The sequence below is a fragment of the Bos indicus genome, chromosome 17 (genome assembly GCF_029378745.1).
Source record: "Bos indicus isolate NIAB-ARS_2022 breed Sahiwal x Tharparkar chromosome 17, NIAB-ARS_B.indTharparkar_mat_pri_1.0, whole genome shotgun sequence".
Lineage (NCBI taxonomy): Eukaryota > Metazoa > Chordata > Mammalia > Artiodactyla > Bovidae > Bos > Bos indicus.
Genome location: NC_091776.1, coordinates 2,804,664 through 2,865,611, shown reverse-complemented (window position 1 = coordinate 2,865,611; position 60,948 = coordinate 2,804,664). Strand labels below are relative to the sequence as shown.

General features: G+C 40.2%; 2 protein-coding genes and 1 long non-coding RNA gene across 5 annotated transcripts; 1 reads left to right on the top strand and 2 right to left on the bottom strand.

The window, feature by feature from the left end:
* Positions 1-626: 626 nt before the first annotated feature.
* Positions 627-8,820, bottom strand: FGA (fibrinogen alpha chain). Its single transcript, XM_070768958.1, has 6 exons — positions 8,663-8,820; positions 6,339-6,473; positions 5,349-5,532; positions 4,168-4,313; positions 2,268-3,591; positions 627-1,527 (listed from the first exon to the last, which is right to left on the bottom strand). The coding sequence occupies exons 1-6, from the start codon at positions 8,792-8,794 to the stop codon at positions 818-820; spliced, it is 2,631 nt and encodes an 876-aa protein (XP_070625059.1). The 5' UTR covers positions 8,795-8,820; the 3' UTR covers positions 627-817.
* Positions 8,821-8,940: 120 nt separating this feature from the next.
* Positions 8,941-18,449, top strand: LOC139176675 (uncharacterized). 2 transcript variants are annotated; one of them, XR_011561069.1, is made up of 2 exons: positions 8,941-9,095; positions 10,025-18,449. It is a non-coding gene; the product is annotated as an uncharacterized lncRNA (long non-coding RNA). The 2 variants fall into 2 exon arrangements; XR_011561068.1 differs by having other exon boundaries at positions 8,941-9,207.
* A 2,257-nt stretch (positions 18,450-20,706) lies between these two features.
* FGG (fibrinogen gamma chain) lies at positions 20,707-28,687 on the bottom strand. Of its 2 annotated transcripts, XM_019977301.2 has the most exons (10): positions 28,531-28,687; positions 28,385-28,429; positions 28,020-28,203; positions 27,815-27,908; positions 26,201-26,331; positions 25,771-25,904; positions 24,670-24,854; positions 22,945-23,222; positions 21,453-21,622; positions 20,707-20,928 (listed from the first exon to the last, which is right to left on the bottom strand). In XM_019977301.2, the coding sequence occupies exons 1-10, from the start codon at positions 28,600-28,602 to the stop codon at positions 20,914-20,916; spliced, it is 1,308 nt and encodes a 435-aa protein (XP_019832860.2). In that variant the 5' UTR covers positions 28,603-28,687; the 3' UTR covers positions 20,707-20,913. The 2 variants fall into 2 exon arrangements, with proteins under 2 accessions (XP_019832860.2, XP_019832859.2); XM_019977300.2 differs by lacking the exon at positions 20,707-20,928 and having other exon boundaries at positions 21,153-21,622.
* Positions 28,688-60,948: the final 32,261 nt, after the last annotated feature.

Here is a 60,948-nt window from a genome sequence, read left to right as displayed (position 1 = left end):
AAACTCCAGTACTTTGGCTACCTCATGCGAAGAGTTGACTCACTGGAAAAGACTGATGCTGGGAGGGATTGGGGGCAGGAGCAGAAGGGGATGACAGAGGATGAGATGGCTGGATGGCATCACTGACTCGATGGACGTGAGTCTCAGTGAACTCTGGGAGTTTGTGATGGACAGGGAGCCCTGGCGTGCTGAGATTCATGGGGTCGCAAAGAGTCGGACGCGACTGAGGGACTGATCTGATCTGAAGGTCTTCATTGGAAGTCTTAAAAAGTAGATAGGTTTCTATTTCTGTTAGGAAAGAATGCTCCTTCGGCCTTGCTGGATTTGCTTGCCAACAGAGGAGATTAATGTTCATAGTAACTTGTAAATTCCTAAACAAAGGCCAGCCATTGTTCAGTCCAGTGATTTGCAACTTAAGATATTGGTTTAAAACGATTCAAGTAGAATAGATGAAACTAGTTTTTGCTTTACAATGACCCTATGACTTTGGGTGGTATGAAATGGAGACATTCTCAAAACTACACCCTTAAGTGTTGCATAGAGGACCTTCCATCTCACTTCCTCTTACTGATGTACTGTATGTCCCTTGGTGCATTTTAATACAAATTTTAAAGCCCACAGAACTATTTTAAAGATTAAAAACTCATGTAACTTTATTTTATAAACACTACTATGTCTCAGTTACATTTAGCTACAGTACAAAGAATAATAAAATAGCACCTGAGAATTTTTAGTAGGCTGTAAAGAATCTCCTTTCTCTTCCTTAATTTTTTCTCTTCTTCACTAAATAGAGTCCACTCACTTCCACTCCTTCAGCCTATTGTGTCACAAGGGGCCGGATTTTCATACGAACAGCCCTGAGAGAATAATCTGCACCTCTGAAGGGGACCCAGACCACACCATTCTCAATCTCATAGGGACTGTTGTCCCTGGGGTCATAGGAGCCACCAGGATAGTAGATGCCATTGAGATTGGCTGCCTGGCAGTTGTTGTACCACCAGCCTCCTCCGTAGACTTCAGCACAGTTGTCTTCCCACTTGTCTGCATCCCTGTCGAAGGTGCTGAACCGCATACCAGTGTGAGAAGTGTACTCTGTCCCTTCCTCCACAGAACCCTCAATCAGAGCATCACCTGCTGTGCCCTTGTAAGAGGAGACCTCAAGGGCATAGTCCTCTGCCTCAGAGCCTACCCTCAAATGATATTCTGCATAAGCCCCTTTCCCAGCCCAGTCTTCTAATTCAACCCTAAGGATGGAGCCCCTCAGGGTTAGTAAGTGGAGGTATTCATTGCCTAGCCAGAATTCTCCTTCTCCCTTGTCATTTAGGCTGCCGAAACCTCTCTTGTAGTCTTGCCAGGTTCGGTTAAAATTCAGTGATCCATCCATTCTTTGCTGGATCAAAAGCCATCCTCCCAAACCGGTCTCTTGATCGCAATAAACAGAAAAAATTTTACTGGATGCTGGTAGCTTGATACTGAAAATGCCACTTTGGGCACCTGAAGGACGTGTTTGGAGGACATCATAACAGTCTAAAAAAAAAAAATTAAGCTGGTTGGAAGAAATTTCTCTCATTTAACTTTACAAAGTTAAATGGCCTAGATTAAATGAAAGTAACTGGCTTCCTTTCCCTCCCTTCCTTCCATTCTTCCTTCTCTTTAAAGAGAAAGGATGTGCTTACACAGGGATGGAACTTATGCAAGTCAATAGCATTTATATGTACAAATTGCAAGGGGGCTTTTTCTCAATGAATTTGTAATTTCACTTCCACATACTGATTAATGACAAGTAATCAGCAAAGATATCTTTAGCATTTAGTACTAATATCACTTATTTTTAACCTGACCTCAATGTCACCCGAGCCATACACTAAAAATATGACTAATATGTTAGTGACAATTTCCAACAGCACACATTCTGAGTGGTAAAAGAATTTGAATAAACAAATTTAAAAATTGAGTGCCAGAAGGATTAATTCATTCATTCATATAACATGTATTTATTGAATGCTGACTCCACACTGCTAGGCGTTTGGGAATACAGAAATGAACATGATAGACAAAGTCCCTGCCCCCATGGAACTTACAGTCTAGCACGCGTGCGCACACACATATATACACACACATACACACAAACAAAACCATGTAATTTCAATTAAGCAGGATAGAGGACTAAGGAAGAAGTAAAAGGTGCTATGGGAGACACGTTGCAGGAGTAATGAACTTAGTCTAGGGGGTCAGGGAAGGCTCCCCCAAAGGAGAAGTGTGGATACCTCTGGCAGGACGAGCTTTAGTATGGCCTTTCTGGGTGCCGTGTGCTCCTTTAAAGCCAAGATCCTCTAGGCTTTCGGCCTCATCTTCCATTTTAAAGTGCTTGCTTTCAATCGCGGAGCCACCTCTGTTGACAGTTGTGCTGCTGCTTACAAACTGTTTGCTGTGAGTTGAAGTTTTACTACTGGAAGAGCCCGATTCCCCTAAGGCTGCAAATTCGGGTGCTAAGCCTGTCCTACCATCAAACTCGTGTGAACTACGGGTGAAGAAATCATCCTTGTCTCTATGAAAGAAATCATCTAGGTTACCCCTCGAAGGAAAAGTATGGTGCCAGTCGAAGTCCGCGTCACCGCAGTCAGAACCATCTTCAGACTTTACCACTTCTTTGGTCGTTTCTGTGCGACCGTCGGCATTTGTAACTGTCTTTGTAATGACTTTAGAGCATGAACGACGAGTGGTAGTTGTGTGACCAGAGGTGACCTTCTCATTATCAATCAGAAGCTCTTTATCTCCTTTAGTAGTGACAAGTTTACCTGTGTGGAACTCTTGCTTTGTCCCTGAACTTACACTTCCTTCCTCTCTAAAGGTGCCCCAGTCTGGACTGGAAGGCCTAATGTTCCCATGACCTGAGCTATCTGGCCTAAAACTTGAAGATCCAGAGCTTCCAGTATTCCAAGTGCCAGCACTTCCGGGCTCGGGGCGGCCGGGGTTCCAGGTGCCAGCACTTCCGGGCTCGGGGCGGCCGGGGTTCCAGGTGCCAGCACTTCCGGGCTCGGGGCGGCCGGGGTTCCAGGTGCCAGCACTTCCGGGCTCGGGGCGGCCGGGGTTCCAGGTGCCAGCACTTCCGGGCTCGGGGCGGCCGGGGTTCCAGGTGCCAGCACTTCCGGGCTCAGGGCGGCCGGGGTTCCAAGTGCCACTACTTCCAGGTCCATAGCTCCCAGGGTTCACATTTCCAATACTACTGGTTCCAGGCTTTCTGGGACTTCCTGGTGCTAATCCTGTTCCTTGAGATACAGAGTCTCCTCTGGCATGTCCATCGCCACCGAAAGTTTCCAACACCATTTTCGTCTGCTGCATTTCCAGCAGTGCCTTCCATTCTAGAGGGGCCTCTTGGAGCTGGCTCTTGAACTCTCTGGGAACAGGGCCTGTAATTGTACTCATTTTTATCAATGGTAAGTATTGAATGTCTCTAGAGGGAAGTAGGTTTATGGCAATAACCTGTTCAAGTTGCTTCTGCTGATTTTTATAGTCCTCCAGATCTACCTTATGTTCTAAAGCTCTACTGCATGACCCTTTGCAAGATCGGATCTTAATATCAATGTCCACCTAGAGAGAGGGGGGAAAGATAAAGAAAAAAGGTAGCTGTAAATGAACTGTCTGTTGAGTTCTTAGTAATTAACTTACTTTTTGGAAACTGGTTTCACTTGTTTGACTTGGAGACCTACCAACCATCCTCAGTGGAAGAGACCTTGGGTATTGTAAGGCTGGCCAGGATAAACAATAGGAGCTATCTGGATTTATCTTAGAATAGATCAAGAGGAAAGTGCTATTCCCTCCAAAGGAAACATTAATGATGTGATCCTCTGTGAGACTGAAGCTGAAGACTCAGAGACACAGTGGTGTCAGGGAGAAGCAGGGCTTGGAATAAGACAAGCAAAGACTGAATATTTGCTTTTGAAATTACCATTTTACATGCTCTTGGAAATTTTACTTAATAGCACTGAGCTTGTTTTTTCATCTGTAGAGTGGATCCGTAATACCTACTTTGGTAGATAATAGCTATAACGCATTGCTCTACGTCAAGTAGGCATTTAAGTAGGCATTTAATGAATGACTATTGTCTTCCTTTCCTTGCTACTCAAAAATAAGGAAATCTGAAGTCAGAGCCACATCCTTACTCACCTCCAATCGTTTCATATCTACCAGTTGATCCCTGACATTTTTCTGCAGAACGTTGATACGTTGTACTTGTTCTATGACTTTGCGCCTCAGGATCTCAATTCTGCTTCTCAGATCTTCTGATATTTGTTTAAATGTATTATCATTGTCTGAAATGGAAAATATGGATACTGAAGTAGCTGCTGAGTGATTTGCTTGTGTTAGTCAGAAAAAGAAGGCAATTTGCTTATGGATATTCCCCATTTTACTTCTATAATAGTTTCTACTCTAAACATTTAATTTGTGATTTTCAAATCTATTAGGTGTTTGATATTTGGAAAATATCCTGCAGTCATCCATGAAAATTAAGGTGCATTCTTCAAATAAATCTCTGAAAATGTAAAGGTATAATTGAGATAAAATAATGTTTAATCACATTCCAATTATTTCATTATATCCTTAATCAAGGAACTTGAATATATTCTTGGATTTTCTTACTGAAAAGGTTTTCTTCCCAGCTATAGGTTTGAAATTGTTTGTAAACTTTCTTTTTTTATAAGTCAGCAGGATCATTCATTTGCCAGTTGCTCTTGCACCATAAAATTAATTAATTGAGTCTCCCAATGATATAAAGAGTGAAGGCAAGTTTTCATGAGCTGGAGTCTCTTACTAAACTTGCTGCCCATGCCCAGAGCAAGTCTGAAGTTTCCTGGTCCTAATGAGACTTAGTGCTAGGCCTGGGAGAAAGAGACAACATGACTCCATATTTTTTAAAAAGCAAAACACTTTCTAAGAGGCTCGGTGGAGTCTGAATTGCACTCCCAGCCCCACCACCTGAGCGCTTTGTGCCTTTGGGCAAGTCCCTTGACCTCTCAGTACCTTCCTTTGTAAGGCAGAAACAGAAACATCTACTCAAAATGTTGGGCTCATCTTATTTGCAGAATATACTCTTAAAAAAGAACACACTTAGATTCTAGTCTTCAGTCCAAAATTCTGACTTTGTGACCTAAAATAATGCTAAGCTACCTTGTTTTACATGATAAAAATGACTAAAACAAGGCCCCTCCTTAAAATTCAGGGATATCATAAAGATACGTGTTTCTACTTAAAGTACCCTGGAATAAAATCACAGTTGCTACAACAAGACATCCTATCTATTTCTGATTTTTGTTGTTTTTATTGTGTGCACTAACTGTAATACTTACTGTTAGCTTTGGCAAAATCCCCTCTCATTAGTTCCACTATGTTCTTGGTCAATGTATTAGAGTCCTTACTGTTCTTCTGATAATTAAATAGTGAATCTCTTAGTTTATTTATTCTGCTTGTAAAATCTTGATCGACTTCATCAATCAACCCTTTCATCCTGCAGCCAGAAGGGCATTTTGTATTCTGGAAACGAGGAGGAAAAATTAACAGTCTATCTCTCAGAAATGGACTTCTGGGTGCTGAGGGGTGGGGGAGGGTGGAGGAGGGATGGATTAGGAGTCTAGGATTAGCAGATGTAAATTAGTATATGCAAGATGCATAAACAGCAAAGTCCTACTGTATAGCACTAGGGACTATAGTCAATATCCCGTGAGAAATCATAATGGAAAAGGGTGTGACAAAGAATACACATATGTATTACTAAGTCACTTTGCTATATAGTAGAAATTAAAATAATATTGTAGATCAACTACACTTCAGTAAATTAAAAAAAATTAATGAAATAGTCTGTCTTTCAGAGCCAGTAAAATTTTGCAGGTTTCTGTGAGCCCCCACTGTTCTCTTCTTCAGTCTCTTCACATCATTTCTTGACCTAAAAGTACTTTAAGAGGGCTAGTCGGAAATCCTAAAGAAATTCTGGAATGAGGGTCCGCTTAACCATAAATTAGGACCCATGAAATCTGGAGGCCCTAATACTCAGGTTCGTAGTACTTGTCTGAACATGCAGCTATAATCCAATCTGTTAATCCCACCAATGCCCCAGAGTCTGGGAGGTGATTTAAGCAGTGCTCTCAGGACTAGGTTCTTTTCTACTTGTCTTCTTTTATTTGCAATGTAGGTTAATTAGGTTATTTCCTACTGGACAAGTTTTCAGTGACCTGAAGTGGCAGCTTGCATGCACTGCCAGCAGGTCAGGAAGGACTGTCCTGATTCAATCTGTGTGCCCAGGAAAGGACTCTCCTGCCCCAGTCCCCATGCCCATGGCTTACCCAGTCTTCATCAGAGCAGAAGGGCCAGCCTGTCTCTTTGCAGGCAGATTGCTGTCTTTCCACAAGTCTTGGGCCACGCACCCCTCCTCCTTCAGTTAAAAAGTCACCACTGGGAGGATCACTACCATCTTCTGTCTTTAACGATTTATAAACACACACGAAAGAGAGAGGTGATCTTTAAGCAGATAAAGAGGAGACACTAGCATGCCTATAAATCCTGAGCAAGGGATCCAAGGGGCTCTATAAGCTTCAGTTTTCTTATCTTTTGGATGAAAATCCTTAAGGCCCATTTTGTGGAGTTGTGAGGTTAAAGGAGATTAGTGTATAAACCTTAACTGTGTTTGACACTAATCAAACCTTTAGTAAATGTTAGGAGTTTTAAAGGATCTGTTGTAAAAGAAAAATTATTTGAATCAACAAACAGTTAAAATTTACTTTTACATTTTCATTCATACCTGGAGATAGAAAAATAATGGAGAAACCCAAGAGTTCTCTCTCCTCTAACTCCTGTTTTAGTAGGAAAAAACCTATACTTCAGGTCTGTGTCTCCTTCAAATATCTACAACGACCTTATGGGTCCAAAATTTAAACAAGCATATACTGAGGACACACATGTGGCCAATTCATACTCAGAAATGCTTTTAGGGTTACTCACATAATAATTTCTTTTATTTGAAATGAAAAGTATACTGAAAGAAAAAAAAGGTCCAAGACTGTCAACTTTTTTTGAACATCTTATAGTTAGAAATAAAAATTAAAAAAAAATTCTGTTGGTATCAATGAGTGAAATAGGATATATAAATATTCTTCCAACAAAATGGTATAACTTAATACATCAATGTTGATTTTATGTTTTAACTATTTTTATTTTGTACCACCAACTTGCAGGGAGTTTTGTGATCTCAGTAGTTTATTTTTGTTATAACTTTATTTATTTATTTTCTCTGTGCTGGCTTTTCTCTAGTTTTGGGAATGCTCTCCACTTACGGTGTGTGTGGCCGTGGGTTCTCCTGTTGTGGAGCACAGGCTCTAGGGCTTTCGGGCTGCACTAGTTGCGGTTCCCAGGCTCTAGAGCACAGGCTCAGTAGCTCTGGAGCATGGGCTTAGTTGCTCTGTGGCGTGTGGGATCTTCGCAGACTAGGGACTGAACCTGCATTTCTTGCATCTCCTGCATTGGCAGGTGGATTCTTTACCACTGAGCCACTAGGGAAGCCCTCAGTAGTTTATTTTTATAATTAGTTAGTATTTTCTGTCTCATTAAAAAAACCCCGATAATAGTAATGTGAGCAATGTATAGTAATGTCAAGCAATCAAGAGCAGTTTATTTAAAGGAAAAAGTACAATCTTTTTGTTTAAAAAATAAAATTATAAATTTAGACATACTTTGGAATAAAATGACAGGATAATAAAAACAGGTAAAAATTAAATATTTATGCCAATAGTGGAGAAATAAATGAAATGTATGCATTATGCAAAATATAACTTTAGCAAATGCTGTTAGTCTTATTTCCTATAAAAATGGTTATTTATTGCTTACTGTAAGGGAGAAAATTATGTTAGAAATATTCTTTAGTTTCTTCTACTCTGGTAGGGTTTATAAGCAGTAAAGAGAAAGAAAGAAACCAGGATAGTTCATAGCCTGGAAGTAACTGAATTTTTAGAACAGATTTATCATGTTTTCATAAGATTAATGTGTTTCAAAAGTATTGTTGAATAAAGTTTGTCTTCTTTTCTGTAAATCTCTGTAGTCAAACTTTAGGAATTATTGCAATATTTGTGATTATCTTAAAAGCATACAATTTCTTCCAAAAAGCATACTGGTTTATCAATTAATCTCTTCTGATTTTGCTGTGTAATTTGTTTTCAAAAATAGCTAATTTTCTTTTGTCTTAAACACAAAAACAAACTTTTAGAAAAGCTACATTAAACCATTGCTCTGCATGTTATGGGCAAATAGAAATTAATAATTAGGTTAAAAATTCTTATGATAAGAATGTTCTGTTAGCTAGCAATCCCAAGTCTTTACAGCAACAAAGATAGCAAATATTTCTTCTCTTTAAAACAAACAAACAATATAAAACCAAGCTACAGGTGCAGAAGCTTCCCCTGTGAATTTATACACTTTGGTCCAGCTAAGTCTCTTTCTTAGGATCATATTCCCTGTATTCTTGAGATGTCAGTCCCATCTGGGAACTTCCCTCCCCAGGCTACAGTTTATAAAGCCAGCAGTGTGTGATGACATACACATAGCTGACTCAGACCTGCAAGCTCTTTGTAGAATGAACACCAGAAAGAAAGAGAAAAGGAAATAGAGAAGGCCATACCTTAATTGCACCCACCAAACTCAGGACCAGGCAGAGGTCCCTCACGGAAAACATCTCTGCCGTGGATAGGGCTGACTCAAGAGGAGCACCCAGCTGAAAGAAAGGAAGACTGCCTCCTCTTCCAGTCCGCATCCCATTTAAATCTGCAGGAGGTCTGATTAATCATTATCTTTGTCCCATTGAGAGAGTCAACATGCACCCTGCATCCCTCGCTCCTTCTGTAAGGTTGTTGTCCTAGAATTTCTTGCTCAATTCCCCAAGCTTGTTTGCTTCTGATAAGCTATTGCAAAGGTAGCCCAGTTCGTGGAAAATTCCATATTCCAGGAACACAGTGACTTTGGAAATGCAAGGGGGAACGTGGGAGGACCTACTCTTGGAGTACTTGAAAGAATACAGAGGTGGCAGAGATGGGCTAGCCATAGCCCACCAGGAGGTAGGGATTTGACAGCTGAGATTTCAGTTTACATAGGAATGATGGTTGGTGGATCTGACTTTTGACTGACTGTGGCGATGAACTGATCCTGAAGGGCTTCGATAAGCTTACTGTGAGCAGAGATGACTTCCCTCTCTCCAGAATGGTTAGGACAGGCAGCCCCTGAAGCCAAATATCCTAGATTCACAATCCCAGCTACACCATTTCCCAGCTCTGCTTTTGGACAAGTACTCTACTTCTTTATGCCTCAGATTCCTCTAGTGATAACTTGCCACACATTTTTATGAAGAATAAATAAGTTAATCTTTGTAAAGCCCTCAGATTGTCACATAGTAAGTACTCAGTAGTAAGTGTTAACAATTATTGGAAAATTTAAAATGCCATGAAAATATTATTTGTTTTCAGTTTCTGTAACTTTGGACCTGCTCATTTATTTCCCTGCTCTTTATCGAATTTTCTTTTCTAAGGAGTTGCCAGATTTAGCAAATAAAAAACTAGGATGCCCAGTTAAATTTGAATGTCAGATAAACAGCAAATATATTTTAGTGTATGTACCATTCAATATTTGGACATAGACTAAAAATTTATTGTTGTTGTTTATTTGAAATATATATTTAACTGGGCATCCTATGATATGTCTGCCAATCCTAGTTTGTCTCAAATGCTGCTTCCTATGTGAGGCCAATCCTGATTGTAGTATAATAACCAAAAATCATTGAGTGTTTACTACCTGCTGGACACTTTGTTGGACACTTTACATAGTACCTGATTTCATGTCTCCAATTGAAGTCAGCCTCTTATTTTTTCATACTTCCTTAGACCATGTACCACTCATAATATTTAGTACTACAGGAACATTATCCATCTCATCCATTAAATCATAAACTGGAGAACTGACATATTTTATTGATCTCTATATTCCCCAAAAGGTATGGGACTTCACTGAACAAGAAAGCATGAATGAACTCCACTGTTGTGAAACTGACTGCTGTCTCCTTGGGCTCTGCGGGTGTGTGAAGCCTGGTGTGAGTGTGTGAGAGCCCTGGTACAAGGCAGAGCCCTCCCACACCGCCTGCTCCATGGAAGGTTCTTTGTCCGACCAGGATCTCCGCTGATGTGGCTTTCTCGGGTTTCTAGAGGCAGCTGCAGAGCTCAGAGAGAGCCCTGGAGCCTTATCTGGATTCTGGAGGGCAATGATTCCATGGAAAACTGGGTGACACTTGTCTACAGTGGTTGAACTAGCAAAATGCCAGGAATATATAGGACCCAAGACTGACTTCCTCAGATGTTTTCCTCTGCACAAAATGTCTTTCTTGGAGGTGAACATGGAATATGCGAAAAGTTCCCAGAGAGTAGTCTGGTGAACTTCAGATGACTTGGTTGGACAGAATCTGATGGAAAGTAAGCTAAAAGAAACCAGTGTGGCTGAATGCCAGCACTCTGGTGCCATGTCCAGGCATTTCCAAGTAGCACCTGGGGCACCATCATTGCTATTCCATGGCTCTTTCAGGTATCTGCACGTCTCACTCCCTTGCTTCATCTAGGGCTCTGATCACCTCTTTGGAGAGGCCTCTTTTGACCACACTACCTAAAGGGCAGCTACCCTCACATGCTTTTCTTTTAAGATGAGTGGGTTTTCACTCATTCTATTTGATCACTACTGGACAGTATAGATGGGAAAGTTGTTTATTTTTTGTCTCTTCCACACTACATTCCTGAAGCTGAGGCACACTGCCTACTACAATGCCAGGCGTAGAATAAGTACTATTAAATATAAATAGAAAGTTCCTGTGTTATCTCTCCAGTACCAGAGTTCCCTAAGCAAGCACTTCTGGGGGACTCTTCAGCCTGGCACTGCAAAAATGAACACCAGGCTAGGTTCTTTATCTCATGTGTGTGCTAAGTCGCTTTAGTCATATCTGACTCTTTGCAACCCTATGGACCCTACGCCAAGCTCCTCTGTCCATGGGATTCTTCAGGCAAGAATATTGGAATGGGTTGCTGTGCTCTCCCCCAGGGGATCTTCCCTACCCAGGGATCAAACCAGCATCTCTTATATTTCCTGCCTTGGCAGGTGGGTTCTTTATCAGTAGCACCACCTGGGAAGCCCTCTTTGTCTCATAAACAAGCCTTGTTATCAGCCTTGGAGAAGCAGGTTTTGCTTAGACAGAAAGGCATGCAGGTGAATAGGCAATGAATAATACAAGGAATATGATTTTTTTATTGAGGTGTATATGATGTCCAATATTGTGTGTTTCAGGCATACAGCATATTGTTTCACAATTTTTAAAGATTATAGCCATTTACATTTATTATAAAATATTGGCTATATTCCTATGTTGTACAGTATATAGGAGTATAATTTTTTAAATCATATGACAATAAGGATATCTTTACAGGAGTAAAAATGGGGAAAAAATTGAGAATTTTCCAATTTCTTAAGCCAAAACCACTCTGTATTGCATTTCCCCAACAGATTACTATAGTCTATTTTCTTTAGCTCTAATGAGATAAATATTTCCTTCATTAATATAATTTTCCACAAATTATAAGTATCTAAATACAGAATTCACATATATGTTATGCCATCACACCTGGCAGGACTACAATAGTTCCTATTTGTATGATATATAATGTATGTAAAAAGAGTAGAAATTCTATAACTGTAATTATGTTTCACTTTTAAACTATATCCACACATTAAAATTTATATAGGAGGGTAAAATACATAGCCAGTCATCTATTTGTCCTTGTAGAAGCATAACTTTAAAATACAAATGAAGCAAAATAAAGCAACCCTCTGCTTTCTTTTGAATGGGGTATTTGTCCTTATTGGGGCTACATCCCAGAAAGGAGGCTATACCTTCCTTCACCAATTTATTTTAAATGTATTAAATTCTGAGATCAGTTCATTTATTCATTTGTTTGAGAATAATAAACATTTATTGTATATCTGCTATTTGTCTGTCCTGCACGCTGTATTCTTGAGATAGAAAGGCAAATAATGTATAGTCATGTACATTCAGGTTGCTTGCAGCTAAGAAGTTAAACCATATAAAATTGCCATTTTTGTAGATCAGAATGATTAATGTCTCAATTTCAGTAGGTTTAATCTGATACAAAACAATGGAAAAAATCCCATGAGGTAAGTTCAAAGTACTTTAGAACACAGAGATTGAAATAGTGTTTCTGCATTACTTTCTGTCATATGTTTTTTATAAAATATTCCTTAAAATATCAGATTTGATTCATGTCTAAAAATGAAAGATACCTCTTAAAAAATAGTAGTTACATCTTTTAGCATAAAAACTTGTATGAATGTGTATATTTATTAGTCTCCTAATAACAAGAACATAATGGTACTTTGACAGGAAATAATTTGTTAAAATAGTATTTAGTGCATAACTGGAAAGTAGCACAATTAATTTCTATATTTTGAAATGTTTGAATTACAAATACAAGAGACCCTGGCACTTAAACTACTCTTTTGGCACCTCTGGCTCAGGTTTTATTCTTTTTGTTTTTTGCCTCAGGTTTTGACAGCAGTGACTGATCTGTAAAGGATTTACTGGAAAACGTTGGCAAGGCTACTTAGCTTTGTGTATCTTATTTTCTCTCCTTGTTTTCCTGAATTCCAAGCAAAATTGCAAAAGCTTGTTTTTAACCAATCTGCTTAATGTGAAAGGTGAATAGATTAGTATGACGATCTATCTGAAAGTGACTAATGGGCTTTTTACTTTCAGAACTCATCAATACTCTGATTGCAGATGGTTTTCCTGAAAGTTACAGCTGTAGAAAGAAGATGAGAATTTCCTTAAATACACAGAAATGATTCTGAGCTACACTTATGAAAGTGAGGATGGAAAAAAAGAGTTCTTGATCATTCCTGATCCCATCACAGTATGTTTCTCTTTAATCTCTTTATTCATGAAAGAAACCTACTTTGTTCTTTAAATTAAACTATCCCCAGATTAATAGCCATTTAATTGAATATTTTTTAGCATTTTTGGAACTAAATTTCATAATGTTCCAATCATAAAATAATCATTTTATTTTTTTGTCCTTATGCATGATTTTCATGGTCTTTTACTTAAGTACTTTTAATCAAGTTTCCACTAAGTCATTGTATGTGTGTGTGATATGTATGCTTGAGGAGTGTGTGAGAGAAAGAGAGAGGGAAAAGTGAGGTCCCTTAAGTGTTGCCAGTGTTTCATTTCCTTTGGTTTTGAACCCAGGTTTCCTGAATTGCAAGCAGTCTCCTGCATTGCAGGTGGATGCTTTACCAACTAAGCCACCAGGGAAGCCCTTTTAACTATATTATCAACTAAATAATTCATTTTTCAAGATTAATCAATTTAACTTACAATGTGCTTAGCTAAATTTTGCTGGATATATCACTTTTTGTTGACTGTGTATTAAAGTATAAATGGTATTTTTGAAAAGTAAAGCCATTATGCAGGTGAATAATCAAGTGATGTGTTAATATCAACAACATGAATTCATCTCAACATCATACAGCTTAAATTCATTTAATTTGGCACACTTCTCTGATGTCACTGTGGTTCTTCTATTAAATTTAGCAAACATGATCTATCAGTTGGTATTTATTTAATAGTCATGTATTGAGATCTGGGAAAAGAGTATCTGTAAGGTATTTGGACTTTCCATAGCAAGGAATTTATGAAAATTATGGTGTAATTTTATTATTTAGACTGATTTACTTCTCCGTGATTCTTCTTGAAACCTATTTTTAATGGACAATTTTATAGTAAAAAAAAAAAAAAAGAAGGCATTTGGGTAAAATTTTGTGTAAACAAAAGTCAACAAAAAAAAATATGAAGCATTGAAACCCAAATTGACAAGTATACCACGATGTATCTCTCTAAACAGTCAAGTTCATGAACAACAGGGAAAGACTAAGAAATGGTTACCAAAACTGACTAAGGAGATACGACAACTGAATGTAGTATATCCCAGATCAGACCCTGGAACAGAAGAAAGGGCATTAGTGTAAAAACTGATGAAATCTGAATAAAGCATGGAAGTTAGGTAAGAGTAACTACTAGGATTGGTTTCTTAAATTTTGACAAACGAGCTTTGGTGATATCAGATGTTTAATGTTAAAGGAACTGGGTGATACAGATAGGGACTCTCTGTAGTATCTTCTTTTCTGAAAATAAAAAATAATTTGGAAATTTAAAATTTATTAAAATATATGGGTCAAAAAATTAAAGTTTTAAAATTGTTTCCAAATTTAACCAACATTAGATTCAAATCTCATGCAACAATACCAGTCTTAACAGCACAAAGCAATTCAATTTTGTCTTTGTGTCTGGAGCAGTTTCATATATGATCTCATTTGACCCTTCCCATAGCTTTGTGGTATAAAAAGAGCAAATTAGGAAGGAGAACATTTCCAGTACAAGGTCACTTAAATGTTAGGTCATTTTTTTTTCTAAGTCACACTTTAACTAGTTATCCCTGGGGATTTGAAAGAGGTCACATTCATTGCAGAGTAGAATCTGCCCTACTCTGTTTATTTAAGAAGGGTCAACATTCAGATTTATTCAGGGAGGGTTCCCATCTACCTTGGCTTACTTCATGCTTTTAAGTTACCAGCAGAAGCAAACCTAGATAAGGACTTGGGAAATGGGACAGAGGGCCAAGAATACTGGATTTGGGATTTGGAAAAGACAGTTTTGAGCCAGTTGTAGACCTGATTAAATGTCATGATCTGAATTTATCTACTTGAGCTTTCAAATATTTCCCAGTGAAACTGAGATTAACAAGAACTTGAAATTTCACCATCCAGCCTTCCCCAAAGACTTTCAAACCTGCTACAGAGGCATGCTGTACAAGCCATCAGTCAACCATACTCTGAGTGCTCAAGATTAGCCATTTGGGCCAAAACTTGTGTTTACAAGGCTAATCATTATCTATCTTTAGTTCATTTTCCTTATTAAAGGAAAAATATTAATGCTCTTCTTGAAAGCAGATCATTATTGAAGAGTAGTTATGATTTAGGTACATGGGACCATTACTTGTCTGATAATTCCTGTGTCCCAATTTGTGAACACTGTCTCAAGAATAAGATCATCAAAATTATGTTCTTTGATCATAATGAAATGAACTTAGATATTAATTAAAAATACAGTTTTAAAAAGCACAAGCTTTGGGGCAAAATAATATTCACTTTGAAAGACTTGGAATTGAAAGGAGATTAAGGGAAGTTACCAAATACTCAGATTGTAGGTAGAGCTTAACAATGCTGAATGGAAAAAGTAGTAAGCACGATAAAGACCTAAGTAGTGCCTGTCAAATTGTTTGTGGTAAAGGACCAGCTTCATTAAATTTCTAATGAGTCACAGGCCTATTAGACCGTAAAATGCAATAAAAATAATTATTAGTAAAACAAAGTGTAAAAAGGCAAGGATATACAAAATATAGGTCAATTTTTTTATTATTAGATTCCAAAGGCATATAATTACATTTGAATAAATATAATCATCACATACAAAATATAGGAAAAATGTTTCTACACTAATTCTTATTTTTTTTGCTTATCATAATGCTCACTTGTAACAAAAAATCGGGGGATCAGCATTCTAAGTCACACTGATTTACAGCGTGATGCCATTTATACAATTTAAAAATGCATAGCACAAAAGGATATGTACAAATAAAGAAACACATCAAGTCTGTTACAATGGTTGTTTATTATAAGGAGTAAAGAGAAGAAAAGGAGATTTGAATGAAAGAGACTCAATAAATCAGAGTGACCTGACACAGATGTGTGTGAATGGTGTGCTAGAAGTATGACTAATTCAACTTCGGGGTGCCCAGATGGTGCAGTGGTAAAGAATCTGCCTACCAATGAGGGTTCCATCCCTGGGTTGGGAAGATCCCCTGAAGGAGGAAATGGCAACCCACTCCAGTGTAGTTTTGCCTGGAAAAGTCCATGGACAAAGAAGCCTGGTGGGGTTGCAGTCCATGGCATCGCAGAGTCCAAACATGACTGAGCAACTGAGCACAACTCAATTTCTGCCTCTGGGACACACACACACACACACACACACTGAAAAGGTATATGAAATAGTCTTTCCCACACTCTAGGTCTCTTTATCCTTAGCTTATATTTTCCCAGATAATCACGATGGTGTGATCACTGACCTAGAGCCAGACATCCTGGAATGTGAAGTCAAGTGGGCCTTAGAAAGCATCACTATGAACAAAGCTAGTGGAGGTGATGGAATTCCAATTGAGCTATTCCAAATCCTGAAAGATGATGCTGTTAAAGTGCTGCACTCAATATGCCAGCACATTTGGAAAACTCAGCAGTGGCCACAGGACTGGAAAAGGTCAGTTTTCATTCCAATCCCAAAGAAAGGCAATGCCAAAGAATGCTCAAAATACCACACAATTGCACTCATCTCACATGCTAGTAAAGTAATGCTCAAAATTCTCCAAGCCAGGCTTCAGCAATATGTGAACCGTGAACTTCCTGATGTTCAAGCTGGTTTCAGAAAAGGCAGAGGAACCAGAGATCAAATTGCCAACATCCGCTGGATCATGGAAAAAGCAAAAGAGTTCCAGAAAAGCATCTATTTCTGCTTTATTGACTATGCCAAAACCTTTGACTGTGTGGATCACAATAAACTGTGGAAAATTCTGAAAGAGATGGGAATACCAGACCACCTGATCTGCTTCTTGAGAAATTTGTATGCAGGTCAGGAAGCAACAGTTAGAACTGGACATGGAACAACAGACTGGTTCCAAATAGGAAAAGAAGTTCGTCAAGGCTGTATATTGTCACCCTGTTTATTTAACTTATATGCAGAGTACATCATGAGAAACGCTGGACTGGAAGAAACACAAGCTGGAATCAATATTGCCAGGAGAAATATCAATAACCTCAGATATGCAGATGACACCACCCTTATGGCAGAAAGTGAAGAGGAACTCAAAAGCTTCTTGATGAAAGTGAAAGTGGAGAGTGAAAAAGTTGGCTTAAAGCTCAACATTCAGAAAACGAAGATCATGGCATCCGGTCCCATCCCTTCATGGGAAATAGATGGGGAAACAGTGGAAACAGTGTCAGACTTTATTTTTCTGGGCTCCAAAATCACTGCAGATGGTTACTGCAGCCATGAAATTAAAAGACGCTTACTCCTTGGAAGGAAAGTTATGACCAACCTAGATAGCATATTCAAAAGCAGAGACATTACTTTGCCAACAAAGGTTCGTCTAGTCAAGGCTATGGTTTTTCCAGTGGTCATGTATGGATGTGAGAGTTGGACTGTGAAGAAAGCTGAGCACCGAAGAATTGATGCTTTTGAACTGTGGTGTTGGAGAAGATTCTTGAGAGTCCCTTGGACTGCAAGGAGATCCAACCAGTCCATCCTAAAGGAGACCAGTCCTGGGTGTTCATTGGAAGGACTGATGCTGAAGCTGAAACTCCAATACTTTGGCCACATCATGCGAAGAGTTGACTCATTGGAAAAGACCCTGATGCTGGGAGGGATTGGGGGCAGGAGTAGAACGGGACGACAGAGGATGAGATGGCTGGATGGTATCACCGACTCGATGGACGTGGGTTTGGGTTAACTCTGAGAGTTGGTGATGGACAGGGAGGCCTGGCATGCTGTGATTCATGGAGTCACAAAGTGTCAGACACCACTGAGTGACTGAACTGAACTGAATCCAATTGAGTCTGTAATTATATCTCTTGTTTTATTTCTTAAGCTATGAGTTTGAGCAAGCTTCATGAGTTGGTGATGGACAGGGAAGCCCACTGCAGTCCATGGGGTCTCAAAGAGTTGAACACGACTGAGCGACTGAACACTTCAGTGTTCACCACTGAATATTAATAACCAGACAAGGAAAATTTTGAAATTCATCTGTTTATCTCTATCTAATTGAATTTTAAATTAGCTACAGAACTATTGATAATTTGTGGTTTTTCTCAGTTACTCAATCTGTCCAGCTCTTTGTGACCCCATGGACTGTAGCCCACAAGACTCCTCTGTCCATGGGGATTCTCCAGGCAAGAATCCTGGAGTGGCTTGCCAATTCTCTCCTCCAGTGGATCTTCCCAACCCAAGGATCAAACCTCCATCTCCTGTGGTTTCTGCATTGGCAAGTAGATTCTTTACCACTGAGCCACCTGGTAAACAAAACTAACAATATTTTGTTTGTAAAGACCTGGGCTCCATTCCTGGGCTGGTAAGACCCCCTGGAGGAGGGCATGGCAACTCACTCCAGTATTCTTGCCTGGAGGATCCCCATGGATAGAGGAGCCTGGTGGGCTATAGTCCATGGAGTCGCAAAGAGTTGGACACTAAGCACAGCACATAACAGGACAAACAGTGAAGAGGTATAAAGTGAAGTTGCTCCGTCGTGTCTGACTCTTTGCAAACCCACTGACTGTAGCCCACCAGGCTCCTCCATCCATGAGAATCTCCAGGCAAGAATACTGGAGTGGGTTGCCATTTCCTTCTCCAGAGGAATCTTCCTGACCAAGGGATCAAACCTGGGTGTCCTGCATTGTAGGCAGACACTTTACCATCTGAGCTATCATGGAAGCCCGTGAAGAGGTATAGAAGAAAGTCAGAAGCCCCTTCCCATCAATCAACCCTGAATTACCCAACATGCAGACCATGTATGTACTCTGGACACTCCAAAAACAGGGGCTCCAAATGTTTATGAAAAACTGTTATAATTGATATTTTAGGAGAAGCATTGGAAAAGTGATCATGAGAAAATCAGAAACTTTTGGACTTGTTTATATTTATTTTGTTTAGTATTTTATTAAATTTTATAGATCAGTTGGAGGAGAACAAATATATACAAATAATGCATGTATGTCGACACTACATTCTACTCAAGATGTTTATGCATATGTACTTTTACATACTTCTCATTGTAAAGTTGTTTTTCATGTTAAAGCATATTATTTAGTAAATGCTTCTAGGTTGATACAGAGATATTATACTTATGAAACATTGTATTCATTCCAATCATTGTACTAATAAATCACCTTGCTTGTTCATTTTTCCAATGTTAATATTTTCTAAATTTCCCACTGCTATTAAGTATTTATTTAGTATTTAAATAATTATTTACATTTCTGCATAGAGCTATTTTCTTTTTCAAAAATAATTTTCTTCAGATAAATCACTGGAGTGATATTGTTATACTAAAACTTATTTATGTTCACATAACTGTTTTATAATCAAATAGCTCACCCGAAGGATTTTAATATTCTCAAGGGTAGATTGTATGCATTCTGCATTTAGAGGTGGTTTGGAGCATGATGAGCTGGAAACAGGTAAGGTTGGGAGCATGTTGAATACAAGAAGGAGGCAATTGTCATTATCCTGGCAAGAGATACGTTTCCCAACTAGAATGCTGGCAGTGAGTATAGAGAAGGAAATGAATATAGTAAATATGCAGAAGGTAGATTTGACAGACTTAATGATGTAGGGAGGAAGGAATAAGGAAGACTTACTCCTTGTTTCTGGAACTTGAGAACTAGATGGAATAGAACGGTATTGGGAGAAAGGAAGGTGCTACCATGGCCAGCACAGGGGCTAGTACAATGAGGGCAGTCAATAAATAGTTGAAAGAATGCTTCATGCATACATGAATGAGGGCTACAGACAATGAATGTTGTTACTATTTCTCCAAAGTCTCCCAAGTATTTGATTGTATACCTATAAGTTGACTTACTGTTTATCTCTTCAATAGGATGCTTTTAAAATCAGGATTCATGAAAACAAAGAAGTGAGAGAATTAGGAAAGAAATTGTGAAAGGGAAGGCAATCCAAAGTCAGTCCTCAGGACTTCAGAACAACCAGATCTTCCCCTGCCTAAAATCAGTCACTTTTCATAGTCAACCTTATACCAGCTTATGTAGACACAGCTATTCCTTACAGAAACTGGAGATTCTTGATCTCTGGCTATTGCAATAATGGCTTCATTCCACTCAACTTGTTCAGCAGTGAGGGGCTGGGCAGATTGCTCCCTGGAGCCCTCTGCTCTGAGTTGCAGTTCTCTCTGAGGGCCCACATATGGCCACAGGAGCCTGGAGCTCAAGGGCTTTGCTGAGAGAATCCCCAGACAGCCTTTTCTCCAGCTGCACTTCAGGTACCATAAACTGTTGTGTGATTGTGACTTGTGTTTATGTTTTTATATCAAACTTTGTCATTTGGGGTTATGTATTTTTCTGTATTTGTCTTATAAACCCTGGAGGGCAAAAGCCATGATTTCTATTTCCTTTGTAATTCCCCAAAGTGAAAGTGAAGTCGCTCAGTCGTGTTCGACTCTTTGCAACCCCATGGACACCAGGCTCCTCCGTCCATGGGATTTTCTAGGCAAGAGTACTGGAGTGGGTTGCCATTTCCTTCTCCAGGGAACTCACCGACCCAGGGATTGAACCCAGGTCTGCCACATTGTAGACAAACGCTTTACCCTCTGAGCCACCAGGGAAGTCTTAAGAGCCAGGTAATGTTTAGCAAAAAGTGAGGACTAAGCAACTACTGATGATTGCCTAACTGTATTAAATTGAAGGAAAGTGATGGTTTTTAATGGTCAATAAAAGGTACCACATATCTAGTCTTAGGAAACAAAATATTTATTGAAATGGTATGTAGATAAATTATCACCGGCATAAAACTGTTAGTGGAGTTTTCAACATGGGTTCTTTTTACTTTTAAAGTGAAGTGAGGCTTTGCAAGTCCATTGTCCCATAGGAAAAATATTATCTTTTTCTTTTCAGATAAAGTTCTTTAAAAAAGTAAATCACTTTTGAAATGGTCTTTTATACGTCTCCAGCCTATGATCAAAACAAAAAATACATTAAAAAGATATAATTATCTCCATTAAAAAAGAATAATTAAATAGGAATGATTGAGAGGTAATGAAATACCTAGGCATTTGAATTCCTAAAGTCTGCTCCTGTTATATTAGTATATACCAAACTATTTTTAAAATAATTTAAAAAATCACCAAGACCCAATTATGTGTGATCATTAAAATGCAAAATATGAAAAAAAAACGCAAAATATCACAATGAATTTATTATATATTTAGGAAATAAGCTAAAATATTATCTCATCAAATAGACAAATTTATAATAACTCTGTGTTTAGTAACTTGGGAATACAGTCCAAAGTGAGTTTTAATTGCCATTCAGAGCTAAATATCCTTAAAGAAAGACTTAAAATTAATAAATACGGTAAGAGAAAACGAGAAGAAAATTTCAGGAAAGTTTCTGAAACTTTGTGTGTTAACAGAATGAACAGCTCAGGGCAAAATGACTTAGTCATATTCTATTTCAACGTGATGTTCTACTCCGACCTGTTTGGCTCCCCCCAGTTGGTGCTGCTGTCCTTCTCCGATGGCAAGTCTGTTAAGTGGGATTATCTTCATGGTGGTTTTCTTCATGGAATACCACCGGGATTTCCATGTGGCCCAAATAATGCCATTATCATAACCATTAGGAGTAGATGTTTTTGAGTAAGTGCCACCTGAAACAAACCATAGATCTGTGTATCACCACTCCCGAATCTCCTCCCCGAAGAAAGTCCATAAAGAGCTGTCTGTTATGAAGTGCACTGTCAATTACATCAGATTTATAGTGCTATCTACTAACTGAAAACATCCATAGAGACTCAAATTCTTGATTTACAATTGACATAAACTTATTATTAAACAAACTTTACATCTGTATCGTGTTTTCTGGCCACACTCATAAGTTAAATGTATTCACTGCTAACAGGGCTAGAGCCCCACATTTCCCTAATTGGTCTCTCTCCCTAAGCTAAGTCATGCTAGTTTCTGCTATTATGGACCCTCTTCCTGAAAACAGGTTAGAATGGCAGTCATAATTCCTCATCAGTTGGATTCAGGTCATCTGAAATCACAATTTTACTGGAAAATATTGGGCTTCCCAGGTGACACAGTGGTAAAGATCCCGCCTGCCAATGCAGAAGACTTAAGAGATTTGGGTTTGATCTCTGCATCAGGAAGATCCCCTGGAGGAGGGCATAGCAACCCACTCCAGTACTCTTGCCTGGGCACCTTCCTTGAGAATTTTTTCTAATTACATGGTTTTTTGGTGCAAAGATAAGTTAGGTTTCAAAAACATATTGTGAAAACCGAAAGGTAAAGGTATGTAGTTTTGTCATTAAGTCATTTAAGACAGGATTCCAAGTCACCTCTTGGCTAGGACAGTGCCCTGAGAAGGTAAGACTGCCATTTTCTTGGGTGAGGACTTCCCCATGCATACCTGTTGGGGTATTCCAATAGTTTGTCAGTAAGTAAAACCAGTGCTCAGAACTACTCCAGCCTTAGGGCAAACTATAGCTTGCCCTCCCCCTGTGGTAAAATAAGCATCTACACTCCTCAGGCTGGATTCTTTTCCAACTTTCACGGACCTGTAGACTCTCCAAGATATCCCTGCCTTTCACTTAATTCCTCTAGACACTGTTCACTGATTCCATTTGACACACAGCTCATGGGAAGCTGAGCCAGGCTACTGTGTTAACAGCATAGACATGGCAATGTTAGTCCATCCAGATAATATATAGGGTAAGACTAGAGGAGACACCATAACCCAAAGTATCAACCTTGATGGAAGCATCATGAATATCACTGCATAGTTTGCAGCAGGTGGATTTCCTATAGAGGGGCTAATTTCAGGTATAAGCTAGAATTATCCAATTCTGGCTTAAAATAAAGAACTATATAGCAAGCTCCCAATATCTTTACTAATTATTTCTTCCTTATATTTACTTTTATAAAAATATAGATCATACACAAATTCATGTATTAAGAAAGAAAGCCATACCTTGATAATAAACTCCATTGAGGTGGCCAGCGTGACATTTGTTCATCCACCAACCAGATCCATCCTGTTCAGCACAGTTGCCATCATACTTATCATTGTCACTGTCCCAAGTACTGAACTGCATGCCATTATGGGATGTGAAAAACTTGTCACTAGAATCATCGCCAAAATCGTAGCCATCAAATGCATCTCCAGCATCTCCACCAATGAAGTAAGCATATGTCAGGCGGTATTTGTCATTTTCACCTGTCACCTTGAATGAAGCATAATCTGCAGTGCTACAAAGAAGGAATAGAGATCTTAAACCCTGAGCCTTATAAGTCATCTCAGAAGTTCCTTCTTTCATAGGACAATTGTTAGGAATTTTAAACTTTGCTTCATAAGTCTGAAATGTGGTCACCGAACAAAATTTTTCACAAATCTGGCATGGGATAACAGGTGTGGGGAACAGTCTCAAGGTCATCAGCACCACCCAGGATGGGTCTAGAAGCTTTCAGGACATCCAAGGGAAAACTAAAAACTTCAGCTATCCTGAATGCTTTTTGCCTATAGTATCCTAATAGCTAACCCAGATATATAGATGAACCTAATTTCGCATTTTCCACTTTTATCTCAGTACGTAACAAGTACACACAGTTCTCATAAACCACATTAATTATCTGAAAGTGAGTGACCATTAATTAATACAGCAAGCTGAAAGGAACTATAGTTCCACTAGCCACTCATACTGTCTAGAGGGTTTTTTCTTTCTGAAGGAAATGTGGGAGTGGCAAGGAGAATTTCCTTGAGCATCACATAAAAGGAGTGATTCCTGTGTAGCCTACAAAACATGAACTGTAGGGTCAGAGAGAGATTCTCCCCTGGAAAATAATTGTACATGAAAGCCAGAATTCTATGGAGTGCAGGGAAGAATGGGCCTTGGTGCATAAACAGAGATTTCTAGAAAACATTGAGCTTCCCTGATCTCCAGGACTTAGGAAATGGAGGATGTTCTCATAGGAGAAGGTCTACTGACCATGGTATTATACTTTCTGGTTAAAAATTTTAAAAGTGAAAATATACATTTGGGCACAGACTATATTTCATCATGTCATAGACATAACAAGAGGGCTGGATATTGTTTTCAATTTCTATGAGGTATACAACACTTAAAGTGTCCAGACAGCTCTGTGCATAGAAGGAACTCCAGCTCACCAAAGGTGGCAGCTGATTTCATTGTAAGGTAGCTCCTGGATTTGATTGACTGGATTTGATTCCCAGTCATTAAACACTGAGAAATCTGAAAAAGCTAGATTACTTTCCATCCAGGATAGCAGCTTAAGATGGTGGGTTATAAGAGGTGAACTACCTGAGTTTAAATCCAATGAATGCAAACTTGGAAAAGTTAATCTGTAAAATGGAATTAATAATAATTCCAGCCTCATGAGCTATTTGGATTTAAGTTATCATTTCATGTGCAATTTATGGTACATAAATGCTCAGGAAATATTAGCTATTGTTTTGTATGATTCCAGGATAAGTGGATTATACCAAAACACTCAGATCCTGCCTGAATGGGACCTAGCAGCTTGTACTGCCCAAGAGCCAAACTGACTTCTGGGGAACATAGTTGAATGTGCTCTTCACATCTGTCAGACTGTTTTCCCCATTATTCTGCTGAGAGCTAGAAAGTGCATACTCCAGGGTGTCTCTACAACAAAAGTTAGAAGTCCTTCTTGATAGTACCTGGTTCTGCCATTCCAGTCCTCCAACTGTATTCTTAATACATAAGGGATAGTAGACTGTGTGCTTATCAAATGAATCTTCTCATTTCCCAGCCAAAATTCTGTGTTTCCAGTAGGAGACAGATGTCCAAACCCTTCTTTATATTGAATCCAGTTTTTCTTGAAATCCAGACTGCCATCAAGCCTCTAATTACACAATTGCACAGGCAAAAGGAGAGAATGTATTATCAGTGCACATAAGGAAAACATCATAGCCATTTTGTCCAAAATATGGAGGCTATGATTTCATCATTTACCAAGTGACCCTGGGCTAGCTGCCTAAGTTTGCTCACCTGTCTCTTAAATAGGAATAATGATGCTTACTTCTCAGGATAGTTTCAGGGATTACACCAGAGAATGTAAAAGTACCCAAGAAGAAGGCCTGGCACATGATAAATTGTAATCTAGTAGTAGTTTTAAAAAGACTCCTAGAGGACTTCAGAACATCAGCTTGATGTTGCTGATTCTTGTACTGATGGTTGAAAAGGTCAGCCTATTTATTGCTCAACCTGTGTCTACCAGCTAAGCTCCCATCACTCACTTGCTCTGAGTGCCCCCTGCAGCCTTAGCTGTAACAATGGTCAAAGGTAAACAGACTGCAAGAGGATTTGCAGTGGATGCCTGGGGCTGGCAAAGGCTACAGAGGGGCCTGGTCATGGAACAGCCTGACTGCATCCTCTGGGGGACACCATCTTCTGGCGATGGGCAGCCCTGGGTCTTGATGTAAATATCAAGAGGTCCCTCTGTCACTATGAGACTGTGATCATGTGCCATCATGAATCTCCTATAGCAGGGCCAGCATAGTAGAGAACCTATCTCAGTAAAGAGTGAAATCAGACTATATCCTGACTCTGTTACTTATTAGTCACGTGACCTTGGGCAAGTTATTTAGCCTCTTGTGCCAAGTTTCCTTCTCTGTAAACAGGAATAAGCAGGCCAAAACTACCACAAAGGAAAGTTGTGAGTGTCATTGAATTAATGCTTACAAGGTGCTTGGAGAAGTATCTGGCATATGGCAGAACAATTAGGTGTCTATTAAATACACAGGGTGAGGGAAAAATACCTTCTGAAACACAGTCCATCCATTTCCAGACCCATCAATTTCACAGTAGACTAAGAACTGCTGCTTAGCTTTCAGAGGTTTGATAAAGTAAAGTCCACTCTCTTTGGCCCCCTTATTGGCAACATCTTGGCAATCTGAAAAAGAAGAAATTTTTATGGTGGTTTGAAATCCAAGTAAGATTGTGTTAGCCTTGAAATTTTTAACATGTCAGAAACTATTCATATCCTGAGAAGTATTTTCTTATTTCTCAATCATTATTTCTTTCAAAGTAAATTTTCAGCTACTCAAGAAAAGTCTAAGCAATTAGACTGTTTATATTTAATGGCTAGACACTGTCCAGTGTATTTGTATACATTATAATACATACACTCTCCTTTACTTTTTATATCTGCTCTGATGAACTTAATCTCAATAGAAACCTTTCACTTACCTCTCCCAGTTACATCATGTATTTTCACTGTATCTTGACAAGGCTCTTGACAGTTTGCTTCAAGCTGGACCACTTTATCTCTTAGGTTAACGATTTTTTGACTATTTGAGTTATATATTTCTTGCAAAAATCTACAAGCAAAATAATAAGATAACAGATTATTCTTTTCAGACGAATAATGTTGTATATTCTTTTAAAAATACCACCTTATTTTCTCAAGAATTATTTCCTGACAAATTACTCTATTCTTGGAAAAAGTTTAAAATGATACTAATAAATTGAGGTGAATTAAAATTCTAAGCTTTTTGGAAAAGAAAATAACAAAGTCCTTGCCAATAAACCATATCACTGTAAGTGATCATTCTGATTTTTGTTTCTGCATAAAAAGCAACAGATAATAAAGTACATAAGTGATGAGCCTGTTTAAGACAACCTGCTGATTATTCTTAGGACAAGATTCTTAGGGAAGGAAAAGCTCTGTTTAGAAATCCACACATGCTACAGCATTATTCCTTTTCACTTGTGGATTTAACTGAAGATCTGTTTATGGACTTCAGTCTATAACTTACACGGGAAAAGTATCTGGGGGATTATCTTACATAAAATAAAACAACAGACATTTTCCCATTCTTCTTAATGTTTCTGTTTACACAACTTCAGAAAAAAGCTAGGGAAAGTGAGAAATGCTGCTTTTGTAGTTCCTCACAGGACTACTTGTCCATATTCCGAAATGATAGAGAGCTATTACACACATAGACTGTTGTCTCTGAGGTTCTGGATAGACAAACTATTTGACCACTTTTTTCTCTATTGCATCTTGGACATTTTCTGCACTATAGTCTCCTTCAGTCTCAACGATGGGCAATAATAATGCAAATCATAATGCCAATAATGATAATAATAGTATCCCTCTGATACCAAAAAGGTGATAAATCCCTTCTGGGCCACTTCTCCTCAGCCACCATTTATCTCAACTTCTTCTGCTACTTTTAGAATAATTTAGGATAAAAATTGAGGAAGAAACTAAAATTGTGTCTGAGACCCAATGTTCGGAAAGTCTACAAGGTCCTGGGAAGTTGTTAACAGAGACGTTTTGCCTTCAAGAGAAGGGAGGACAACACATAATTGCAGGTTCCACACAGCAGGTGGTATTTCAATGTTTGTCACACAAACTTGTCTCTTAAGGCAAGTTCTTTTTTTCTGCTCTTTCAATATAATTTACCAAGATCATTCCTATGTCTCTGCTCACAAATTCCTCACCACCCATTTGTTGACATTTTTATAAAAAGAATTTTATTTTCAACACTCAAATGCCCATCAGTTTGAATTTATGTTGTAAGACAAATGGGAGTGACAACAAACAGTTTGGTAAATATGGGCACAAGGCATTTGAAGACGTCTAAAGCATCTTTCTCTCACATGATCATTAAAAAGTGATCACAATCCAATGCAACTCGTATTACCTACTTCCATCCCTTTCAAGATGGTCAGGCATCATACCAGTTAGATACTACAGCTAGAAAAAGATAAAAAGATTACTTCTACCAAAGCTTGGCATACTGAATAAACCCCAGCTCAGTCTTGGAAAGCGAACTAAAACAAAAAAATGCTTACCGAATTGTTGATTCATGTGTTGTTATCAGTGTTTCATATTTCATAATTTCTTCCATCATACTCTTGGAATTCTTGGTAGCACTCTCTATGTTATCTGTAATATGGGATCAGAGATAGAAAAATACATAAGCAAACAGAACCACTAAAATAACAGCAAAAGAACTTCGTAGATGACTCTCTCAGTCAGTGGCAGTTAGATTCTCACTTGGCTTTGATGGTTGATCAGGGTTATAGCTGATTTGGATTGCTTTGACCAGCTCTCTGGCTTCTGATGTTTTGTTCTCAACCTGATATAAGATGCCTTCCAAAGTTCGTAGATCTTTGTCTACACTGGTTTGGTAATTATTCAGGAAATCTGCAATTCCACAGGTAGTTGGGCAATAACTACCCTGAAAATACAACAATAGTGTGATTAAAAATCCTGATAAATAAAAATAGGTAAAACCTAGACTATGTTTTTAAGATGTCTAAACTGGCAAATGATATTTGCTAAAGAATCTCTTATAAAGAATAAAAATTCCTCTGCCCAAGTCCAGTTCAAACATAGAGAGAAACATAAAAGCGACTTACAAATCTTTCATCTAAGATGCAGCAGTTGTCTCGGGTAGCAACATACTAGAGGAGGAAAATAGAGAAATTTCACTTGCTTATCAGATATTTTCTTATTTCTAAGCTTTCCGTTTAAAACAAATACATTTTGTAAACAGCACACTTACTGCCAGGCATGCTGAAGAAAGCAATGAAAGAATGTAGAAGATTACACTCGGAGGGTGCGAGGACCAACTCATGGTGTCGGCGGGCCCGGGGCTCCGAGCCTGGAATGTCAGAACTGTAACACTTGGGGCTTCAGTTGTCCCTTTATTTAAGCTCCAAGGACTGTAGGACAGCCAGTGGCTGAAGCCGATCACGGGGCCTTCTTACCAGAAGGGCGGAACATCTTTCCCGTCTCTTCCTCATCCTGGCCCCGGACCAATGTTCAGTCAGGTTCCTAGATTCTGCCCCCGGGTCTAAGCTCCTCCTTGCTGGCCCAGCTCAATGCTCCTCCCGGGAAGCCAACTCTCTGCAAAGGCTAGTGAAGCATTGACCGTCGCTAGGAGGAGGGAGAGGGGCCGGGAGGCTGCATGATGCAACCACTTCCAGGACAGATAGAGCAAACACACACACCGCTGACCTCGGCCAGGACAAACTGCCCCTGCCTTCAGATGGAGCCTGGTACTATAACCCAAATACCCCAAATTACCGCAAGTCAATTCTGAGACGGGGGGATGAGGGAACACCAGTATTTTTAACCTGTGCCAATGACAGGTGGAAACTTTGCCTTCCATCAGGTCTCAGTATGTCACTATTACCAGGAATGAATGCCTGACCCACTGCTTTGGCCATTTTCCTGTTTCAAAAATTGAAATATTAGTTTCAACTGTACAAAATAATAATTTGATATTTCTATATATTACAAAATGATCATCACAATATAGTTAGCATGGGTCAGCACACACAGTTGCAAAAAACTTTTTTTCTTGCAATAAGAACTTTTAAGACCTACCCTCTTAGCAACTTTCAAATATGTAATACAGTGCTCTTAACCATAATCACCATGCTGTACATTACATCCCCAGGACTTACTTTAAAGCTTCAAGTCTGCATCTTTTGACACCCTTTACTCAGCTGTTGATTATTTTCGTAGATTCTCAGTTTGCAGTGGGCTTTTTTTTTTTTTTTTTCCAGATGGTTGCCTGAGGACACATGCCCCCTTCATTTATTTTATTTTGTTAACCATTTAAAAATGCTGATTTATTCACTGGCTGCTCTGGGTCTTTTCTCTAGCTTCAGTAAGCGGGGGCTACTCTTTAGCTGCGGTGCATGGGCTTCTCATCTGGGTGGATTCTCTTGTGGAGCACAGGCTCTAGGGCACAAAGGCTTCAGTAGTTCCGGTGCATGGGCTTGGTAGTTGCAGCCCCCAGGCTCTGGAGCACAGGCTCAGTAGTTGTGGAGCACAGGCTTAGTTGCTCCGAAGCATGTGGGATCTTCCCGGACCAAGAATAGAACCTATGTCTCCTGCACTGGCAGGTGGATTCTTTACCACCGATTACCAGGGAAACTCATTTTTTTTTTTAAGTATAATTTACAATGTTGTGTTAGTTTCAGGTTCAGGTGTACAGCAAAGTGATTCAGTTTTATATATATATATATATATATATATACACACACATATATAATTTAAAAATAATTTGAAAGTGTGTCTATATGTGTGTATGCATGTTCAGATTCCCACTATAGGTTGATATAAGAAATTGAATATAGCTCCCTGTCCTATACTATAAACCTTTGTTGGTTACCTATTTTATAAACAGTAGTGTGTATATATTAGTCCCAAACTCCTAATTTATTTCTCCCCTTCCTCCATCCCCTTTAGAACCCATAAATTTGTTTTCTATATTTGTGAATCTATTTTTGTTTTGTAGCTAAGTTCATTTGTATCATTTCTTAGAATCTGCATACAAGTGATATCATATGTGTCTTTCGGGCTTACTTCACTTAGTAGAATAATCTCTAGACATTATTTCATTTTTCATGGCTGAGTAGTATCCCATTGTGTGCATATGCCACATCTTCTTTATCCACTCACCTGCTGATGGACAGTGTGATTGTTTTCATGTCTTGTCTATTATAAATAGTGCTGCTGTGAACATAGGGGTGCATGTATCTTTTCATATCGTGGTTTCCTCCAAATATATGCCCAGGAGTGGCATACATTTACATTCTCACCAACAGCGCAGTGAGCTTTTGAGCTCAGCCCCTCCCTTTGTCTAGAAGTATCAGCTGGTGTAGCAGCATACCTGCTGCAGATGGGAAACAAGTCAGGAGCCTATTTTGTTTTTCCTGAGGTTCCAGCTCGTTAGTTCAGAGTAAAGCCTGGCTACAGGAGGCAGGGGCTAGAAAAATCCATACCGCATATACTGACTAGGAGCGTAACTGGAGGAAATGGGGCAAAAACTAGGCAGGAGCTGTCCTTTTCACTCTGACCCTCAAGTTTCCTTGTGTATTGGGACAGTATGTTTATTATCTTCTCCAATTAATAATTTATAATTATGTACTATCATTATCCCTCCTTTTAATATCCCTCATTTCATTCTCTGAGACCAGCTTACTGCAAATTTTCATTATATATTTAGTGGGAGAAATACATCTAAATTGAGATAAATACTAATACTTCAATGTCTAATCCTAAATCTTTACAAAGAAATAATTGTTTTGACTTGAAAAAAAGATAAATGCTCCTACTGGGTAAATAATAATTATTGTAACAAAATGAATACATTAAAACCAGATGTGTTGCCTTTTCTTTCCTCCTTAATAGTTACCCTCTCTGATTTACCAATCATTGTCAATCACATCACCAAACATCAGCCAATTAAAGCCACACAGTCTTCTTTATCCTCCTGGTTTATTCATCTCATCAGTTGTTGAAGCTTATTGTTAAAACTGCTTTCTCATTGTCACTTCTGTTTTATTGCTGTTTTCTATTTCCATTGCCAATATCCTAAGAGGGCCAGTTTATTTCTTGTCTAGACTGCAAATAGATGGGAAACAATGGAAACAGGGAGAGAATATTTTCTTGGGCTCCAAAATCATTGCAGATGGTGGCTGCAGCCATGAAATTAAAAGATGCTTGCTCATTGAAAAAAAAAAAAAAAGGCTATGACCAACCTAGACAGCATATTAAAAAACAGAGATGTTACTTTGCTGACAAAGGTCCATCTAGTCAAAGTTATGGTTTTTTCAGTAGTCATGTATAGATGTGAGAGTTGAACTATAAAAAAAGTTGAGCACCAAAGAATTGATGCTTTTAAACTGTGGTATTGCAGAAGACTCGAGAGAGAGCCTTGGACTGCAAGGAGATCCAACCAGTTTTCAAGAAAATCAGTCCCGAATATTCATTGGAAGGACTGATGCTGAAGCTGAAGCTCCAATACTTTGGCCGCCTGATGCAAAGAACTGACTCATTGGAAAAGACCCGGATGCTGGGAAAGACTGAAGGCAGGAGGAGAAGGGGACGACAGAGGATGAGATGATTGGATGGCATCACTGATTCTATGGACATGAGTTTAAGTAAGCTCTAGGTGTTGGTGATGGACAGGGAAGCCTGGCATGCTGCATTCCAAGGGGCCGCAGAGAGTCGGACATGACTGAGTGACTGAATTGACTGAGACTGCTTATGCACACTGTCTGTTAACTGATTTCCCTTCCTCTTCAATGGCCTTCTGCTCTAAATCTGTTGTCACACTGCAGACAGATTCATCTTCCTGTAAATGTAGCTCTGATTATGATATTCACCTGCACAAAAACCTTTCTATCTCCCATCACAGTGAAAGTAAACATAATAGACATCCCTTCCTACCACTGCTACTTTTTCTCTCTTGATTCTATTTCCTATACTCTTTAGTCTGGCCACACTAAATCACACAACATCCTTAATGTAAACCATATTGTCCCATCTCTCAGATATGTTTTCTTTTTTATACACTGCTCCTTCAGCCTGGATTGCCTTCACATACACTCCTGCATCTCTGGCTGTGTATTCATTCCTACTTCCCCAAAACTTGGAGAAGAGCATGGCAACCCACTTCAGCATACTTGTCTGGAGAATTCCATGAACCAAGAAACCTGGCAGGCTATAGTCCATGGGATCACAAGGAGTTGGACATGACTAAGAGTCTACTATTATTACTACTACTCCCCCAAACCAAAACCCAAGCTCTGGAGGCCAGCTTCTCCTCTTTAATAGCATTTCAGCAACCTATACATGCTGCATCCACCTCATTAGATTGTAAATACTAATATCCATTTTATGGCAATAGCCATAAAAATATTATGTATGTATGCTTTAGTTGCTCAGTTGTGTCCAACTCTTTGGAACCCCATGAATTATAGCCTTCAAGGCTCCCCTGTTCATGGAATTCTCCAGGCAAGAATACTGGAGTGGATAACCATTCCCTTCTCCAGGGGATCTTCTCGAACCAGGGATCAAACCCTAGTCTCCTGCATTACAGGCAGATTTTTACCATCTGAGCCACCAGGGAAGCCCCTACAAGTGTGTTAAACATTCCATAATGATTTGATAACACTAAATTGAATTGGTCTGGAAGTAAGTCTTTAAATAAAGTTTGCATTTCTAATAACACTTAAAACTTCCAAATTCTAAATGTAAATGACTTTGGCAAGGGTAATTAGGTAAAGGGAAATGAATAATCAATGAGAAAGTAGCTATTGATAAGGTGGATATATAAAAATTATTAATTAGAAACCAATAGCCATCTTCTATAAAGGAACAGCTAGTGAAAATACACAATGGAAGAAAAAATGTACTTATATATATATATAATTTGTACCATACACACATACATATACAACTAGATAAAATATCTAAGGAGAAATTAACAAGAAATAAACAAGATTGATATTATTAAAAATTCCAAACAATACTATCAGGATATAAAATAAGAACTGGTGAAGATTAAAATCATGCTCTATGTCCAAGTAAAGAGATTCAATAAAACTGTCAACTATTTCTGTGATAGTTTAGAACTGTATTGATATTATTATAAGGCTAAATTTGATTTTTTTTGTTGTTGTTCTTTCTCTTTTTCTTCCTTTTTAAAAAAGAGTTAGGTAAGATGTTTCTAAAGTGCAATGAAAGAAAGAAAATTATCTTGGAAAATTCTAAGCAAGAAGAAAAATGAGGGCAAAACTATCTCTCAAACATTAAAGCATGTTATTAATCCGTAATTTTTAAACAATGCAATACTGGACCATGGTAGGTAGATAGATAAATATTCTTCAGATATAGGCCTAGATATATGTTGATGTTTAGTATGTTCAAGTTGACATTGCATAGGGGATGATAGAAAAAAATTATTCAGTATATGGCATTAGTATGGTGTTAGCATAATTGGGAAGTTATCTGCAATGAACTGCAGGCTGATTCCTTTATTTTTTATTTGAATTAATTAATTTATTTTAATTGGAGGCCAATTACTTTACAATATTGTAGTGGTTCTGCCATACACTGACATGAATCCATCATGGGTGTTCATGTGTTCCCCATCCTGAACACCCCTCCCACTCCCTCCCCATCCCATCCCTCAGGGTCATCCCAGTGCACGAGCCCTGAGCACCCTGTTTCATGCATCGAACCTGGACTGGTGATCTGTTTCACATATGGTAATATACATGTTTAATGCTATTCTCTCAAAGCTCAAGAGGAGAGAGCATTTCTCTCCTAAATAAGAGAGTAATTTAGGTGGAAAGGCCACTTATCACAGATGAAACGATATTAGGACCAGTCGACCTGCCCTCATGAAGAGCTGTGCATCTTACCAGTAAGCATGTTGGGCAGAGCATGTTGTCATTGAGATTCTTTTTGCTGAACCATAAAATATCAACTTCTTGAATTTAAGGTAACAATTTATACACACACACACACACACACACACACACAGAAGTTGCTCAGTCATGTCTGACTCTTTGCGACCACATGGATTGTAGCCCACCAGGCTCCTCGGTCCATGGGATTTTCCAAGCATGAATACTGGAGTGGGTTGCCATCTCCTTCTCCATTTATAACTTCAACAATTATAAATTTATAACAATTTATAACTTCACACTAACTTTATATATATAGTATGTATAATATAACTTCATATATACAAGGTTAATAAACACTTAAATTGGGAAAACTGGAAATTTTTATATAATTTTGGAAGTGTAGTATATTCTGGTTTGGGGCTGACTTGCCTTAGGATCTAATATGTGTTATCACAGTTTTGCAGAAAAGGCTTGTTTTCTTTTTCTTACCAGACTCTAAAGTCCTGAATCAGAGTCCTATCAGATAAGATGCTCTCTGAGGGAAAATGACCAGCAGTGACTCAGTGACCTGCACTGGCCTTGCATCCAGGCACTTGGGTTTTATTAAATTTTAACTACTTGTTGTCTTCCATGTTTGGGATACATTTTTTTCCCCTCCGATAAATTATAAATGATTAATGAATTCCAGGAAAGAAGAATATTTCTTAAATCAAATTTCTTCTGTATCCCAGTTAATTTTCTGAGAAAATAGCATAGGCAATATTTAAGCCAAAATAATCATTTTGTTTAATTCAGAGGTCAATGGGCTTGCTTATTGATTTAATAATTTCCCAAATCACTTACCATCCAATTATTTGCGCTCTGATTTAAAAACAGAAGATCTATTGCTAATGATCTTTATGTACATTGATCATTCACTTTATGAGTTCCCTTTTCTCTTTTATTCATCTCTGCTCCAAATTGTTTGTTGAATTTGAATTGGGTTATGTAAAGCTAAATTTAAGATGTCCTAACCTGTGACACACGTTATAGGCCTGAAAGAATACTAGAGAGAACAACTGATTTTGAGAATCTTCCTTATATTTGATGTCATGCTACAGTTTAGTTGATGATGTTTTGTATTATCTGTCATTTAATCCTCACAACACACTTGTAAGTAGATCTGATTATCTGCATCTTATGAATGAAGGAGAGTCTTTGAGAGACTGTGGTGATACACACGAGGTCATTGTGGCACGTGGAGTTCCAAACCCACGGGTCCAGTACCTGTGCTCTTAACCATGACTGCAAATGTAACCAGGAAGTGCTTCTTTTTATTTTATTTTTTAACATTTTAATTAGAGGATAATGGCTTTACAATGTTGTGTGGGTTTCTGCCATACAACAACATGAACCAACCGTAAGTATACATACATCCCTTCCCTCTGGAGCCTCCTCCCCACCCCGCTATCCGCCCCCGCCACCCCTACCACCATCCCACCCATCTAGGTCAAGCAGAGCACCAGGTTGAGCTTACTGTCTTGTACAGCAAATTCCCACTAGCTATCTATTTCACACATGGAAAAGTGTATATTTCATTGCTACTCTCAACGTCTCCCACCCTCTCCTTCCCCTACTGTGCCCACAAGTCCGTTCTCTATGCCTGTGTCTCTATTCCTCTCCTGCAAATAGGCTCATCAGTACCATTAATGAAGCACTTTTTAATCTAAGGTGATATACAGATATAAAATGTTATCATGAGAATCAAATTTATTCATTGTTAGAATGGTTTGCTGGTGGAGTTTATGGATTTTAAAAATTAATGTGTGTATGCATATGTATTAGAGAAGAAAATGGCCACCCACTCCAGTATCCCTGCCTGGAGAATCCCATGGACAGAGGAGCCTGGCAGGCTGCAGTCCACGGGGCCGCAAGAGTCGAACACAACTGAGGGACTCCCCAGCAGCAGCATGCATGTGTCTGTGTGATTGTGTGAACATGTATTTACATCTCTTTTACCTGTCTACCTAATCTGCCTATCTATCTTCTTCTCTGGGTTAGGAATGAGGTTGGCTTTTACTGTCTCTTAAACCTGGATTTTAGTTATCTTATAATTGCATTTGTATTTTCAGTTCAAGGTTAAAAGGAAGCAGTTTTTCAATGCTGACCACATGGTTCAAGTAAATAGAACTTGATGAATTGAATTCTTTCAGTAGCTTAAAGGAAGATACATCAGTTGAGTGGTCCAAAGAAACTCAAATCAATGCTGACAATGATAAGTCTATTTTTCTAACGTTAAACCATTTCCAGATCTAAGCTAAATTTATAGCCTTACTCTTTAGAATTGGATTTCCTCAAAATAGCAAAAAGAAATGACTTGTTGACACTCTTGAAAATCAGTCCAACTTAATAGTTAAAATATACCACTAAGGGAAAAAAGTTATCTGTTAGAATATTTGCTTTGTTTATAAAAATAGCCCAAGGAAAGTGAAAATGAAATTTTTTCCTTGATTGTCTGTGAACAACGTGCTTTTAGTTTCACTATGTAAATTAAAGACAGAAAAACAAAGTGAGACAGGTAATACAGGGTTCTCCCTGGGGGTGGGGTAGCAGTAACAGACTGCATTTTGAGCTTCTTAACTTTTCAAGGAAAGTTTCACTGGATGTGTCCATAGCAGCATATGGCTGAGTGCAGGGGTGTTCACAAAGTGCTATGGCTGGGATATAAGAAATTAAGCACTGAGTGGGTTAAGAGAGGATTATCCTAATTGGAATTACATAAAGAGCCGGAAAATGGCCAAGAATCAGCCCTTTTTAATACTGACTGGAGATAAAGGAATGTGCTGAGGCCGCCCTGGATTGACACAAAATGGAATGGAGAAGAAGTTAGATTTAAGCCTTTGATGTGCCAACTTGGTCCCTGACTGCATTCCTGGTTGGTTGGTTTGTTTCTATCTTCATGAAATTTGCAATTTGAGGTCCCTTGCCCTATGAGAAGGCAATGGCACCCCACTCCAGTACTCTTGCCTGGAAAATCCCATGGATGGCGGGGCCTGGTGGGCTGCCGTCTATGGGGTCGCACAGAGTTGGACATGACTGAAGCGACTTAGCAGCAGCAGCAGCAGACCTATGAAAGAAATTTCACCACTAATTTTCATTTTTCTGTTTGAGAAACTGATCATTTTATCCAATAAATTATCTTTAGAGAAAAACAATGATCTATTCCCAAAGAAGAAGAGAAGGTAAAAAGAATGCTGCCAGATCAACAAAATGATTCATCTTCTCCTACTTAATGCCCACATTTACTTTAAGCTCCTATCTTGAATGAGGGCAAATAAACATTTGCAAGACTTGTATCTTTGTTTTAAATTCTAACTACTTAGGTCAGTTTACCACCTTATTGTGATTGCGCTTTAGTCCTTCCTGTTCAAAGTTAAATCCTTAAAGAATATGCTGTGTATAAAGGCGAACTCCTTATTGGCATTTTGAAGGACCTTGCTTCACCCCTGAAAGGTGACATGGTTCCTACCCTTCTTCAAGCAGAGATTGCTGTGTATGTTTTACCTTGAGTGTGGGAGCAGTGACCTCTGATCAGTAAATAAAGATATGATTTGTAAACACCCAAATATTTGCTGAATGTTTTGCAAGGAAGACTAGAGTGTAAACCACACTCCTGGTTGATAACAGTTGTGCCTGCAGGACTAACTGGGCCCTATTCATCAAGAAACAAAATAAGTCAACATTCAGAACTCTGTGTTTCATATTTCACAAAGAACACAGAGGAAATTCCATTTACCAAGATCCAGAAAACTAATTGCTTAATCACACATCCATCTAGGTCTGAAACTACCCAATATTCTTACCTCAGCACTTCCTGTGAATCTCACTCAATTGGCTATATTAAGTCAACTTTTTTGATATTTAATTCCACATCATCTCATTGTGGATGTGGAAGGCCCCTTCCTCAACCCCTTCATGTCTTCCTCATGTGGTAAACTGCCTCTGGATCTGACACCTGGACCATATAGAATCATTCTAGGAAAATTCCTGAAATAATGCTTGATCAGATATGCACCCCCAAATTTGGTTAAAAGGTCACTAAACATTTCCCATGATGCTCCTCTGCTGGCTCCCAGACCAAACGCTTGTTGAGCAAGTACTATATGCCAGACCCTCCTTGTCCAACATAATAAGCAAAATAGACAAAACTCTGCTTTCAGGAAGTTTACCCTTTCCTGGAGAGAATGAGGCAATAAACAACAAACTGAAACAAGCGTCAGTGCTGGTTGCCGTCTGGTGGTCCAGGAAGCGCTCTGCTGGGTGCTGTGACTTTGCTGGGCTTGTGGTCGGCGAGTCGCAAGTGCATGGCTGGCTCACCACTGACACCTGAAGGCCCAAGGAGGGTGGGTGGTTTGGGGCCGACATACATAATTTTTTTTTGATTTGGGATTGTCAGAAATTTGACAAGACAGCTAGGTGACAGAGTGAGAATAAAGTAGAGGAAACTTGTAAAAGTTAGTCCCCAGACACCACGAAGTCCATCTATCCACATCTGCTCACGAGTGTCATGTCTGGGATCATGTCTAATGACACCATTTGCCTTATCAAAAACTTGTAAGGACTCCTTGAGTGTGTGCCAAGTCACTTCAGTGTCTGACTCTTTTCGACCCTCCACCAGGCTTCTCTGTCCATGGGATCTTCCTGTCAAGAGTACTGGAGTGTGTTGCCATGCCCTCCTCCAGGGGAATCTTCCCAACCCAGGACTGAACCTTGTCTCACAGTCTCTTGCACTGGCAGGTGGAGTCTTTGCCAATGGCCGCCTGGGCCACCTGGCAAGCTCAGCAGCCAAGGATATGAGCTCCTAAGACAGGTTTTAGGAAACAACCCTTGGGAGAGAGTTATGAAATCAAATGACACAACTGAGGTGACTAAAGTAGTGTGATAAAGCAACTGAGTGGTGTAAGGAGAATATTTTATTTCTTTATTAAGCACTCAGAATTTCTTCTACATGACTTTTTCTTTAGAATGCTACTTAGATTTTTGTTTTATTTTGTTTAAAAACGCAGATTCCTCAGCTTCGTTTCAAATATACTGAATCAGTGTAGCAGGGTGTGGACCCCAGGAATCTGCCTTTCATTAACAAGCTTCCCCAGATGATTACTAGGCCCAGAAAAGGAGGAAAATTCCTGATTAGCGCTGGGCTGCAGAATAATCACACTGGCTCTACATAAGGAGGCCCGATTTCTACTCTACAATCTTAAAGCTCACATAATTCCTCTTTGTTATATTGAGTTGGCCAAACAGTTTGTTCGGGCTTTTTTGTAAGATGCTATGAAAAACTGGAAAAAACTCTTTGGCCAACTCATTTTATTCAAGACACACGAAACCATTTATTGTGACAAGAAGAATAAAACATCAAACTACTTCAGTTTCTTCTATTTAAGTTAAAATAAGATTTTTGGTAATTAAATTTATTGATATGTACTGCTCTATGAGTTTTGCTTCAGTGCTGCCGCAGGAACGAAGAGTAAACTGGCGCGAAGTCCAAGGCCTTCGCACAGTGCAAGAGTCCTTGTGCGCACAAAGGATTCAAGAAACAGTTTGAAGACGTGCAAGCACTTTAAAGAATAGACTAGAGAGGATTTAGGGAAGGATTGAATTGGCAGGATGTGGAGGGGAGAGAAGGATCAAAAATAATAACTTTGAGGAATAGAGGAGATGGGGGACCATTAACAGAAATAAGAAAATGCGAAGGAGGAAGTGGTTTAGGGCAGAGAGGAGACCGGGCACAATTTCCAATGCTTTACATCTGAGCAGCTGCAATGGCCTTGGAACTCTGGAGTTAGAGCTTTGGGAACGAAAACTGATGTGGAGTTGATGGTAGGCAATGAGAGTTTCCCAGAAGAAAATGCAGTGTGAAAATAAAAGGGCCTGGAAACAGAACCTGGACCTGAATTTAAGGCTATCAGGACAGACAGATAAAGAAAGAATGGTTCTGTGCCCGCCTCACTCCCCAATCCTACAGACCCCAAACATGTTCAAATCTCCAAAGTGAAATCCCTTGGGCTAAGTTCACCTTTTTATCTGGACTTGGAATACTTTCAAATTAAAAAATAATGAACAATATTATATAGAGAGAACCTTTTCTGTTCGATAATACAGCCAATGATACAGAATGAGTAGTGCAGTAGTCATTTCACTTATTTGGTGTCCTATGGAGCCAGGAGCAGGTAGACTGGTCTAGTATATGGATTTTGTTTTGTTTTCCAAAAATTAAATACATGTATTGAATTTCCTGAAGGGCCTGGGGGAATCTGTTGGATTGCACAGTGAATGGGCTTAATATCACACATGTTACTGTAAGGCTTGCTAGAGCTGTGACCAGATATAAGGAATTTATGTACTTTCTTTTCAGGCCCTAGGGTGGAAGGCAGACCCTCTCGGATGTGTAATGTAACAGAGCCACCTGCTGGTGAAATTGGCCAACAACAAGCACACTGGTGTGGACACTCCACGCAAACTGTCTCATAGATATTGTAGGTACAATATCCTCCTGCCCATTCCTTCTGTATGTATATTATTTGTTGTCTGAGTGTAAGATTTCTCTGTTTTTGTGCTGATGAAGGGATGGCGAGGCAATAACCATCATCAGCCATGTTGAGGCCAGCATTCAAAGTGGGTCCTCCAGTCAGAAACCTGGATCCGGAATTCGGGTGTACACAGTCAGTCTGGGCCTGCTGGAGCTGTGCGTGCTGGCTGTGTTTGGCTGTACTTCCTACTGGGTCTTAGGATACTACATAAATAAGCTGAAGATGATGCCCGTATATTGGCTCCTGGCTTGTTGTGAAGACAACAGTCTGGGATCCGTGAACTCAAAAGCCTGTTGATTCCCAAGCCAAATTTTCATATTTACAGCATACTCAGCTGTTTTAAACACAGCCTCAGTTCAGCTCAGTTCAGTCACTCAGTTGTGTCCAATTCTTTGTGACCCCTTGGACTGCAGCATAGCAGGCTCCCCTGTCCATCACCAACTCCTGGGGTTTACTCAAACCCATGTCCATTGAGTTGGTGATGCCATCCAACCATCTCATCCTCTGTCGTCCCCTTCTCCTGCCTTCAATCTTTCCCAGCATCACGGTCTTTTCAAATGAGTCAGCTCTTTGCATCAGGTGGCCAAAGTATTGGAGTTTCAGCTTCAACATCAGTCCTTCCAATGAACATACAGGACTGATCTCTTTAGGATGGACTGATTGGATCTCCTTGCACTCCAAGGGACTCTCAAGAGTCTTCTTCAACACCACAGTTCAAAAGCATCAATTCTTCGGCACTCAGCTTTCTTTATAGTCCAACTCTCACATCCATACATGACTACTGGAAAAACCATAACTTTGACTAGATGGACCTTTGTTGGCAAAGTAATGTCTCTGCTTTTTAATATGCTGTCTAGTTTGGACATAGCTTTTCTTCCAAGGAGTAAGCCCCTTTTAATTTCATGGCTGCAGTCACCATCTGCAGTGATTTTGGAGCCCCCAGAAATAAAATCTCTCACTGTTTTGATTGTTTCCCCATCTATTTGCTATGAAGTGATGGGACCAGATGCCATGATCTTAGTTTTCTGAATGTTGAGCTTTAAGCCCACTTTTTCACTCTCTTTCATTTTCATCAAGAGGCTCTTTTGTTCTTCGCTTTCCACCATAAGGGTGATGTCATCTGCGTATCTGAAGTTATTGGTATTTCACCCAGCAATTTTGATTCCAGCTTGTGCTTCATCCAGCTCGGCATTTTGCATGATGTACTCTTGCATATAAGTTAAATAAGCAGGGTGACAACATACAGCCTTGACATACTCCTTTCCCAATTTGGAAACAGTCTGTTGTTCAATGTCCAGTTCTAACTGTTGCTTCTTGACCTGCATACAGATTTCTCAAGAGGCAGGTCAGGTGGTCTGGTATTCCCATCTCTTTAAGAATTTTCCACAGTTTGTTGTGATCCACAGAGTCAAAGGCTTTGGTGTAGTCAAATACAGCCTAGATGAGCAGATTTTTAAATGTTTAGAAATGGCCTGCTTTGCATATCCTGAGAAACTAAATCTGGCATCTGAGAGCCACAGAGAAACTCTGGAGCTCTTAGAGACCTTGCTGGCAGGTACTGTCTGGTAGAGCCTGGAGGCAGCGACTCCCAGAGGCCCTGCTGAGCACCCTCATCTAGAAGTGTAAGTCCCTCCCCACCCCTCTCCCTGAGAGTTCCTTTACCTTCTTACTCTGCGGGGTGGTTCCGTGCCGCCACAGCCTCTGAGGGTCCATAACTTCTAATTCCCCTCCTCGCCTTCCGGATACAAACCTATCAAAGTGTTGCTCCAAACTTTTTCTTTTATCTTTTCCCCTGATCAGCTCCCCAGCATCCCTAGAACTCACTATACTGTGCAAATAGGCCTTTCCTGGGCGGGGACAAAGAGAGGAGCTTCGTAAATGGATGCAAACCAAGTTGTTACGTGGTCAGTCATACACATCTTCTGTACTTCCTCTTTGATTGCTTTTGTTCCTCTTCAGAAAGCAAAACTGTTTCCCAAATACGAGCCTGGAGGGCTTGGAGGTACTGGCTATCCCTTCTCAGGAGCGTCCTGAGGCCAGGCCTCGAAGGGGATAGAAACTCAGAGTGCAGCTGCTCTAAACATGCTATGCATTCCTCAGGGACAAGATAGGTAGGATGTCTTGTCCATGGGTGGTTGGTCGTGTCTGACTCTTTGTGACCCCACAGACTGTAGACTGCCAGGCTCCTGTGGCCATGGAATTTTCAAGGCAAGAATATTGGAGTGGGCTGCCATTTCCTCCTGCAAGGGGCTTTCCCAACCCAGGAATTGAAATCGAGTCTCCTGCATTGGCAGGAGGATTCACCATTGAGCTATCTGGGACTCATCTAACTCTGCATTTGGTCAAGGGTGCCTGTGTTCTCAGCATCACTAGTGGAGTTTAGGAATGTTGGAGCTGCTTGAAGAGAAAGTCCAGACCAGCATTAAGTCTAAGAAAGGGCATGAATGACTGAGTCTAAAACCCAGGGGCTCAGGTCATGAAAGCTTCACACACTTTGCAGACAATTCATTCTATCTCCTCATGGCTAAATGTATAAAAATAGCTTCCCTCTTCTTGTGGTTAGTTAAGAATCAGACTCAGGGGAACCAGTCCAGTCTTGCCTGCACCACTTACTAGCTCTGTGATTCTGGACAGTTCCTTAGCCTGTGTTTACATTTCTTTGCCTGTAAGATTGAGAAATAATAGTATCCACCTTGTATATTTGTTGTGAGGATTAAGTAAGATCTTAGTTCATTTTTTTTCCAACTGAGGCAGTGTAATGTGAGAGCTGAGAGTACGGACACTGAAGCCAGACCCTCTGGCTTTAAATCTCAGCATTATAAGTTATAGCTGTGTGACCGTGGAGAAGTTACTTTTTTCCTGTGTCTCAGTCTCAACTGTAAAATGGGGATAATTACAGTATTTATCTCATACCTGCTAAGTGCATGCCTGCTAACTTGCTTCAGTCATGTCTGGTTCTTCATGACACTAAGGATGGTAGCCTGCCAGGCTCCTTTGTCCATGGGATTCTTCAAGCAAGAATGCTGGAGTGGATAGCCATGCCCTCCTCCAGGGGATCTTTCTGACCTAGGGACTGAACCTGAGTCTCCTGCATTGGCAGGAGGGTTCTTTATCACTAGCCTGGGAAGCCCCATTCATCTCACAGGGCTGTTTTATTTAATGTGCTAATACATGTAAAACATTTAAAGAAATGTCATAAAAGCTTATTTTTACTATAAAGTAAATGAAGCTATTAGAACAGTTTCTGGTAAATAGTAAGAACTCAATATATGTTGACTTGTATTATTAATCACATAATTGTCTAGATAATCCATAAACTTTATTAATCATCCTATAAAGAAGGGAGGCCTGGTTTCTATTTTCTTTTACTTCTTCTAACTTGAACTTGAACTAACTTGAACTCTTGCTTTGCTAAATTCAATCTAAGAAGAGAGCACCACTGGACTTGAAAGAAAAGCGAATTAATGGAAACAAAACAAAAGATTAAGTTTAAAAAGAGAGACTGGCTCCCCTTTGTTTGTTCACCAACAATTAACTAGATTGCGACTCCTGAACGTGGTTCTTTCCCATCCTTTTCAGTACTTAGGAAAGAACCTTTGCGGTCATCACGTGCCCCGCAGGCTTTGATCAGATGGTATTTAGAACTATCGGAAAACGAAGCAAACAAAACAGGTTCTTCACCGTCCTGTCTAGAGAAACAAAGCTGGCCTAAATACAGTTCTCTAGCTCCTTGGAAAAGACGTTGTTGTTTTTCAGTCAGTAAGTGGTGTGCTTCTCTTTGCGACCCCGTGAACTGCAGCACACTAGGCTCCCAGTCCTTCACTACCTCCCGTAGTTTGATCAAACTCATGTCCATCGAGTCTGTGATGCCATCCAGCCGTCTTACCCTCTGTGGTCCCCTTCTCCTCTTGCCCTCTATCTTTCACAGCATCAGGGTCTTTCCCAATGAGTGGCTCTTGGCATCAGGTAGCCAAAAAAGTTGGGGGCTCCCATATATTTATCTTGTTCGATTTTTTTTCCTTCTCAAACTCAGAATTTGGAAGGGAATGGGGAGGGCAGGGAGAAACTTTAACTTTTCGGCGCAAACTTCAAAAACAGAAGGAAAGAGTTGAGCCAGCAACCCTAATCAACGTTTTGCAGGCTTGATGGTTGGACCTGATCTCAAAGTGTTGCAATGCGGGGCCTCCGGGCCGGGCGGGGCGCTGTGGCGCTCGGCCAGTAGGGGGCGCGCGGGAGCGGAGGCCCCACGGGGCGGCCGTGCGCGCGTGCGGCCGCGCGGCTCTGGGCTTCCGCGCGCGCGACGAGCGGAGCGTGGACCCTGCGCCGGCTTCGGCGACCCTCCGGCCCGGAATTGGGCTCCCCCAGGCGGCCACCTCGGCCGCGGGGCCGCGGAGACTGGGCGCCGGGGCGGAGGCAGGGGACCGGCGAGCGCAGGAGGGCCCCGCCTCGCCGTATGCAGTGCGCGGGACTGCGCCTCCGCTTTCTGGGGAGACGGGGCGGTGTCAGGTAACCTCATTCACCGCGCCGGGCGGCTGAGTCCCCCCAGCGGCCCCGAAAGGGAGAGGCGGAAAGGGAGGGCGCCGAATCAGCTGCAGTCGCAGCTCCGGTCTGGGCCCCGTGGGTGGTGCTTGGACTCTGACAAGCCAGAGCCCCGCCAGGCTTCCCGCTCCGGAGGAGGCTCGGCCCGGGGGCCCTCGCGCATCCCCTCCCTGGCCAAGTGTCCGCCTTTCCCGGCCTGGATGGTCAATCCTCCGTCCCCACTTCGTGCAGCTCCTTTGGAAATCTCTGCTCTTCGCTCTGGAAATCTTCACTTCCTAGTCTGCAAAATCGTTCAGCAGATGTGGCAACAGTGGATTCCTTAAAGGAATTGGGATTGACTACTGGGAGTGGAGTTTGAGGGGGGAATAGGAACTGTTTGCACCTGAATAGTTTATGAGTTTCTTGTGCCTTTGGCCCCCTAAAAAATTGTTTGAATTATTAAAATTGAAAGTGAAAATATATCCTCTCTCTATCCCCCTTTGTGAGCACCTTGATAAGTGAAGGAAAGAGCATGCAGAATCAGATCCCTTCTCTTCAAGTCCTGACTATACATAGCACTAGTGACATCTGGTAATCAGGCCTAATTATTTATCTGGGAATCTTAATTATTCACATGGAAATCACCTAGCAAAATGCAATGAGCAATGCGCACAGAATTCATTTTGAGGAGATGTAAACCTTCCTTTGCATTGAGTTGTGTTTGACACCTGGGCCTGCCCTCTTTGCAGTGTCTGTCTACTTGATTTGAGGGCCATTGTCTGTCATGAAATGCCAAACCTTGGTCTGACTGTCACTGTGCCCCCAAATTCTACTGACATTCATTCCTTTTGGTTTATTGTCTTAGTATTTTTTTAAAGCCCCCCTCATGAATGGCAGTTACCATGGGAAGGATGGTCATAATAGGTAGAAGAGCCTGGTCTGGAATTCAGGAAACAAGGCTCACTTCTGAAGGCCTGTGTTCAGGGTTTTGTTCTGGGCCCAGTTCTATTGCTAACTGGCTATGTGACCCTGGTTGTTCAATTTATTTAATCTTTAAGAACATTGGTTTTCTCATTTCAGGGAAGCTAGTAATACCAATAGCCTCCTAGTATTCTTTTCTTGCCTGGAGAATCCCATGGACAGAAGAGTCTGGCAGCCCATAGGGTCGAAAAGAGTTGGACACGACAGAAACAGCTTAGCAGGCACACACTGGCCGATGACTGCTAAATTCAGTGGTCAGTCTTGACCTTCACCCTCCTTGACCTCTCACTGGTATTGAACCAAATTAATCACTGTCTCTTTAAAATTCTTTCTTCTGGAAGTCATGATTTCTGTCTTCCTCCCTCACACTCTTTTTCAGTCTCCTTGACTGGATGCTCTTTGTTTCGTAGGCCCTTCCCCGACTCATCTGCTCTGTAGGTTTGCTAGACCCCACATGTTTACCTCCAACATGGACATGTCCTCCTGTAAAACCTGTATTCAGGTGTCCAGCTGCCTTTTTGATATCTTTCGTAAAAGGCATCTTAGAAGTAACATGTTTAAAGCTGAAAGTCCTGATCTTCATTCCCAGGTCTGCCTCCCTCCATCCTCTCGTCTTGTCTGTCTCCATAAATGGCAGTTCCACCTCTTCATGCTCAGGCCAAGACCGTTGCAGTCAAACTTGTCTTTCACCATCATTGTAGTATAAAGCACCACCCTTCTGATTGGACTGTAGAAATAGCCTCCTGCCCCGTCTCTCCTTGCCCTTCTACAGCCTATTCTTGTAGCTGCAGGAGCAGTCATGCAAGTTAGTCATGTCCTGTGTTGGTTGAAAGCTGTCCAATGATTCATCTCCTTCAGAGTAAAATCCAAAGTCCTTAAAGTGATCTAAAAAACAGTGATTTAGTCTCAGCTCCTTTTCTGGCCTCATATCTTTCTTGTCACCCACTCCCCTCCAGTTATTAGCACTGCTGGCACGTTGACCTCCCAGCTATTATTATGGGTTGGTGCAAATGTAATTGCAGTTTCAGACCATGAATTTTAAATATTTATAAGTAGGCTCAAAAACATCTTTATTAATCAAAATAGGAACCGATACAATCAATGCATTTTAGACAATAGGAAATAAGTTTGTTTATTCCTGTAGCACGAACATTTGTGCTTCAGAATTCAGTGAACTCTTGGAAAGCATTTTCTGCCTCCTGCTGCTTGCGGAAGGGTTTTCCCTGCATAAAGTTGTCAAGCTGCTTGAAGTGGTGGTTGGTTGGTGAGGATATGACAGATGAGGTGAAACTTCGTAACCAAATTCATTCAACTTTTGAAGTGTCGGTTGTGTGACATCAGTTGGGCGTTGTGAAGAATTGGGCCCTTTCTGTTGACAAAGCTGGCTGCAGGCTGTGCAGTTTTCAGTGCGCCTCAGGGATTTGTTGAGCATCCTTCTCAGATGTAATAGTTTCTCAGGGATTTAGAAAGCTGTAGTGGATCAAACTGGCAGCAGGCCACCAAACAGTGACCATAACCTTTTTTTGTGTGTGTGCAAGTTTGGCTTCTTCTTGGTCCAGTCACTGAGCTGGTTGTCGCTAATTGTCCTATAAAATCCACTGTTCATTGCACATCACAGTCAGATTGAGAAACGGTTCATTGTTGTTGTGTAGAATAAGACAACACAACTCTTTAAAATGATAGTTTTGATTTTCCGTCAGTTCATGAGTTCACTTATCTAGCTTGTTCACCTTTCCAATTTGCTTTAAAGGCCGAATGACTGTAGAATGGTTGACGGTTGACTTCTTTGGCAACTTCTCGTGTCATTGTAAGAGGATCAGCTTCAGTGATTGCTCTCCATCTGTCGTTGTCAGCTTCCAAAGGCTCTCATCTCCTTTGTAAAACTTCTTGAACCACCACTACACTGTACGTCCATTAGCAGTTCCTGCGCCAAACGCATTGTTGATGTTGCAAATTGTCTCACTGCTTTGCAACCCATTTTGAACTCAAATAAGACTGTCGCTCAAATTTCCTTTTGGTCTCACATTGTTTCCATAGTCTGAAATAAATATAAAGCACACAGCAAGTAATAAGTCATTAGGACACACACAAAAAATAATAATAAAGCAAAAATGCTCATTAAAATGATGTATAACATAACTACATTTATTTAGAAACGTGTTCCAATAATCAAACAGCAAATTTTAACAATGCAAAACCGCAATTTCTTTTGCACCAGCCTAATATTCCAATAGGCCAAGAACATTCCTGTTTTAGGGACTTTGCACTTAATAGTCTCTGCATCTGGAACACTCTTTCTGCAGGCAACCCATGGCTGGCTCTACTTCCTTCAGGTCTCTGCTCACTCAGATAGCTTATGAATGACCTCTGCCCTTGACCACTCCATATTCAATAGCTACAATTCTACCCAATCCTGCCTGCTGCTAACTCACTACAGTCGTGTCCGACTCTGTGCGACACCATGGACGGCAGCCTACGAGGCTCCCCCGTCCCTGGGATTCTCCAGGCAAGAACACTGGAGTGGATTGCCATTTCCTTCTCCAATGCATGAAAGTGAAAAGTGAAAGTGAAGTCACTCAGTTGTGCCCGACTCTTAGCGACCCCATGGACTGCAGCCTACCAGGCTCCTCCGTCTGTGGGATTTTCCAGGCAAGAGTACTGGAGTGGGGTGCCATCGCCTTCTCCAATCCTGCCTAGTACCTCCTAACCCCTTACTTTGCCTTATCTTTCTCCACTGCACTTGCCAACTGGACAAATATTTGTTGGGTTTCTTTTTTCCTCTTCCCACCCCCTCCCCAGAATGTAAATTCCAAAGACAGTTTTGTTCACTGCTGTGTCTCCCATGCCTGGAACGGTGTTTGGAATGTGTCTTAGATGCCTTGGGATTCTATAACAAAATGCCAGAAACTGGGTAGCTTGGAAGTGGAAGTGAAGTCGCTCAGTCGTGTCCAACTCTTCGACCCCAAGGACTGTAGCCTACCAGGCTCCTCTGTCCAAGGGATTTTCCAGGCAAGAGTACTAGAGTGGGTTGCCATTCCCTTCTCCGGAGTATCTTCCCAACCCAGGGATCGAACCCAGGTTTCCCGCATTGTAAGCAAGATGCTTTACCATCTGAGTCACCAGGAAAGCCAGAGACTGGGTAGCTTATAAACAACAAAAATTTATTTCTCAGAGTCCTGGAGGCTGGAAGAGGATCTGGAGAACAGGGTGCCAGCATGGACGGGTAAGGCCTCTTTTCCTTATTGTATCTTTACATGTCAGAAGGAGCTAGGGAGAATTCCAATGATGACCTAAGCACCACCCAAAGCCCTCACCTCCTAATACCATTCTACTGGGCATTAGGACTTCAGCATATGAATTTTGATGGGACACAAACATTCAGTCCAAAGCAGAAGGTAAGGTTATCAGTTCAGTTCAGTTCAGTCACTCAGTTGTGTCCAATTCTTTGCAACCCCATGAACTGCAGCACGCCAGGCCTCCCTTCTCCATCACCAATTCCCAGAGTCCACCCAAACCCATGTCCATTGAGTCAGTGATGCCATCCAACCACCTCATCCTCTGTCGTCCCCTTCTCCTCCTGCCCTCAATCTTTCTTAGCATCAGGGTCTTTTCAAATGAGTCAGTTCTTCGCATCACGTGGCCAAAGTATTGGAGTTTCAGCTTCAGTATCAGTCCTTCCAATGAATATTCAGTCCTTCCAAGGAATATTCAGTCCTTTAAGATGGACTGGTTGGATCTCCTTGCAGTCCAAGGGACTCTCAAGTGTCTTCTCCAACACCATAGCTCAAAAGCATCAATTCTTTGGCGCTCAGCTTTCTTTATAGTCCAACTTTCACATCCATATATGACCACTGGAAAAACCATAGCCTTGACTAGACAGACCTTTGTTGACAAAGTAACGTCTCTGCTTTTTAATATGCTGTCTAAGTTGGTCATAACTTTCCTTCCAAGGAGTAAGCGTCTTTTAATTTCATGGCTGCAACCACCATCTGCAGTGATTTTGGAGCCCAGAAAATAGAGTCAGCCACTGTTTCAACTGTTTCCCATCTATATGCCATTAAGTGATGGGACTGAATGCCATGATCTTAGTTTTCCGAATGTTGAGCCTTAGGCCAACTTTTTCACTCTCCTCTTTCACTTTCATCAAGAGGCTGTTTAGTTCTTCATTTTCTGCCATAAGGGTGGTGTCATTTGCATATCTGAGGTTATTGATACTTCTCCTGGCAATCTTGATTCCAGCTTGTGCTTCCTCCAGCCCAGCATTTCTCATGATGTACTCTGCATATAAGTCAAATAAGTGGGGTGACAATATACAGCCTTGACGTATTCCTTTTCCTATTTGGAACCAGTCTGTTGTTCCATGTCCAGTTCTAACTGTTGCTTCCTAACCTGCATGCGGATTTCTCAAGAGTCAGGTCAGGTGGTCTGGTATTCCCATCTCTTTCAGAATTTTCCACAGTTTATTGTGATCCACTGGAGAAGGCAATGGCACCCTACTCCAGTACTCTTGCCTGGAAAATTCCGTGGATGGAGGAGCCTGGTAGGCTGAAATCCATTGGGTCGCTAAGAGTCGGACATGGCTGAGCGACTTCACTTTCACTTTTCACTTTCATGCATTGGAGAAGGAAACAGCAACCCACTCTAGTGTTCTTGCCTGGAGAATCCCAGGAACGGGGGAGCCTGGTGGGCTGCCGTCTATGGGGTCACACAGAGTTGGACACAACTGAAGTGAGTTAGCAGCAGCATTATGACCCACACAGTCAAAGGCTTTGGCATAGTCAATAAAGCAGAAGTAAATGTTTTTCTGGAACTCTCTTACTTTTTCAGTGATCCAGCAGATGTTGGCAATTTGATCTCTGGTTCCTCTGCCTTTTCTAAAACCAGCTTGAACATCTGGAATTTCTGAGTTCAGGTATTGCTGATCAATATGTCTTTATTGAATGAATGAGTCTGTAAAGTGTAATACTTACATCATGCAGTTAAAGTTAAGATTACATTGTGAGTCCACTTTTTATTCTAGAAAGAACCCTGGTTTACAGTAACACAAATCTGGCTTCAAATCCTGGTTACACACTCTTTATGGTGTGAACTCCTCAGGAGGCCTGTTTTCCGTATTTGTGGGATGGGTATAGTATAATACCGCAAAAGCTTATTGTGATTACAAGGTGAAACATTAACACACATAAGACATTTATTTATGAGGAAGCTAAAAAATGAGAAGCTTTGATAATTTATGTATGGATGTGCTTTTTAAGGGATTCCCAGGTGGCTCAGTGGTAAATAATCTGTCTATTAATGCAGGAGATGCAGAAGACTTGAGTTCGATCCCTGGGTTGGGAAGATCCCCTGGAGGAGGGAGTGGCTAACCACTCCAATATTCTTGCAGGGAAATCCCATGGACAGAGGAGCCTAGTGGGCTACAGTCCATGGGGTCGCAAGAGTCGGACATGAATGAGCATGCATGCACACTTTGTAAGTTCTAAAGCCACATATATACATATTGCATGAAAATTACCAAGGACTGGCATATGCAGTGTACTGTTCTAAATATTTCAGGGTGAAATGAGCACTTCAGTGCTCATAGAATAGTGTAGTTTAGAAAATGAATAGTCAGTGGCACCTATACCTCATGTGTTCTAATGGAACCAATTGTCTGACATCCTATTATTCCTGCATAATTTTCCCTTATCCTTTGGCCCTGCTGTGACAATATATAGGCAAAATATAGTCTTTTTTTTTTTTTTAAAGTAAAACAAAATTTAATGCTTTTAGACAGTTTTCAGAGTAGCAATTCTGTTTAGCAAAAGTGAACTTTAAGTTTGGTTTCATGGCCCAATTATGCAGGCAATAATTCCACAGATATGCAGTAATCACTTTTTTCAGATGTCATCAAAAGAAGATATTCTTGTTTTCTGTGGTAGTTTTTATTTATTATTATTTTTAAACTATTGTTAACATAGCATGGCAGAAAGATTGTATCAGGAATGTGATATAATACAACTGTTTCCATTGATGCCTTAGACCTTACTGTTCCCTAGGTGGCTGAGAATGTCCTTCTCCCTTCCACTAAAGTATAACTGTGATGTATTTACTGCCTCTCCCAGTAAATAGAAAAATATCACACTACTACATTGAAGGTATATTTTACAATTACCATTAGCAGCATAATTGAACTTTCCATAATTGGGGTTCTACAGAGTTAAATACTTTTAAAACAGGCAACATATATTCTTATTATCTCAGTCTCATAAAAACCTGAGTACAAATTCAGTCACTTAAGTCACTCACAGCTAACTGAAGTATACAGCTGGTAAGAAAAGCTGTCAGTTGCCATCTCTTCAGCATGGTCCTACTGCATGAGTCCTGTCTATTTTAATTCAGTACATAATGTTGGGAAGATCCCCTAGAGGAGGAAATGGCAACCCACTCCAGTATTCTTGCCCAGAATATCCCATGGACAGAGGACCTTACAGTCCATGGAGTCACAAGGAGTGGGACATGACTCGGAGACTGAGCACACTCATAATGCCAGGCCTCAGAGATTTAAAGGGGAATATGGCATGTGTGTGTGTGTGTGTGTGTGTGTGTGTGTGTTTTAATCTTGTGATAGTTTTTTCCTGAAATTCCATATTCTTAAGACTCTAAGTAAGCTTAGAAGAGTTCAGGTCACTGTTGTTGGGGGTGGGGGTGGGGGCTAAGACCCAGACCTACTTTTGTATTCTTAAGATTTAAGAATCATAGTTCCACAGGACTGCTAGATAAATGGAGACAGCTTCAGAATCTGCCTGGGAATTCCCAAGCTGTCCTACTTAGGCTGTGATGTGGCTTTTCCTTGGTTTGCAGCACCTTCTTGAATACATGCAGGTTCAGAATGATTTCAAGAACCCAGCAAGCAGCTGGGCTTTCCCTAGATCTACACCCTGCCTCCCTGACAGCTCTGCCTCCCAGACAGCCTGCTCTAGCAGCCCCGTCTCCCCCGTACTGCACTTGAACAGAGCTAGGCTACTATGGGACTGAGCAGAGTGCCCCACCTGGTGTTGAGGGAGATGACCCCCAACAAGTGAGGGTTCAAGCAGACAGAGGTGTCCTCGGCCTGGAGGAGAGGCTTGTGTATTTGACCTTAGGACATCACACTTGAAGAAGAAACTTCTTCAATTTAGAAGTTGGGTATGGCCAATAAATGCCTTTATTTTCTAGTAAAGTAAAAACAGCCTGATAAGCACTCACAGAACTGAGACCAGGTTTTATTCATTCTTGCCTGGCACAGTGCCTCTCACAAACAGTATATCACTTGTTTATTAATTGTACATAGATTTATTCTGGGATCATCGATGAGTCTCTTATTGTTCAGGAATTCTGGAATATCTACATTATTTTAGTTGTTGTAGTTTCAGTTCAGTTCAGTTCAGTCGCTCAGTCATGTCCGACTCTTTGCCACCCCATGAATTGCAGCACGCCAGGCTTCCCTGTCCATCACCAACTCCTGGAGTTCACTCAAACTCATGTCCATTGAGTTGGTGATGCCATCCAGCCATCTCATCCTCTGTCATCCCCTTCTCCTCCTGCACCCAATACCTCCAAGCATCAGAGTCTTTTCCAATGAGTCAACTCTTCGCATGAGGTAGCCAAAGTACTGGAGTTTCAGCTTTAGCATCATTCCTTCCAAAAAACACCCAGTACTGATCTCCTTTAGGATGGACTGGTTGGATCTCCTTGCAGTCCAAGGGACTCTCAAGAGTCTTCTCCAACACCACAGTTCTAAAGCATCAATTCTTTGGCGCTCAGCTTTCTTCACAGTCCAACTCTCACATCCATACATGACCACTGGAAAAACCATAGCCTTGACTAGATGGACCTTTGTTGGCAAAGTAATGTCTCTGCTTTTGAATATGCTATCTAGGTTGGTCATAACTTTCCTTCCAAGGAGTAAGCGTCTTTTAATTTCATGGCTGCAATCACCATTGTAGTTTAGCATTTACTTAAAAATAAATATTTCTTGAACACTGTACTGGATCTTAGAAATACAAAACAGAACACAAGCTATTGGAGAGAGTCAGTCTTTTCTAGTAAGGGGGTCTCTGATGCTTCTGCATCCTTGTCCCTTCCCTTTCTGACATGGGCTGCTTGCTGGTTCCTGTGCACTGGAGTTAAGGCAGACTGATAGCCAGTTCTGCTTCTTCTTGACATTTTCTGCCATGTCTTCCACTTGTTCAGATAGCTTTCATCGAGAAAGCAGATCTCATGAGCCTCTCCATTTGCTTCTTGCCCAGTGAAACACTCACTGGCAGATATGATGACTTAAGAATCTGAACAAGGAAACATTTAAAACTACATGACTCTCATTGGCAATGCAGTTTTCCCCTTTGTTTTGGAGTTTGCATTGTCTCTGCAGCCTACCGTGGTCATTTGAATCATCTGTCAGCCACAAAGTGGGCTTTGTCTGGTCTGTGTGGTGTCCATTTGTTCGTGTCTTGCTTTCCTCTCTTCCCACGATATTCCCACGATCGCAGACACAACTTTGTTTGAATTTCATACTTTTACTAAGCATTTTGACTTGAAATCCCAAAGTCAGATTTATCATCCTTCTCTGAAATCCCTAAGTCAGATTTATCATCCTTCTCTGAAATCCCTAATGAAAAGATTCTGTTTTGTGTGCAGTCTGTAGAACAGTTTAATTGGAGATTGACAGACATTTCATCAGATAGTTCTGCTTCTCATCTCAGAGTAGTTTCTGTTGACCTTTCTGAGCTCAGATGTCCTGGAGAAATAGCATAGAATTAATTATAGATACATTTGTCTTTCAAAAATTTCTCTTATTTTAATAGTCTTTTTGTATGTATATCACATCATGTCTGAATTTGCTCTTATGATTGTAAAAGCCATCCATCGTCTTATAGCGTACTATCTTATAGCATATTATACAGGGGGAAATATGTAAATAACTTCTCAGTAATTAAGAAATACTTCTGCACTGCCCTTATGTATTTGAGTGAGACTTTACTGTGCCAAGGTCTCTGATGTAGTAGAAAGTGTTTCCCTGTGAAAAACCTTTACATAGAATCTTTACAGTAGGCATGAGGAATTTCAACAGGTCAGAAGAAAGGGATTCTAAGGCAGTTAATAGGAAATTAGAGGTTTAATACTCCTTGATTATGCCTCATAGCTTATGAAAAATGAGAGATATGTGAATAAACCTTTAAGAATAAGACCTGTTTTGAAATATATTCTCTATTATCTCAACCAACTTTTACTAAGTGCCCACTGGGTACACTGCTGGAGACTTAGGGACCCCACATTAAGACAAAGCTCCTGCCTTTCAACATACCACTATTTAGCAGAAAACAGTATCTTATGATAGTATTTTTCTTTAGACTTTTTAGTTCTCTTGTTTTGCATTTTGGGAATTGCCTTATTTTTAGTTAGGGAATAACTTGAAGACAGCCACCTATTTTAGAATGAGGTGAGGAGCAAAACTGGAGGCTTGATTGGAGCAGATTTGCCCTTTGACCTCTTATGTTTACATCAGACCAAATAGTGAGGGGCAGAGGTGATTTTTGTCTGAATTGGTTTATAAGCTTGGAATAGCAAAGATTTTACACCTGGTGAGTTAGAAATAGATCATTTCTTTTATCAAGAAGTCTTTGCCATTTGCGGGAAATCCTTTCTGGAGAGCACTGGGCATAGGGAAATCTGCTATCACTGTTACAGATATTTCTCTGTTTCTTGTCTTTTCTGTGACCCTGTAATAATTTACTTTTCTTTAGTTAGCATGGTTCAGTATGTGGATTTTCACCCCAAAATGATGATGCTTGGATGTAAAGAACAATAACCAAAAACTCACTGTGATAAAATGATTTCCCTGGGCATAACCCCAAAAAGCATAAGTGTATATCCACAGCATCTGTACTTGAATATGTAAAGCAAATAAGATCTTACACATTTTTTCCAATTTTGATTATATTATTGTTAAACTTAAATTTTAAAAAGTAAATTATACTTTGTGCTTTACGTCAGTTCCTCAGCTACTATCTGTAGAGAAGCTGGATAATTTATTTTCTTTTAAATTTATTTTTAATTGTAGGATAATTGCTTTACAATGTTATATTGGTTTCCACCTTGCATCAACATGAATTAGCCATAAGTATACAGTGTCCCCTCACTCTTGAACCTCCCTCCCACCTCCTACTCCATCCCACCCTTCTAGGTGATTATTTGATTTTTGATTAATTCTCAGAGATAACCATATGTCTGCTAACTGCTGCAAAAGTAAAATAGTCTGTAAGTTTTGTGTGGTAATTTTAATGGCCAAGTAACCACACATGGGTAATTACAAGGAAATGATTATGTGACTTATTGTAAAACTTTAAAATGTGAGGTCTTCTTATTTTTTGTGAATTCTTCTTCACGCTTCCCTTGTGGTTCAGCTGGTAAAGAATCTGCCTGCAGTGCAGGAGACCTGGGTTCAATCCCTGGGTTGGAAAGATCCCCTGGAGAAGGAAAGGCTACCCACTCCAGTATTCTGACCTGGAGAATTCCATGGACTGTATGGTCTATGGTGTCACAAAGAGTCGGACATGACTCAGTGACTTTCACTTTCCCTTCTTTTTTTTCTTATTCTTAGGGAAAAAGTGTAAGTGTTTTGGCTATTTGCCATCACTTAAGTCAGAATTACCCTAAGGAAATACAGCTAACTGCAGAAGAGCTTTGCTCTCAAAGATGGATAGCACAGCCCCATGTATTACATACACAAAAACTAAAGGCCTAAATGCCCAACAGGAAGGAAAGGTTGAACAGATGAGGAGATCTCCAGAGAATGAAAACTTATATACTCAATAAAAGTATGTTTATGAAAAGCTTTCTTGACAAGGAAGTTTTTTATGCTGTCATATATGGTACATGATAAATGTCTTAGTCCTAACTTTGAATATTTCTGTTAATTCCAGTGGAATAAATTTTCTTCTTTTAAAATGTAGGGCCTTGATGTTGGCCTGAGGCATGGACTAACCAGCAGAAATTCCATTTAGACAAGAGAAACAGTCACATGATTTAGCTTGTTAGAAAATATGTAAAAGTCTTAGTATAATTATGCCATCAACTTTGTGATATTTAGTCTATGTAAGTACCTGCTTTTACTTGATAGAATTATTTTTTAAAAAATAAACCCATAGTAACAAAAGTAATTATCTAGTTTGTGCTTTAAACTGTAGTTTGGTTGAAAATGAGATACTTTTGAACTACATCACTCCCAGTGACTCTTAATCCAATCTACCATTTTGGTCTCCTGTATTGGTTTCTGTAATCTATCGACTACATGTGAAATCATTGGCTTCTATTGAGAATTAATGTTGGGTTTTCAAAATGAATGCTCAGGGCTTGTATAGTGTTGGGAATTTTAGGTTTTAATAGAACTTTGGAATTAAAATTGCTAATAGATCACAAATGAGAAGTGATATTTTTAAAGTTATTATCCTTATTTCATCACCATGGTGCTGATGAAAGTTCCATTCATTTTGAACATAATTTTAGACCTTTCCATTGATTGATCATATTTTCAAATTCACATCAGACTAGTTCTTTTCAGGCAACATGAATATTATAATTACTTAGTGTTTAATGTAGCTTTGCAAGTAATTAAAAGATTGATTAGTCTATTGCCTTTGAGTTGATTACATACATATCATAGTGCATAACACATTTATTTTTATATTTTAGGACTTGGACTATGTTCCTGATTTGTTCAGACTGCCATGGCTCCATATATAAAGGACATTCACCAAAAAGGTAATCTGAAAAGTGTTTGTCATTAAATCATCTTAAGTTCCTATATTCATTGCCATGTCAAATTTTAAGAATGAGAGATGTTTTTTAAGAACACAGAATTTTTTCCAGTTCGAAGATGGTGAAATAGAAGGACTTGCGATCATCTCCTTCTGCGAGATCACCAAAATCACAACTATTGAACAACCAGGGACAGGAAGATGCTGAAAATGTTCATTAGTCATGTCTGACTCTTTGTAACACCATGGACTGTAGCCCACCAGGCTCCTCTGTCCCTAGAATTTTCCAGGCAAGAATACTGGAGTGGGTTGCTATTTCCTTCTCCAGGGGATCTTCCTGACCCACGGATTGAAACCAGATCTCCCACATTGCAAGCAGACTCTTTACCAACTGAGCCACCAGGGAAGACCCTGGAGGATGCTGGTACCTACCAGAAAAAGATACCCCATGTCCAAAGATAAAGAAAAAGCCACTGTGAGAATGGAGGAGGGGCACAATCACAATAAAATCAAATCCCATTCTCTTCAAACTAGAGAACAATAATACCAAAGAAGTTCTCCCACTTCTGAAGGTTCTGAAGGTGTGAAAGTTCTGAACCACATGTCATACTTCCCAATCTGGGTATCCGACAAAGGGACTGGAAATCCCCAGGGAATCTTATCTTGAAGACCAGTGGGATTTGATTACAAGACTTCCACAAGACTTCCAGTCTTGGAGGTCACAAACAAAACCTTGCTCACACCAAGACTCAGGGGAAAGGAGCAATGACCCCACAGAAGAATGAGTCAAAGCTATCTGCTAGTGTTGGAGGGTCTCCTGTGATGTGGATCAGCAGGGTTTCACTGAAGGGATGGGGGCACTGGCAACAGTAGTCTGTGAAGGTCACCTTGGTGTAAATCTTCTTGGAGGTTGCCATTAACCCAAACATAGAACCCACAGACCTATGAAGGCTGGGTCACCTCAGGCTAAAAATCCCCACCCATCATCAGATATTTGGATTGAAGTTTTACTGAGCAAGGCCCTGCCCACCAGAGAAAGACCCAGCTTTTCCCACCACCAGTCCCTCCCATCAGGAAGCTTACACAAGCCTCTTAGCCTCCTCCATCAGAGAACAAGCACAAGAAGAAAGAACCACAGCCATACAGTGACTAAAACAAAAACCACATTACAGAAAGTTAATCAGCATGAAAAGGCAGAAAGTTATGTCCCAGATAAAGGGACAAAATAAAACTCCAGAAAAACAACTAAATGAAGTGGAGATAGGCAAAATTCCAGAAAAAGAATTCAGAATAATGATAGTGAAGTTGACTCAGCATCTTGGAAAAAGAATGGAGGCAAAGATTGAGAAGATGCAAGAAATGTTTACCAAAGACCTAGAAGACCTAAGGAACAAACCAACAGAGATGAATAATATACTAGTGAAGTGAAAGTCGCTCAGGCGTGTCTGACTCTTTGAGACCCCGTGGACTTCCATGGAATTCTCCAGGCCAGAATACTGGAGTGTGTAGCCTTTCCCTTCTCCAGGGGATCACCTCAACCCAGGGATTGAACCTAGGTCTCCCACATTGCAGGCAGATTCTTTACCAGCTGAGCCACAAGGGAAGCCTGAATAACACACTAGAAGGAATCAATAGCAAAATAACTGAGGCAGAAGAATGGATAAATGACCTGAAAGACAGAATGGTGGAAATCACTGCTACAGAACAGAATATAGAAAAAAGAATGAAAAGAAATGAAGACAACCTAAGAGACCTCCGGGACAACATTAAATATACCAACATTCACATAATAGGAGTGCCAGAAGGAGAAGAGAGTGATAAGGCACCTGAGAAAATATTTGAAGAGATAATAGCTGAAAACTTCCCTAACATGGGAAAGGAAATAGTCAACCAAGTCTAGGAAGCGCAGAGAGTCCCAGGCAGGATAAACCCAATGAGGAACACAATGAGACATATAGTAATCAAACTGACAAAAATTAAAGGCAGGTAAAATGTTAAAAGGAACAAGGGAAAAATAACTAATAACATACAAGGGAACTCCCATCAGGCAATCAGCTGATTTCTCGACAGAAACTCTACAAGCCAGAAGGGAATGGCTTCTGTAATATGTTTAAAGTGATGAAAGGGAAGAACTTATGAGCAAGAATACTCTACCCAGCAAGACTCTCCTTCAGATTTGATGGAGAAATCAAAAGCTTTCCAGGAAAGCAAAAGTTAAGAGAATTCAAGGTCACCAAACCAGCTGGACAACAAATGCTAAAGGAACTTCTCTAGGCAGGAAATAAAAGAAGGGATATACCTATCTACAGAAAATAAACCCCCGAAAATTGAAAAAACAGTAATAGGATCATACATATAAATGTAAATGGATTAAATGCAGCAACTAAAAGACTTGCACTTCCACTTACTGCATCACTTGGCTTGACCCTGTAAATTGTATGTAATTATTTTATATTGTTAGGTTAATCATTAATCATGTTTCCATTATGGTTTGCAACTGTAATTATCTTCCCCACCCCCGCCCCCAGCTATTGATTGTGAAAACTGATAAACATCTTTCACTATTGTGGAAAAAACAGAACACAGCATTTTTATTTCTAATATTTTAATTTACTTCTTGACTGCACTTGGTCTTTTTTTAATTAACTAATTCATTTTAATTGGAGGATAATTTCTTTACAGTATTGTGGAGGTTATTGCCCTACATTGACATGAATCACCCACAGGTGTGATTGTCCTCCAATCCTGAACACCACTCCAACACCACTCCCACCTCCCTGCCCATTCCATCCCCCTGGGTTGTCCCAGAGCACTGGCTTTGAGTGCCAGCTTCATGCATCAAACTTGCACTGGTCATCTATTTTACATATGGTAATATTGGAACAATAGACTGGTTCCAAATAGGAAAAGGAATACGTCAAGG

Bases quoted from the DNA above. Each gene is read 5' to 3' on its own strand.
- FGA (XM_070768958.1), bottom strand. From the start codon at position 8,794: ATGCGGACTGGAAGAGGAGGCAGTCTTCCTTTCTTTCAGCTGGGTGCT. The intron at 6,474-8,662 runs GTATGGCCTTCT...AAATCGTTAAAG, and splicing joins GTTTGGTGGGTGCAATTAAG to ACAGAAGATGGTAGTGATCC. The intron at 5,533-6,338 runs GTAAGCCATGGG...CCTCGTTTCCAG, and splicing joins TCTGCTCTGATGAAGACTGG to AATACAAAATGCCCTTCTGG.
- FGG (XM_019977300.2), bottom strand. From the start codon at position 28,602: ATGAGTTGGTCCTCGCACCCTCCGAGTGTAATCTTCTACATTCTTTCA. The intron at 28,204-28,384 runs GTAAGTCGCTTT...TTGTATTTTCAG, and splicing joins GCATCTTAGATGAAAGATTT to GGTAGTTATTGCCCAACTAC. The intron at 23,223-24,669 runs GTACTATCAAGA...CCTTCTTTGTAG, and splicing joins GACTGGAATGGCAGAACCAG to CACTGCAGATTATGCTTCAT.